Below are 72,089 nucleotides of genomic sequence, written 5' to 3'. Positions count from 1 at the left end.
GTTTGACCCCGTTTGTACGCTAGACTGCTCTGTCTCCCAATGATGTATGCGTCATGGCAAAAGAAAAAACTGGTAGCACTCAGTACATAAGAAGTGTTAATACGTCACCAAACATGTAACATACGAAATATTGCATGGAATGTGAAACAAATCTAATCTGGCCACAACTTAATAGTGACCGTTGTCCTTGGTTTTGTTAAAGGAAGGCAACTCGAGATATGCTGAAAAATTCTTTTTTAAGAAAGTAGAGGCAAATACGTTGGGTCGGAAACATACGTCGAGGAATTTACTACTGGAGACCAAGACTGAGAGATATTATTTTGGCTTTATTTGTGAACTGAGGGTGCCTGCATGAGATCTGTGTGGGTATTTATCAAAGGTAATTATTTTTATTGACGACTCTGGGTCGAAACATCGACAAACATATCCGAATTTATATTTACTTATCTTCCTAGTGTGGCGTAGAACTATTATTAATTTCTTTAGATGCATCTGCAACCGTCATTCAATTATAAATCTACTGTTATTATTGCTTCGATGTACACAGTCATAGAATAATAGGCTCTCTGTCTTTTCTCAGTCTTCTTTATGTCCTTCTGAGGTACTTTTTCTCCCACATATTGGCCTACTCACACTGTTAGCAGTGTAGATCGTTATCAGATAGAGACTATCTTTCTTTCTCAACGTATTACGAGTTTTGCGTTCTTACCCACAAACATACCTATTATGTCTGAAATCTTGATGTCCCAGTTTAGAGTTTAATCCAAAGGCACATACGACTTTGCAGAAGCACTTGTAGAAAAACAGGCATTCTGTATTTTGCAACATATTGCTTCTTAATTATTTGCCGACTTCCCTCACATCGGACACTTCACTGCCTTACCTGATGACAGTAATCACCTCGGCCATTTTCATGAACGCTGTTTGAGCTGTTTTAACTTCTATTAATAGGGTGGTGGCAGTTATCCGCCATTGTGACATCTTTCTACTTCTAAAATTAATGCTCTTTAACACAGCTGCTCCAACACAATTAATAGCTGTCGTATTGCGGAGGACACAAATAAATGACGCGCGAGCCATTAATAAATTCTAGGAAATCCTTTACAAAAGTCCGTATTTAGTCTTTTGCAAAGATATTTTTTGTTATTGTGTATCAAACAGAAGTGACGGTATAAGACAATAAAAAATTTTTTTACTATATACAAGATAAGTGCGGAAATTTCAAGTGCTTCGAAAAGAAAGGAAAGTGTGTCAAGAAAACGGGAAATAAACCAAAAACTAATGGCTGGTGAGTGCAGAATCACAGAGACCACACCAAATCTCAAAAGCTTAACTTGATCAGTGGTTAAGACTGCAGCAGATGGTGATAGCAACAGTGTCAAATCTACTTGTTATCTGGATGCTTAAGGGGCATCTGGCGCATCGCATATTTCACGCTATTCTTGTGTGTCTAGAAAACAAGTGGCATGTGTTGACCACAAACGCCTTTCCCAGATCTGGTTCAAATGGCTCTGAGCACTATGGGACTTAACTTCTGAGGTCATCAGTCCCCTAGAAATCAGAAATACTTAAACCTAATTAACCTAAGGACATCACACACATCCATGCTCGAGGCAGGATTCGAACCTGCGACCATAGCGGTCGCGCTATTCCAGACTGTAGCGCCTAGAACCGCTCGACCACTCCGGCCGGCCCCCAGATCTGTTCATGGCAAGATTACTGACAAACGCTTGGCTATGAGTGCACGAGACTTCAGATCTTATGAAGCTATTGGAGGTGAAGGATTTATTTATCTGGTTCAGAGGTTAGTCGACTCTGCAACGACTTACTGAAAAGTAATCTCACCCCACAACTGTCTCAAGGCACTTCATAGAAAAAGTGAAAAACCGTAGAAAGGAAATTATGTCTGAAGGATTTATTACGTGAACGGAAGTGAATGCTCCGGACGACACAGATATGTAGAGCAAAGAGCGTTCATAACTGACACGAACATTTCCTTATTTTCTTGACTGGGACCTCAGATGAAGCTTCTTGTTTGCGATCAGGTTTCCAGATAACTGTAAGACAGGTGAAAGTATTAGAAACGAATGTTTGAGACGATTTACCTCAAAGGTGTGTCTTTTACGAGTGACCAAGATGCCAGCACTATCGTTGCACTTTGTGGATATTCTAGACTGAATTGTTCCTGTTACGCGCTGAACACGGTGCTGAGATGCGGTTAAGTGTGGTATGTGTCATCCAATTTCCAACAATTTCATTTTATTGTGACCGCAATGGAGGAACTGACATTTGCAAAGCAAAGTAGCCTTGTTCATAGCCTAGAGAGAACAGTGGAACAGTCGATCGATACTCCCTGGAACACACGACTGACCATGCTTTAATCACTCAAAAAGCAGTATTCCGTATTGTGTAAAACGCTCTCTGAAAAATGAGAAGCAGAGAGAACAGAAGGATTGACATAACATTGAAAGACGAATTGGTTTATGTTCTAACATTACGTCTTTTGTTGTCTTTTTATATTATACTGGTATTCAATTGCATGTAAATTATTTGAGGAATTTTAAAGTAGTTATTTTCCTTACATCCCTTCAAGGAGACCTCAAAAGAACTGGAATCGAAAAAATCACCTTGCTACGTAATATGAAGTTCCTGAAACCCTTAAGTAAAGAACCTCAAGATGGAGAAGCCTCTGAAATAAATATTGCGAATCCACCTGAAAAATTATGTAGAGGAAATGGCACGTCGAGCTAACTACTTTCCATGGGCACCATTTCGCCATCTGAAAATGATATCCGTACCTCAGAAGTGTGAAGTTTTAGGAGAGATAATGCATACTATTCAGTAACTATTACATCAATAATCTCGAGTGACCATTCACAAAAGGGTGCTCTCTCGTGGACTGCCGTCTACCAAATAAAACTAAATTCGGCCTCATAAAAGACGGTCAGCTTAGGTTTATTCTCACCTAATTAACAGGATTCGAACCTGTTTGTTAGATTGTCCAGATAGAATCTGAGATCAGATTTGACGAAGTCCTCAAATGACGAAAAATATTTAAAATATTTTTGAGAATGGAACATTGGTCTTCTTTTCTAGAAGCACTTTTACATTGTGATCATTCACCAAACGATGTATTAATAGTCTTTGTTTTATCACCATGAAAAAAAGTACAGACGTTTGCGCTGTCGGAAGATATTGACGAAAATCAGACGCCCGTAGATGAGTTAGATAGGTACCTAAACCAAACCAAAACTATAATTTGATGGAAAATATAGCTTCTAATTGGAATGAAAACAGATAAATTTTTCCGACTCTCCAGAAGATAACGTTACATATTTTGTGTGTAAAGGTATCTAGCTTTGCAAAAGAGAAAAATTTTTGTTCTGCAAGTTTCACTCTAAGTGCACGATGGTACCTTCTGTAGCAGGACAATGTTCATGCTCTTCTCTTTCTGTATAGCAGCTCCAGTGTCAGCGAAAATGAATGAAGGAATATGTTGTAAACGTTTTTCACACCACCTTTTTTATGTTCTCCCTACATCTATTGTCGATTATTGAATCTATTTTTCTTGTATCTTTTATTTATGCAAACTGTTCTCCAATTAATGTCGAGCCGGCCGGTGTGTCCGAGCGGTTCTAGGCGCTTCAGTCTGAAACCGCGCGACCGCTACGGCGCAGGTTCGAATCCTGCCTCGGGCATGGACGTGTGTGGTGTCCTTAGGTTAGTTAGGTTTAAGTAGTTCTACGTTCTAGGGGACTGATGACCTGAGATGTTAAGTCCCATAGTGCTCAAAGCCATTTGAACCAATTAATGTCGATTTATTGGAGCCAAATAAACGAATCTCTTTCTTTGTGAATTATTATTGCATTATAGACATTATTTTGGCGGTTTTATCGCACCCCAGTTCATCATATATTGAAGTTAGTGCACTGAAAATCGATTAACCTGAAAACGCTTCATATAAATAATCCGTTGATGTTAAATAGTACTGTGGATCCGAAGAATGCTTTACTCAATTTTTCATCAGCAGGAAACAAAATGGTTTAATATAACAACAATCCGCTTCTTAGTAAAATTAGATATTCAGTACATACTTTACGCAGTCGCACCAACACTCAGAAGTTTTATTATTATTTTTGTTTATGTGTTAGACTGAACAGAATAAGCAATGCTGCTTTTGAGCAGATTGAGGTACGGCCAGTGTCAGCATATACCATTATACTAGTCAATTAGCTTTCTAATTAGGTTCTGGATGTGTCGAAATCTGAATTACGTGCGTAATGGCCGAGAAAACCATGCGAATACAACCCATCAACCCATCATTTTGCTTAAAATGAAGACATTGAAAGAATAAACAAACGTATCCAACCAGATGTATTAGCAGCTGCATGTGCAAATTTTAGCAGCAAACAGCATATCAAAAGATTGCTTCTAATATATAGTCGAGTATTTGTTTCACACGCATAGTGTACAATAAATTTATTTTAACGAAGAAAACTTTGGCCCCATCAGATTCGTGTTAAAAGCTTTTCACTGTTTATAGGAAATACGACACTGAGAGGTCGGAACAGCACGCGTAGAGCGTTAGAGCTTGGTACACAATGAGGGATGTACACACATCAAAAACAGTTTTACATCACTCCAGTTTCCAGAAATCCTGAAGATATACTTTGACTGTGGATATTTTATCACAGACACAGTCCCTTTGACTGTTCAGAAATGTCACTAAACTCGCCCAAAGATGTAAACAACCATGCGGCTATTAGACGGAGGGAGTCCGACAGCCGATGAGTTCCAGTCATTCCACCAGGAAGAAGGTAAACGGCTCGTGTTGTCTGTAGTTCAGTCACGCTTAGACGGTCACTACCGCGTTTCGATCGCGTCCGCATTGTTACTATGTGCCAGGAAGGGCTCTCAACAAGGGAAGAGTCCAAGTGTCTCGGAGTGAACCAAAGCGATGTTGTTCGGACACGGAGGAGATACAGAGAGACAGGAACTGTCGATGAGGTGCCCCGCTCAGGCTGCCCAAGGGCTACTACTGCTGTGAATGACCGCTACCTAAGGATTATGGCTCGGAGGAACCCTGACAGTAACGCCACCATGTTGAATAATGCTTTTCATGCAACCACAGGATGTAGTGTTACGACTCCAACTGTGCGCAACTGCGAAATCGTCGGAGATGTGTTTGGAAGCGATCCGGTCAGACTGAAAGCCTTAGACACACTGTCCAGTGAGTGCAGCAAGGTGGAGGTTTTCTGCTGTTTTGGGTTGACAGTATGTGGGGCCGACGTACACCGCTGCTGGTCATGAAAGGCGCCGTAACGGCTGTACGATACGTGAATGCCATCCTCCGACCGATAGTGAACCATATTGGCAGCATATTGACGAGGCATTCGTCTTCATGGACGACAATTCGCGCCCCCATCGTGCAAATCTTGTGAATGACTTTCTTTGGGATAACGACGTTGCTCGACTAGAGTGACTACCATCTTTTCCAGACATGGACTCTATCGAAATTGCCTGGGATAGATTGAAAAGAGCTTGTAAAACAATAAACTGGTAGCCAAGATCGCAGGAATTCTTTTTATTCCGTGATTACCGGTTTCGGCGAAACTGAAGACGCCATCATCGGATTTTAGGCCACATACAGGTTACAACTTCAAGGCAAACAATGGTGATATTAATAGTTGACTATAACCCGCAGGCCTTACAAAATTGTCGTAAGTAGCACACAGGCGTCCAAGAGAGATGACATTATAATTGCCTGTATGTGACGCCTATATGCTACTTACGACAGTTTTGTAAGGCCTGCGTGTTATAGGCAACTATTAATATCACCAGTGTTTGCCCTGATGTTGTAACCTGTATGTGTCCTAAGATCCGACGAGAGCGGCTTTAGTTTCGCTTAACCGGTAATCATGGAATGAAAAGAATTCCTGCAATCTTTTCTACCGGTTCATTGTTTTACAAGCATCTAGGTCGCTCCCGCATGAGCACAATGTGCTCCCTACAACATGAAAAGAGCTTGTTTATGGATGACGTGACCCACGAACCGCTCTGAGGTATCTACGCCGTTGAGGAGTGAAAGAATCTGGACCAACAGTGCCTCGATGGACTTGTGAACAGTATGCCACGACGAATACAGGCATGAATAAATGCAAGAGGACGTGCTATTGGGTATTAGAGGTAGCGGTATGTACAACAATATGAACCACCACCTCTGAAGATTTCGCTGTATGGGGGTACAACATGCAATGTGTCGTTTTCATGAGCAATAAAAAGGGCGAAAATGATATTTATGTTGAACTCTATTCCAATTTTCTGTACCGGCACCGGAAACCTCGGTCCGAGGTGATGCAAAACTTTTTTTGATGTGTGTATATTTGATATTCGGTGTAACTCATCCAGTGCGGTGGGCTGCAGAGGGCTGAGTAGCCCAGTGCTGCGGGCCCGCAGTGCGTAAATTGAGGTACTTCGTTGTTTTAAAGTAACGACACAAACAGAATGAAAGCCACGTTTACTCTGCGCTCATACTGGGTGGTTATAATTCAAGTGCAACTAATCATGGAGGTCCCGTGTGGGTTTTAATTATCGAATGGTGGCGAACTTAGGTAGGGAGACTGATGAGCCAAATTAGTATGACCACCTGTTTAACAGCTTCATTATCCGTCTAAGGACCGAAATACGTCCCTTATTCTGCTTATCAGCTATCCAACAGTTTGTTGGTAGATTTTTGCAGGTAAGCTCCATTAGATGTCTAAGGACCGAAATACGTCCCTTATTCTGCTTATCAGCTATCCAACAGTTTGTTGGTAGATTTTTGCAGGTAAGCTCCATTAGATGTCTACGCACAGGTCATGTAATTTGCGTGAATAACGGGCGGTTGATTTTCGTGCGCGGTGATGGCGCCCTATAGCGACCCAGATGGGTTCCTTAGTATTAACATCAGGTGAATTTGGTCGCCGAGACATAAACATTAGTTCAGTCTAGTGCTCTTCAGATCACAGTAGCTCGGTTGTGGCTCCGAGACATGGACAATTATACTGCTGAGTGATGACATCGCCGTCGGGGAATACATCAAGCATGAAGGGATGCAGGTGATATTGCTCCCATTAGCCTGCGTCCCTGGAACGCTGCAAGGTTAGAGCAGCCGCTCACCTCGATGCCGGCGTTTGTGGAGACGACCATCGACCTAATGTAGCAAAAATGTGGTTCACCCCAAGAGCCGACACGTTGCCATTGATGGACGGTCGAATCCCGATGGTCTCGTGCCCACCGAAAGCGTAATTGACGATGCCGTTGAGTCAACGTGTGAACACGCAGGGGTGGTCTGCTGCGGAGCTTCGTGTTAACATTATACGATGAAAGCCGTGATCCGAAATATTTGCGTGTACACTAGCATTCTGCTGTTTCGGCAGAGATGCCACAGATCACCATCTGTTCTTCCTAACAGCAGACAAGCCTTCGAAACCCACTTTCCGTGAAGAATTGTGAACGTCAAATCATTTAGCGTCTAGTATTAATCTCACTGTCCTTCTGCCTCTTCCCGTACATGATCAAGACAGCAGCACGTGAACATACACCTTCGCTGTTTCCGAAATACTCTTTCGCAGGCTCTGCTTCATAATAATCTGCCCTTCCTCAAAGTCGCATATCTCAATGTATTTCGCCATTTGCAGCCCTAACCTTCGCTGTGGTGAATCCCTTGTCCGTGTCTGCACCGCTTATATATTTTGGTTACCGTTTCGCGTGCCCGCAACGACACTAGATCTCATCCAGTGTCGCGATGGGCAGTGATCATAGCTTTTTGGCTACTCAGTGTGTGCTAATGGGTTAAAGTGGAACCAATTTATATTTGAAAAAAGAATTAGTATGAATTCTGGCCACCAGTGGAAAATCTAGCGCTGTACAGCATCTCCTTGAAGTCTCTGGTGCTCGTATTGAACAAATTGTATAAGTTGATGTTAATAACAATATCAACATCATGCGTTTCTAACATTTCTGTTCTTTCCTGCCCATGTCCAGTTCGTAGTCCATTACATATGGATACATTCCTATACGTCTTTCTTGTATTCACAGCGCCAGATTTTCACATGGTGGTGAAGCGTTGAACTAAATTTCGTCCAGCGTATATCGGTCCGCATTATCGCACGAGAATATCTATCACGTTTCGCTGTCATTTCGTAAATACGGCCCACAATGGACCTCTGTGAGTACCTGCACTGCAGCTATGGGGGTGGGGGGAGGGAGATTAGTTTTGACGTCCCCTCGACAACGATATCTTTAGAGATGGAGCACAAGCTCTGATTCAAAGTGTGTTTCCCGTAGAGCATCCGTAAGCTCCTACAATTCAGATGAAATGGCCTTTCTCTGTATCTTGTGGTCAGCTGTGAGCATTCGTGGGACCCATCGTGAGCACCTCTTTCAATATCTGAGAATCTCGACCATTCCAGACGAGCTTACAATGCCGACCGACAAGTGTAGAGCCAATTGTCAAGCTGTGATGTGCCGTTCGGCACGAATAATAGCATCCGCACGATTTGCATGGATGGAGAAGGAAAGCAGAGATCACGACAACCTGAGTCAGAATGGCCAGACGCAGGTTTGAACCTTCGGCCCCCCGAATACGAGAGCTAATCATTGCGCCACCCCAGTCGGTTACTTCAGTTATAACAACGCGATACCTGTACTGTGGTGGTGCAACACTCTTTGGTCTCTTCATTCAACTTGATGAGTCTGTATATGACATCACAAACTTACGCATAAGACCGCAATCGGTTTCGTTTTCAAAAGAGATAAATCGCAATTTCTGAACATTGTTGTTACTCCGAAACTACTAACCAAATTTCCAAGGGTGAAATGACGAATTGTTTGTACCTGTTTCGTAATGGCTGCTGTGTCTAGGATGGAAACGTGGTAGCGGTTGCGTATGCGCACCAGCTCAAAGTCACTCCATCCTGTTTATTACGAACAGTTCCGCGAAGTCAAGCCGACTGCAACTATAGATGCCTGCACCAAAGGAATCCGCTAGACGCATAGTATCGACGGAGCCAACAAGCCTTCACACTGGAGTATCGGAATTTAGAGCAACCGCTTCCCTGCGAACGGAGGATATTATGCACCAATATAATTTATACCATGCTGCTACTGGTGCAGAAGTACGTAGCATCTCGTACCACTGTTAATGCCAAGTTGCGTACCTTCAATGGGGACTTACTATGCTTCAGTCACGCCCATTTTAAATATTTCGGCAGATCTGAAGACTCCCATCAGACATTACTTATCTTCCTTCTGCCACTGAAAGCTCAATGTATGTTGCAAGATCCACGACACTTATATTAATGAGTTCGTTTCTAATTCTCGAACAAGGTGACCCCCTTTCGTCCAGAAAAATGTCTGTAGGTTTATGCCTAAGGAACTCTTACGTCACATATGAGACATAACTAGTAGATTTGCGTTGCCATGCGTATGTGGCAAATTAGCTTGCGGAATGTGGAGTACACGTTACTTGTACAAGCACACCCTGTGAAGCGCACACAATGTGTACTCCAGCCACGTGATCCATATCGGTTCAGAGCGTAACGTGGGATGCATGAGTGAGAGTAGAGCAGTGCAAAGGGGTGATGGACTCACAGTGGAGCAACGGGTGTACATTGTGGAAAGTTACGTGATAAAAAAGTATTGGAATCGGTGTGGGCAGTTGTTTGCTGAGTACTTGAATGGTGTCAAAGTGCCAGCAAAGCGTGCGATGCAATGCTTGGTCCGAAAGTGGCGTCGGACAGGATCTGTTTCGAACAAGTAAAAAAATCTTTGCGAAACGTGCCCGCACGCCAGAAAATGTGGCTGCAGTCCACCAGAAAATGCTTCACCGTCCTATCAAATCAACCCGACACCTGTCGCATGAGACCCTCATATCCCCTCGAACATGCGGACGAATACCCCATGTGGAGTGTCTGTTGTTCATGGATTAAAACCAACGGACGGCCCTCAGCGCCTCCAATTTTGTGAATGGCTATTCACTGAGATAGAAATGAATGGCTTGGACACATCTGAATAAGCCTGGTTTCACCTGAGTGGTTATGTTAAAGGTTCTGGGCAGCGGAGAATCCGCATAACTTCCAAAACGAAACGCCATTGCATGATCAGAAGATTGGAGCTTGGTGTGCAGTGTATGCACGCTGCATTATTGGTATCATCCCCTTTCGTCAGACGCTGGCTTCGATGCTTTACATTGCCAACATTTTCGAATCACTTGTGGCGGCATTTAAGGGGGAGGAAAAGACCTAAAGTTACTTCCAACAGGCTGGAACTACCGTCCATACAGTAGAACCTTGGATAACTAGTATACAAGCTACACGCCTGACAGAGTTGCTAGTAGAAATGAGTCGCGGCCCTAGTGACCATGCAGACCAACAGTGTGCGATTACTTTGTGCGGTGAGGCCTCAAGTCTAAGGTGTATCGCAACAACCCTCAGAGTCTTCAAGAACGGCAGCAGAACATTTTAGATGAGATTGCAGCACTTCCAGCAATCCTACTTCAATACGCCTTCAACAACTTGCTGACCAGGGCCCAAAAGTGCCAAGAGATGAGTAGTGGCCACTTTCAACTTTTGCTATAGTCAAGTTAGCACTGTATTTCTTTTCCTCCGCTGCGTTTCTTTGTACCCTGGAACTCTGTTCTCCGGGCCACTTTTATGTGCCCCATCCAGCTTTCAGACATCAACACCTGACCCGCTGCCTGGGAGAAAATAAGCATTTGAAGATATTAATCAACCAAAAAACATACGGCCTGTAATAGCTACAATTATTAGTCTGCAGTTAGTATGCCCTCTTGTTCTGTACATCGTCCTCTGTCACCAGCAGAAATATTTACACGTATACCCGTACTTACACGAATACTCGTTACACCGTATGCATAAAATACTTCGGAAATTTTAATTTTTTTTTAAAGTTCCCTGCATGATTTCCTATAAGCAACACCTTTCATTATCTTTATTGCTAGTTTCTGAATTTTAATTTTTTCCTCAAAGCAGTATTTCCTCAAATGGAACACACCGCCATAACTGCACATTTATGTAGGAAGTACGTAGAACTCTTACTGTATTACAAAAAATCTTAAGAACAGTTAACACCTAACACTGTTAATCCAAAATTAGTTCAATAGTTCTTTCTTAATTTATGAGTCACCAGTCTTCTGATTGGTTTGATATGGACTGCAACGAATATTCTCCTGTACCACCCTCTTCATTTCAGAGCAGCACTTTGCACACAGCGTCTTTAATGATTTGTTAGATGTATCACAATCTCGGTTTTTAAGCTCTGCTACTATCTGAAGTACCATGTAAGTTAATCCTCGATGCCTTAATACTTGTCCTTTCATCCGAGCCCTTTTTGCCCATGTTTTCCATACGTTCCTCTCACCGTTGGTTCCGTGGAGAACCTCCTCATTTCTTATCTTACCTGTCTACCTAATTTGCAACATTCCTTCTACAGTAGCACATCTCGGACGTTTCGATTGTGTTCTTTCTCGGTTTCCCACACTTCATGATTTACTTCCACAGAACACTGAGCTCGAAACGTACGCTCGTAAGTTTTTTCCTCGTATTAATGTCGATGTTTGATAGTGGTATACTTGTTTTAGTCAGAAATGCCCTCTTCGCCTGTGCTGGTCTCCTTCTTTATTTTTGTTTTCAAGGTGGCAGAACTCCTTCACTGCATCTACGTTGTGGTCACGAATTTTGATGTTAAGTTATGCCCAATCTCATGTCTACCACTCCTGATTACTTTCGTCTTTGTTTGTTTCACTCTCAGTCCATATTCCGTACTCTATTCATTTCATACAGTGTGATGCTCCTTCACATTCATTTTCATCAACAAATCTCATCACTGATATAATCTCACACTGAATTTTAATCTCCGCGCTGAACCTATCCATTAGTTCCGTATCCCTTCTTCGACGCATAAATTCAGCAGGAGTGGTAAATGATTGCTTCCGTGTCATATACACGTTCTAATCGGAGCACTTCGTTCTTGATCTTCGATCCTTAGTTTTCGCTCTTGGTTGTTCCACAAGCTGTATACTAGCCGTCTTTCTCTGTGGCTTACATCTGTTTTTCTGAGAATTTTGAACATCTTGCTCCATCTTACATTATCCAACACTTCTAGGTCGACAGATCCTGTGAAGGTGTCTTGAAATTTGTTAAATCTATCATTACCCAGGCATTTACAATAACGTGTATTACCGAGGGAGGTTGGTGGGGGCGGGTGGGGGAGGGTACTTTATGCCCAGTGCCCGCTCTAAAACAAAACACTGTTGCTGACTTACATTAACAAAAAACTTTTGAAAGAGGTGCTGTTGTGTAAGTACTCCAGTATCTCAAAATACTGAGTGTGACGTTCATTGTGAAAACTTACATCCACTACCAACAAGGAGACTTCGCCTACTCATCATCACCATATGGTTCACGTTTGTGGTATGTGCTGGGTTCGGCCAGAAATGAAAGTGACAGAAGGCCAAGCGTTTGGAAAAAAATAATTTTTGGCACGGGTCGGGTCAGGTATGAGCTATTTGCTTTAGGTAAGTTTCAAAGCAGTGGTTAACGCACAAGGAAAAATGCAAACAGTAAGCCGAGGGTCGTGAGTTCGAGACCCAATGCAGAGACTTGATTCTTCTTATTTTCAATTTTTGCTTTAAATCGAAATAATCCTAAATATATTGTACTTAATCCCGATCCTGAAACTTTCTGTAAAAAGTTTGGAAAAATTTGAGTTCCAAATTAATTTCCAAGTTAGCATTTCCCTTAAATGCACTCCGCTAGTGGAACTCTGTGATTATTTCTCTCTCCAGGAGAGGAATGTAATCAAAAAATTTCAAAGCTGCTCTTATCGAGAGGAAAAACAATAGAATCAAAAGACATTGCACTGTACATCACCAGCTAGTCTCGCTAGTGTTTGGTGAAATAATGGCTCCCGCTCGGTTTGTTGCTAAATTGTTCGACGGCGGAGAACCTTTTATGAAAGTGAACTATTTTATTTTTCTATAGAAATTTTAAAACAACGATGTAATTGCAATAATTTTGCGTTTGTAACGCCTGCAAGATGACGAAGGGCTTTCTGCTTCCCTCGTTTAGACATTTAATATCACCCTTCCTTCCCCCTCGCCCCGGTATGTGTGTGGGAGGCCTTCGTAATTCAAATAGGAGAAAGAGTCTGGGTTTACAAACTATTTGAGGAGAAGCGTCTGAAACTAACAAAATCTGTTTGCTCAAAATGTAAATTGTACGAGGATCGTGCAATAAGTAATGCCCCTCATTTTTTTTAACGCCATTAATATTCATAAACAAACGTCCTTTTGGTGCTTCACATTTGATGATTATTTTGCACGCCGGTGAAGTTTCTAACCGTTCTGGCAGATGGCACAGTCGTAGTACAGCGTCGAAATAGCGTCTACATACGACGCACGTTACAAGCAACGTACTTTTATTGAATTCTTGTGAGTAGAAAGAGAAACCGTGGTCAACATTCATAAACGTTTGTGTGCAGTGTATGGCAGTGCTGCAGTTGATAAAGTACAGTTAGGCGATGGGTAAAGAAAGTTACAACCTCAGAGAATGCAGAAACATAGTTCCATGATCAGCCACGCTCGGGACGGCCTGTCGCAGTTTAATGAAATTAAAAATAAATAAATAAATAAATGTGTAATGAAATGATTTTGTTTTCAAATGTTACCCTTTTTAAATTGTTTTTTTGGTATCAGTTATTTGCTCTTTCTTTCAGTCAGTACGAAATTTGTTGTAGAACCCCATATTTACGTGTGGTAATAAAAATTCATTTAGACAGAATTAAGTACATTTAAAATTATGTGAACTTAGTCAACCCTCTCATGCTGATAAATTCATATTAGCTGATTAAGAATATTTAGTTGAGAATTATGTCTTTTACATAATTCGGCCTTGGCACACATTTTCTAAATGCATTGGTTTTTTTTTTAAATATTTACTGAATTCCTTTCCGGCGTTAGCTATGGAACACAAGACTGTCTCTACTAGCAGAAAATGATTAAATATTGCCAATCCGACGTTTAGTTATCATTGATAAAACACACTTCACTATACATTTAAGTTATTTGAAAGAACCAACAAATTGTTAAATTTCAACGTTAACTATCCGCCTATGAATGCACAAATGTGAAACTAGTAATAAATTCCGTCAGTCTCTGGATCGCTGTAAAAGAAAAGCATTTTCTTAATTCACTGATAATATTTATCTGCTCCCGATTTACGGGTTTGGTTAATTTTTCTTAGCGGAACAATTTTTTAAATGTGCCGCCGCTGCAAATCGTTCGGTCGCGGCACAGCCCAGCAACACCGCTAAAAATGCTGAAAATTGTTTAAAGAAATATTATAGATGACATGGGCAAGCTAATTTACATTAGTAATACACACTTTTGATAAATTATATTGTATTTAGACCACAACAATACTTCAACTTACTTTAGTTTGTAATTTCTCTTCTAATGGCGGCTAACTTTAGATACAGACAGATGAAGTCTACCCATTCATAAAATGCTACGTCGCAGGTTCCTCTCTCTCTCAGGTCTCGAGGAAGAAGACAAAGAATGCACACTATGTATTCCTATTTATACGATTATCAACCATTATTGTCTCTTTGCAATCTGCGGCTGTATTTTACATTTTTCTTATCGCAGATACTGACACATTTCGTAATTACATTATGAGTATAGAAATATTACAATCATAAATACATCGAGAACATTACTACAGAAAATATTACAATAATAACGAATGTCCTTTACACAAAATTAAATAATATTTTTGTTAAATAATTACACTATATACAAATTGCTTCATAGCGGCGTATATAGTACAATTAAATTTTAGTTTATTAATAGTGTGTGTGCGGCCAGGGAACGTTACAACAGCCACTGCTCCATCCATGCTGAATCGTGCGGATGCTATAATTCGTGCCGACCGGCACATCACAACTTGACAATTGGCTCTACACTTGTCGGTCGGCATTCTAAGCGCGTCTGGAATGATCGAGATTCTCGGATATTGAAAGAGGTGCTCACAATGGGTTCCACGAATGCTCACAACTGACCACAAGATTCAGAGAAAGGCCATTTCATCTGAATTGTAGGAGCTTATGGATGCTCTACGCGAAACACACTTTGAATATGGCGGGAGTTTCAGTCACGCAGTGAAAACATGGCTGCGCCTACAGGGCATGAGTCCTTACCAGCAGGCGATAGATGCTCTTCAACAACTTTGGCGTGCGGCCATAGAACGTGATGCAGACTACTCAGAAAAATGAACATAGACAAGACATGTTGACATGTATTGTCACCATATTATGACTCTTAACAATAAATATGTTGTGAGAGTAAAAATATGGGGCATTACTTATTGAACGACCCTCGTATTTGGCTTCGTGTTGGAATGCGACGCCCGTAGTGGACGTAGCAGTTTAACATACACATTTAAACTCTCAGCAACAAGCGCAGTGGCAGTATGCAAATTTGCGAAGGCAAGCTGCCGGGACGAGATCCATTTGCGGCGTCCACTGCTAACCTCGTAATGACGAGAGCGGGGCTCCGTAGCGTTTAGCCACGGTTGCTGACATCCGCCCCGGTCGCCAGCGCAGCCTCCAGCTCCTCCAGGGCAGTGGCGCCTCCTCCGGCGGTCTCTGGTGTCCAAATTGGCGGTGCAGGCGCGCCCTACCTGGCAGCCGCCACCCGCAGCAGAACTGCACAAAACCTGGTGCTAGCTGCACGGCGCTGTGCGAGGGGGTGAGGGAGAGGGCAGCCTGATTGTAACGAGCGGCCGCTGCATATTCATGAGGAGCACCGCCGCCGACAAACCCAGCCGCCTCGTTCTCCTAGCGCCATAATTAATTAATTTATGCAGGACAGCAGCGGTGCAGTAGCCCTAGGCCGGCCGCGGCGAGGGGGTGCGTGCTTCAGCCGCCGCTGCCGCCACACATTCTCCGGCATAACTGCCCTGTAAATACGCCTGCTAGGAGCAGACACCCGGACCGATTCCGGGTATCAAACCCACGACTGGAACTCGTCCGTACGAAAGGAACCGATTCACCCAAACGTCGATAGTAGCCCTTAACTGCCTGACACAACTATAATAGACAGAAGATAACATACAGTAGAATGGGAAACATAATTTATAATCTGTTAAGTTTCCAGATGCGTGATACTATGAAAGGTACAGAAGAATAATACACAGAAAAATGGAAAAGAAAATTAAGTTATGTTAGCTTGCACTCATAGTGTCACTACACTGGTATACATATCAGAGAGACATTTTGACGATTTGCTTGATAATGGAAGAAAGGCTTAACGCAATACCAGTTGAGTGGAGGGGGAAGGTTCAAAATGGTTCAAATGGCTCTGAGCACTATGGGACTCAACTGCTGAGGTCATTAGTCCCCTAGAACTTAGAACTAGTTAAACCTAAATAACCTAAGGACATCACAAACATCCATCCCCGAGGCAGGATTCGAACCTGCGACCGTAGCGGTCTTGCGGTTCCAGACTGCAGCGCCTTTAACCGTATGGCCACTTCGGCCGGCGAGGGGGAAGGAAGGGAGACTATTTCCACAATTTGAAAATATTGTAATGGAGCCAAGTACTCCGTATTTTAAAATTTTGAGAAAAACTGCTATTGTTTCTAACGAAGTCTTCTACCAGATTCTATTAATATTTTAAATTTTTCGGTCGACGTAACGTACAAGGTGACCTCGCCTGCTCGTCATCACCAGTTTCGTCGAAGCGAGACTTCCCCATAAATGTTGGAGACAGAAGTAGGAGCATCAGATGCCCAAGCGTTTGGAAAAGAAATATCATTGTTGGCACGTGACGAGAAAGGCATGATCCGTTTACTCTAACTTGTCCTCCAGGCAGCGGATGGCGCAACAGAAGGAATACAGAGCCATAATCCAAGGCTATTGTTTTCTAATCACTACGCCGACAGTTGTTTTCTTTTTATTTTCATATTTACTTCACTTGCACTGCAAATAAATATGTTTCGTTTATTGAGATTTTCATAAGAGATTTGGAAAGGAAAAGCGATGAAAAAACTTGGAATTGCAGATAAATTCCCTTGGAGGGGTTGTAAGGCGTGGATAACAATTTCGTATATAACACTGGATACTTTCATTATTTTACGGATGATGATTTACACGTAATGGGGTGATATTAAATGTCTAAACGGGGGAAGCAGTAACAGTATCTAATCATAAATATTCAAACACCCCTGTTTCACGTGAAAATGACCACTAAATGTCACGGGAGACGGATCCTCCAGAATAAAAGGATGCCGGTAGCATTGCGTTGTCAGTAGAGAAGCTGCAGAATCGGTTGGTTTGGAGAGCTCAGTGACTTCGAAAGTGGACTAGTTATTCTGTATCACCAGCGGAACAAACTTACCAAGAATACTGCCACCCTTCTAGAGCTGTTCAGTGCGACCGCCGAGGTATTCAGCGTCCTGGCTCATTTTAGAAGGTACTAATGTGGATGAAATCGCTAAAACTGTCGCACACGGTTAGGATGAAATCCACAAAATAACACTCACGTAGTCACTTCCACATCAATCTCATTCATTCACACAGTTACTCTATCTCACAGAAGTAGGAGCATCAGATGCCCAAGCGTTTGGAAAAGAAATATCATTGTTGGCACGTGACGAGAAAGGCATGATCCGTTTACTCTAACTTGTCCTCCAGGCAGCGGATGGCGCAACAGAAGGAATACAGAGCCATAATCCAAGGCTATTGTTTTCTAGTCACTACGCCGACAGTTGTTTTCTTTTTATTTTCATATTTACTTCACTTGCACTGCAAATAAATATGTTTCGTTTATTGAGATTTTCATGAGAGATTTGGAAAGGAAAAGCGATGAAAAAACTGGGTGGAAAAGGAGAAGTACGAATATATTTCTACATTCTCATCTCCAAAACAAGACAAAATCTTTGTGCGTTAGTAAATAGATCACATAATTTTATCGAATGCTTCAGTTGTGCTAAAGGTTCTGCCGAGAATTACAAAATTGATGGAGATGTAATTAGGAGACCAGATGGTTCTGTATTAATAGTTCGTGGGACGATTCCCAAATTGACACCAGATGTTGAATTTGCTATGTTCCTGTGTGGCAGTGCACATTTCTGCTGGAAGGAAACCTTTAGACGAAAGAACAAAAAGAAAGGTAGAGAGTAACTGAATTTCAGGGTAACGTGCGGACTGACGTTCGATGAACTCAGGAACAGAATACAGAAATTAAGTTTTTTTCATGAAAGACTACTACAGATTCAATTTTCCCTTCCAGATTTAGTTTCATAGACATTCCATTTGTTTAGTGTCCCGTGCGACGTTTCAGAGATTTCATTGTTTCAGATAACTATAACGTGACATTCAACCACTACAACTAGTTATTTCTAGTTCTCACCAGGCCTTCTACGTTACAGAATTTGCTGTGTCATACGAAGGGAAAAGAAAGAGTATAAAGCTCCATTCCTAAAGAGATCATTACAGGCGAAGTACAAACGTGAACTCGGGAAACATTTGGATTCAAGGCAGCCTTGTTTCTTCAAAGGAACCACCTCAACGTGCACACCAAGCAATGTAGGAAAATAAAGGAAAATGTGGATGGCCGGATGGGGTACTTTCAGTGAGGTGTCTGAATGTCTGTGGAGGAATGACGGCTTATTCTTCCACAACAGAGGACATTAAAGAAGGCGGTCATGTTGGACGCCGGGGTCAGTAGCGAAGTCGACGTCCTAACTCAACCCATAGGTATTCGTTTGTGTTCAGGTTCCGACTCTGCGTAGACCACTTCAATTCAGAAATGTTGTTGTCCACAAACTACTGCCTCACAGATGTTGTTCTGTAACAGATTGCATTGTTATGTTGATGCAGTCGTCGCCTCCTAACTGTTCTTCTGGTGTACACAATGTTGGAAAGTCTATTCATATCCTTATTCATTCAGTGTTTCATTAAGTGTGATAAGGAAAAAAAAACATCCTTATTCATTCAGTGTTTCATTAAGTGTGATAAGGGAAAAAACAACCTAAGCAGGAAACACACCCATCACGTAATAACACTTCGTCTGCGTTTCACTGTTCACACTACAAACGACAAAAAGAAAATTTCTCCTGGTTTTCGCCAAACGCAAACCATTCCGTCGGTTTGCAACAAGGTATACTGTAATTCATCACTCCTGTACTGTTGTTTCCAGTCGTGTCGCTTTGCACTGAATACAGAAATGTAGGCTACTCGTTTATGAATAGCCGTTCGAAAATAGCACCCCATTCTTTTTAACTTCACATGAACAACAATTGCGCTAGCTGTACTGCTGGTAGAAATTTGGAAGTAACATGTGATTCCTTCCGCTGATCTCATGCGCCGTTTTATAACCACCTTCCATCGTGCTCTATGGTCCCTGCCCGTTAGTAATCCAACGTGTGGTGCTTGTGGCGTAAGAGATCACTATGCAGCACATTTTAGTGGACTGTGTTTTATTTTCAGGCCAGAGGGTAGCAGTAGATGTGCCGACAGACCTGAGGTCTATTTTAAATTACTTTGCAATGGATGTAGTCAGAGTTGCAAAGTTTTGTGAACTGTCGAAAAGATTTTAGGGAGACGGTCAATATTGCGAGGGTGACTGACTAGCCCTTTTTTGTGAGTGGTCAGTTGGTCACTTTTGCCTGTTCTGTTATTTCTGCTCCTATATCGTTTTACTTGTGGTTTGGTCGCTGGTAAATCACTTTTAACATTTTCTCCGTTGTCTACAGGTACGAGTGTTTGTGTCAACGCGTATCAGTCTCTTCATTTTAAGTCACGGCGTTGCATAGATAAGTTCAACTTAAAATTTCGGACGCATCATTATAGATTTGCCTTGAAGTGAATGTTCTGTAGATGACGATTATGCGTGTAATCACATCGCATCCAGTGTCAGCTACTAGCAATGTTTTAGTTTCTGATTTTCTTATTCTGCTAATTACAATATAAAATTGAAATACATCGAGTAACTAATTTCTTTTGTATATTAAAATTCTATAAATTCAAGTTATTACTAAAATCTTTGTATCTGGTCATCATTGTATGTATGGTACACACTCGTATTTGAGTCAGTTTGTATCGAATGTTTCTGGGTGAGATGTACCACAGCTGTATTATAGTAGGCAGTGCGTTAAGTTTTGACGGAACAAGCAGAATGGCAGGATGTGCTGCTGTGCGGTCATACAATTTTTTATATTACTTGACCAAAGAATAATGAACAAAAGGATTAGTTTAATTGTATGTGGAAATAACTTAGAGAACTCAAGAGTACCATATATTTTATGCAAAAGCCAAAAATACCCATTCACGCAATGGATCAACAACAATCAAGAGCATTTATTCAAAAAGGTAAATTAAATTTATGTTTCATTTTTTCTCTTGAATAATTTTAAATATGTTGCACCAAATTAATTTTGGAATAAATTACAGCTAAAGTCAAAAACTGTGCAAGCTCAGTAATCAAGAATGATGAGAGCAGGTGTGTCACACGGATAAGCCCCATTTCAGAAACCTAAAACAAGTAACAGATTGAATATCCTTTTCAACAACGATAAGAACGTGACCGTGATGCTTAGTTCTGAATGAAAATTGCTTTTTCAGCTAGAAAATAATGGATTTTATGTACCTAATATACCTGTCAGTTTTTAAACAGTGTCATAGTGAACTCAAACATAGTTCTAGAACGAGACTGTTTAGCGTCTACTGTAGGCCTACCATCAGGGCAGCGACAAGATGGAACCCTAAGAATGTTGCCATTAGCAGCAGCATTTTGATGTAAGGTGTGGGCATCACCTGTAGCGGATTGTAACAGGTGTTATCTGCTGACCAATTCTAGTTGTAGGTTGTCGTGTTTGGGAACCTGTCGTATGGGTTCTCCATTACCACGGCGAGCATGGAGTCACGAAAGCTTACTCAACAGAACCAACTTAATGCCGCCTATTCCGTATTTTGACAGTAGAGAGCCCGGTGCTGGTCGTGGCTAGTGACTTCCCCAGCGACGGAAAACTGGGTCTGTGGAAATGTGTAGGTACCCTGAGTTCAGCTTTGGACCTTCCGTGAATCCTGCCAGCTGATGGCATCTGCATCAGCGTCTTTGCCAAGTTGTTGACACTGCTCGATGAGGCTGGAGTAGCTTATCTGTAAATTCTACCGATGACTGGCCTGAAGACGTCAACTGAATGCACGACACTGAAGGAATGCTGCTACTGGCTCAGCTGAGAACACTTATACTCCCTCCAGCTGGGCATGTCACGTGGTAGGCTTGTGTAATACTCGGCTGTGGATATGCCACGTCCAACCGCACCATGAGACAACACTGTGGCCCACTGACTGCAGAACCCCGCAATCCGGGTACCGCAACACCGCTGTTACGGCACCCAGCTGCAGAGATACGTCGGTGGCTGAGCAGCGTATGCCTTGTTGGCAAGATCTGCCCTGAAGCACAGCCAGATGTTCAGCGTATACGAGATGTGGTAAAAATGCAACGGGAATTTTTGTTTTTCTTAAAGTACCTTTATTTATTCATCAATGTCAACTTTGTCCCCTTCAAAATAATCAATCTAAGATGTAATACCTTTGTCCAAGCGCTTTTTCCAATTTTGGAAGAATTTCTGGTACTCATTTACCTTTACTGTGTTCATCTCCTTTAACGATTCTGTTTCTAACTCATCAAGATTGGCAAAGCGATGTCCTTTCATGCTTCTTTTGCTCCTCAAGAGTAGAAAGAAGTCGCAGCGAGGCATGCCCGGTGAATATGTTGGGTGAGACAATATAATGTTTCGCTTTTTGTCACAAAAACGCGGACAGGGATTTATGTGTGAATGAGAGCATTATCTGATGCAATTTCCGCGAGGGGTTTTGCCACAATTCTGGATCAAAATGGTTCAAATGGCTCTGAGCACTATGGGACTTAACTTCTGAGGTCATCAGTCCCCTAGAACTTAGAACTACTTACACCTAGCTAACCTAAGGACATTACACACATCCATGCCCGAGGCAGGATTCGAACCTGCGACCGTAGAGGTCGCGCGGTTCCAGACTGTAGCGCCTAGAACCGTACGGCCACCCCGGCCGGCCAATTCTGGTCGTTTTCTTCGGATTGCTTCAGACAAACGGCATATTTCCCGGTAGTATTCCTTACTGACCGTACGACCATAAGGCGGGGAACTCATGATGAGCTATCCCATTATAATCGAAAGAAACAGGGAGAAGGAACTTCAAATCTGATCGAACTTGTCGAAATGTTTTCGTTCTTTGCTCTGCAGGCCTTCGTTTCGATGTCATACTGGTCTACCCATTTTTGACACCTGTTATGAGCTTCTTTAGAATCTCTGGATCATTGTCGACTTCATTCAACAATTCCTGAGCGATGTCTGCGCGACGTCGTTTTTAGTCTAAATTCAACAATTTCGTAACAAACTTTACTACTACACATTACATGCCCAAAACAACGGAAAAATTGCTTTGCATGAACCAAAAGAAATGCTGACGTCATTAGCAATCTCTCTTACGGTAATATTGCGATTTTCCACAACCATTTCGTTTGCTTCTTCGACATTATCGTCAGTAATTGATGTGCTACAGCGTCCCGGGTGGTCGTCGTCTTCAGTGACTTGTCGACTCTCTTTATAACGTGTATACCAGTCGTAAACTCTTGTATTACGCATAGTAGAACCACCAAAAGCCACAGTCAACATTTCGAATACGGTACTGCACCTTACTACATTTTTCAAGCAAAACGTAATACAAATTATTTGATATATCACTTTTGTAAGTAAAAATTCACCGAGCCCTCAGGAACCTTTCTACTGTCAACAATAAACTAAATATTCAAAGCAGCTGAAAATACAAATATACATCAGGAACATGTGTACCAAATAAAAACATTGCTTCGAAAATCGGTTGTACAAAGCACGCGAAATTAAATTAATATGTTACGTTTTGATCACATGTCGAGCTGCTTACCACACGCCAGTTCACTGCTTGATAACATCAGACATACCATCAGAAAGCAGCTCCATATTTTTGTGGCACAAATGCGAGGACCACGTAAACTTGCGTCTTTTCACGGCATGCCATAGTGGACTGTAAAACCTCCATTGGGCTCTAGGGGCACGCAAAAAAAGCAACAGGCGATCGAGTAAATGTAAAAACTATTATTCGTGGTAAATATGGAAGTATATTAGGTATTTACTAGTAGGCCGATAGAAGTTTTATTGCGGAACTATCAACAAATTACAATAGTTCCAATCTCCGGTTTTGAATTACGGGCCGCGCGGGATTAGCCGAGTGGTCTAGGGCGCTGCAGTCGTGGACGGTGCGGCTGGTTTCGACAGAGGTTCGAGTCCTCCCTCGGGCGTGGGTGTGTGTGTTTATCCTTAGAATAATTTAGGTTAAGAAGTGTGTTAGCTTAGAGGCTGATGACCTTAGCAGTTAAGTCTCAAAAGATTTCACACACTTTTGAACATTTTTTTTAATTATGGTTATGGAAGATTTTCCTTGGTTCTAAGGCTGAAAGCATCCAAGAATTAAAATAGACCGAGTTCTAAACTAACCTCTGCAGTCAACTGTATCAGGAATGAAAGGTACTGTTGATGGTGAGGACAACACAACATCCAGGCTCCGAGCGGAGAAAATCTGCCACCCAACCTGGAGTGGAACCCGGGCAGGCTCCTTGGCTGTCACACGCGCTTACCTTTATTTTTATATGTGATGTTGTAACATGAAACATAGAAAAGTACTTTCGATAGAGACATTTTTTTATATTACTTAGTATTACAATTGGTTGATTCCAACGAAGATTTTACCTATTTAGCTAACTACATTTTAAACTCCTAAATTTATAGATGAAATATCGTCAAGTGTTTGAACCATATTCAGTTTTTAAAGGATGACATATAAGGCGCAACTGCGTCTTCGCGCTACGACAGCACCGTTAGTACCAGAAGTTGGCCCTCGTACCTTCTCTACGAATACTATCTATATCTGTGAAACAAATACTTTTTTCTTTTGTATCATTTTAAATGTCTTTTGCATGCCGTAACTGAATGTGTTAAATCATTAGAAGTGTTTCCTCTTTATTAACAAGGTGTCATCATTTAGAAGTGCCGGCCGGAGAGGCCGTGCGGTTCGAGGCGCTACAGTCTGGAACCGCGTGACCGCTACGGTCGCAGGTTCGCATCCTGCCTCGGGCATGGATGTGTGTGATGTCCTTAGGTTAGTTAGGTCTAAGTAGTTCTAAGTTCTAGGGGACTGATGACCACAGCAATTATGTCCCATAGTGCTCAGAGCCATTTGAACAATTTAGAAGTAAACACAGTAACGAATAATGAATGAAGTTGTGTTTAATTTTAAAGTGACGATAACTAATTGAATCGATGGAGTGAACCACAGTGTATGGAACACGGAAATTTTAATTTGAACAGCTTAATAATACGCAAAAGAATAATACGCAATACAGCCGTCAATAAATGAGACATTTTACCTAGCACCTACTGCTGATGTCTTGTTAATAAAAGCGAAATGAACACCTCCACAGAAGACATAACAGGGGAAAAAATGCAGAGAAAAACTCAGAAAACAGAAATTTCAGCAAACCCCAAAGAGAAGGAAATAGGGAAGAAGTGGAGAGAGGAGAGGCAGAAGAAACACAGTGAATATATGAGAGAGTGTTGGAATGAGTAACGAAAGACACAGAAAAAATTCCATTAAAATTTACTGTGTTTTACAGCCATCCTTAAGGAGAAATTAACGATAATAATACAATACTAATAATGATAGCGGATTGCTGCTGTTATTTAAATTCATTCAATCGTCGAAACCAACAGGGGTTTTGCTTGATTACATAGCTGCTTGAGGAAATGGCCACTACAAGAAACTTATAATAATATTTTCAACTGCAGTATTACGTAATATAAGGAGAAGCTGCACGGAGGGGTACTCTAACATTACTTGACAAGGAGAGGACAGAAAATCGATTTTAATCTAGAAGTAGTTACTGACTCATTCGCTGAAATGGTCTGTGGAAACATCAGACAAGCACCTTAATCACCACGACCGGATCCTGATTCTACAGCTGCTCCTCGCCAATACGATGAAAATTCTTAGGTGAGAAATCGACATGAAAACCTGCGATGCTCTCCGCTCTTCAAGGCTAGTCACACCGATAAAAATTTAATTTCAACTTTGTCAACGCCGCCAGAGATGTCTCAAGAACTCGAGTCAAACGTGGAACATTTTGAGTAACCTGAGAATGTCGTTCATAAGATGCTTCCATCTACAAAATTGCAGCAGCTTTCATTCGCCCCACTACTGGCGCTAAGTTTCTGACGAAGCCAACAAAGGGTGGAAGAAGAGGCAGTGAGAGAGATGGGGAGGAGGGGAAAGGGTTGGTGGGAGTGGTTGCGGGAGTAGCGGGAGGGGGAGGGGTGGTGGTAGGCTGGCGGCGACGCCAGATCCGCCTCGTCGGATGCGCGTCACGTCCCGAAGATTACGTATTAATTGCCGAGCTGCGGATGCTACTCGGCCCAAAGTGGATTTCTCCTCATCTTCAGTTACCTACCGAACACGAGGCTGATGATATTCAGAGTGGCGGGTCTTCCAACAAATATTCCCCCCGCCTTCTCCTCCGATTCCACTCAGCGCAACTAACAACCGTTATCTTGAAGCAAGAGATACTTATTTCGCACGTCATGGTCTCTTATGACTTTTAGACCCATTTTAGCAATGTATAAATGGAAACTGCGAAGTTAAATATACAGCATGAAAGAGGCGCTCATTGATATAATATGCATCGTACACCACATTACGCAGGAAATACCTGACACTTGCCGGCATGTATGATTGTGTGGTTCTAGTAGCGTCCTTCATAATTTTTCAGTTTATCATTACAGTGAGTTATCAAAAGCCGTGAGATACCTCCTAATATGGTATCGCACGTCCTTTTGCCCGGTGTAGTGCAGCAACTTGACATGACATGGCTTCAACAAGTCGCTGGAAGTCCCTTACAGAAATATTGAGCCATGCTGCCTCTTTAACCGTCCAGAACCGCGAAAGTGTTACCAGTCAGAACTTTGTACAAGAACTGACCTCTCGATTGTGTTCCATGTATCGGGCGATTTGGGTGGTCAAATAATTTGCTCGATTTCTCCACAATGTTCTTCGAACTAATCGCGAACAATTATTGTGGCTCAGTGACATGACTCGTTGTCGTCCATAAAAATTCTATCGTAGTTTGGGAACATGAATTCCTTGAATGTCTACAAATGGTCTCTAAGTAATGTTCTGTTACAATGTAAGTAATGTTCTGTTACAATAACTTCCATAAATATAGAAGCTATGTCAGTATAGTAGGAAGCATTACTATCCAATATGTGTAAGACAGGGAATTGTGATTTCCTGCTCATCCAGGAAACCCATAGAGGTCCGAATGATAGAATGCCGAAGATTAGTGGAATGACCTTAATCACTGAGTGACCTAGCGCAGAGTATGGCAGTGTAATATTGGCTAAACCAGGCCTGACTATCTTGTCCGCAAATTTAACTTTATATAACGACACAGAAATACTGACTGTAGCAACAGTCAACAATACAGTAACATCCGTGTACAAACCTCAGCCGGCCGGTGTAGCCGAGCGGTTCTAGGCGCTTCAGTCTGGAACCGCGCGACCGCTACGGTCGCAGGTTCGAATCCTAGCTAGGGCATGGAGGTGTGTGATGTCCTTAGGTTAGTTAGGTTTAAGTAGTTCTAAGTTCTAGGGTACTGATGACCTCAGATGTTAAGTCCCATAGTGCTCAGAGCCATTTGAACCATTTTTGAACAAACCTCAAAATAATGTATTTAATCTTGTACAGGGCTGCACGTTCAGAGACCGTGAATAGTTACAATTGAAAGAAAATCAGCCCTCGGGCACAGAATTATGACTAAAAATGTATGATAGAGAATAAGTACGGAAAGACTGGCAGTACTTATATGTCATTTATGAAAATAATAAATTGCCAAAAGAGCATTAGCCACAAAGATATTTAAGGTAAAGAAAACAGTGACGGCGAGCCACTAAGGGCTGCTCGTTACTTGCGTGATGCAGGTTCCGAAACGGACTCAGTAACGAGCAGCCCTTAGTGGCTCGCCATCACAGTTTTCTTTATCTTAAATATCTTTGTGGCTAATGCTCTTTTGGCAATTTATTATTTCATAAATGACATATAAGTACTGCCAGTCTTTCCGTGCTTATTCTCTATCATACATTTTTAGTCATAATTCTGTGACCATGTTATAAAATGTAGACCATTCTTTGTTTTATATTCTGAGGAAGACACTCCTATCAGTGTCGAAACCAGGTTAATTTATTAAAAATAGTGACCGAGGACTAATTTTATTTCAATTGATAATGTATTTAGTTTCAAAGAACAGATAATTTCTGTTCACAACCATTGAAGTTAGTCATGGGAAATTTTAATTGCCACAGCATATAATGGGATTACAGAGAAACAAACCAAAATGGAGAAGACCTTGAAAACTGGGTAGAACGCTTAGGCCTGAAACTAATACATGATCCAAAGCTACCATACTCCTTCAGGAGTGGAGGGTGGGGCCGTGGATATAACCCAGGTAATATCTGTCCAAGTGAAAATATTGCCCACCAAGTGAAGTGAAGAAAGAAATGGGAGATCCAATTCGAAGAACACAACATCGAGTAATTACTTGTCCTATAGAAGTAGTCATCAAACCCAACTATACCACCTACAATACAAGGTTTAACTTTAAACGAGCACAATGGAATAAGCTTTCTGGGGAACTTGATTCCAAAATCCTTGAACGAGATCCTTCTTCAGAGAAATATGATAGCTTTATAGAGCTGGTCAAAGCTGTCTGAAGTAGGATATAGAACAACTTATATACCGGGACTAGACAACGATACAAAAACACTTATCAATAAATATGAACACTTCTTTGAAGATAACCCATTTTCTGATGAAACAATACAGGCTAGTGACCTGATACTAGCTATATCAGCTACAAGGAAAGAAAAATGGTGCGATCTTATGATGCAGCTTGATATGAAACAAAATAGTAAAAAGGCATGGCAGTTGCTGAAGAACCTTGGAAACGAGTCAACAGCTAACCCCTCGGCCTTTCCTGATATAATACCTAACCAGATAGCGCAGCAGTTACTGTTGAATGGCAAAGTTAATAAAAAATCTGTAACTCCAAAGATCCAGAGAACTACTGAGGAGGCCGGCCGCGGTGGACGTGCGGTTCTAGGCGCTGCAGTCCGGAACCGCGGGACTGCTACGGTCGCAGGTTCGAATCCTGCCTCGGGCGTGGATGTGTGCGATGTCCTTAGGTTAGTTAGGTTTAAGTAGTTCTAAGTTGTAGGGGACTGATGACCTAAGATGTTAAGTCCCATAGTGCTCAGAGCCATTTGAACTACTGAGGACAATAAGTATATTGGCACACCTTTCTCACTGGAAGAATTAGAAAACGCAATATGCTGAACGAAGAACAATAAAGGCGCTGAATTAGATGACTTCAGGACGGAACAAATAAAAATACTTGGAGCAGCAACCAATTAGTGGATCCTAGATATGATGAACACTTGTGTCTCGAGATTGCAAAAACCAAAGAACTGGAGGAAAACCAAAGTTGTGGCCCTATTGAAACCTGGGAAACAGCCAACAGATGCAAAAAAATCCCGACCGATATCACTCCTACGCCATCTATACAAAGTCTTAGAGAGAATGATCCTCAGTCGAATCTCGGAGCAAGTTGACCAAACACTGGTCAGAGAACAAACGGGTTTCCGCCCCCAGATCTCATGTTCTGGCCTGATCTTGAACCTGACACAATATATAGAAGATGGATATGAACGTGAGTAGATCACCGGCGTCGCTTTTGTTGATCTTACTGCCGCATGTGACACCATCAGTCACAGGAAACTATTAACAGATGTATGCGACCACGAAAGACTTACACCTAACACAGTATATGAGATATCTGTTACAAAACAGACATTTCTTTGTCACTCTACCAAAGAAAAGGAGCTGATGAAGGACACAGAGAAATAGTATACTCCAAAGAAGTATGTTAGCACCACTATTGTATAATATTTACACTAATGACCTGTCAATTAACCCTGTAGTAAGAGTGTTCATTTATGCAGATGACACAGTACTTGCTGTGCAAGGTAGAACTTTTGAGGAGGTGGAAGGAAAACTCACAATAGGTCTTAAGCTACTACCTGACTATTATGATAGCAACTACCTGAAGACAAATCCTTCAAAAACTGGAGTGATCAAAAGCTAACCCATTGCGACACCCCTGAATACCTCGGAGTAAAGTTGCACCGTTCCCTCACCTTCAAAGACCACCGCACAGATACAAACATGAAATTCTGTGCTAGGAGTAACATTATTAGGAAACTGACCAGCAACAACTGGGGAGCACATCCACATGTCCTCCGCACATCTGCCCTTTCTTTGTGCTTCTCCGCTGCTGAATATGCTGTACCTGTATGGCAGAATTCCAGCCATGCCAGAAAGGTAAATATTGCACTAAATGAAACAGGACGAATTGTAACCGGCTGCTTGCGCGGAACCCCTATTAACAAAATCTACTACCTCATGAGCATAGCACCGACAGACAACCGAAGGAGAACGGCAGCTGAAACAGAAAAAAAGAAACTGAAGACGGATCAAAGACACTCCCTGTTTAGAAGAGAACGTCAACCACCAAGACTCAAATCGTGAAAAAGTTTCCTCCAGACAACGCAACCAGTTCAGACGATATCTGCAAAGCGTAGAATACAACTCTGACATAGCTCATCTTCAGAGAAATAATGGGACAACCCCAAAGAAGAACTTGATGCAGGTCATCACGGTGTAAGATGAACATGAAGAAATGGTGATACATCTCATGGAACGAACTGTGTGAGTGCGGTGAACCTCAAGTTCCACCAGCACCTACCCAACTGCAGGAAACTATGAGAACCTGTTTCCAGGGACGATCTGGTTGTCGCCAATGATGAGGTACTCCGTGTAGTGGAATCCTGGGCAGCACGTGGGCAATAAATATGCTCATTGTATATATATATATATATATATATATATATATATATATATATATATATATATATATATATATATATATATATACGAGGGTTACTCCGAAGCAAATGCACACTATTTTTTTTTTTAATCCATCTTTTATTCTACATGTTTGAAAGTTTTACAGTGTGTAGACACATTCTTTAGGAACAATAGTTTCCTTTCTCCACATAATTTCCATCCCTCTCAACTGCCTTACGCCATATTGGAACCAGAGCCTGTATACCCGCACGGTAAAATTCTGGACCAACCTGTTGGAGCCACTGTATGGAAGCGTGGACAAGGGAGTCATCATCTTCAAACCTTGTTCCAGATCAAGACTGTAAGGCGGGTGTTTCAGTGATGTCCGTCCGATTTTGTGATCGCTTCCATGGTCTTCTGACTGACATGTGGCCGTCAACAGCGAAACATCCTGCTTTTGCCGATGTGGTCGAACACGACTCAGTCGAGCTTGAAGTTTCTTCAGTGTCGTCACATGTGCATCAGAGTTTATGGTGGTTCCACTTGGCATGATGTCCACAATCAATAGTCCTTCGGAATGGAAAAACATCGCAGCCATAACTTTTTCAGCAGAAGGTGTGGTTATCATTTTTTTCCCTTGGGTGAATTTACATGATGCCACCCCATTGATTGCCTCTTCGTCTCTGGTGAAAAATGATGGAGCCATGTTTCATCACCTGTCACAAGAAATTCATCTCCACCATTCTCGTACTGTTCCAAAAGTTCGCTGCATATCGTTTTTCTGGGTTCTTTGTGAGCCACTGTCAACATCCTGGGAACCCAACTGGCACAAACCTTTTTTAACGCCAACGCTTTCAGTATTCTGCAGACACTTCCTTCCACTATCCCATCGTAGCGTGAAAATTCGTTCACTGTGATGCGTCTGTCAACAGCCACCAATTCGTTAACTCTCTGCACATTGTCTGGAGTGTGTGCAGTACGAGGCCTGCCGCTTCGAGGACAATCCTCAATATTGCCGTGTCCGTCTTCATCACGTAACCTGCTTGCCCGCCGACTAACTGTACTGCGATCGACAGCAGCATCTCGAAACACCATTTTCGACGTCTTGTGAATGTTTTCCACTGTCTCGTTTTCACAGCACAGGGATTCTATGACAGCACGTTGCTTCTCACGAACGTCAAATGTAGCAGCCATCTTGAATACATGTTGTGACGGCGCCACTCACAGGAACAGGTTGAACTAAGTTTGAAAACAAGTGGGAAGAATGCATCTACACACTGCAAAACTTTCACACATGCAGAATGAAAACTGTATTTTTACAAAAATAGTGTGCATTTCTTTTGGAGTAACCCTCGTATGTATGATGTATTATGTATAATATTTTCTGTTTTGGACACGTACAAATAAATGTAGTAAATAAATAAAACTCTGTAAGTAGGCGAACATAACCATTTCCAGTCAATGATTTGTTCGGTAGGACCAGATGACCAAGACTATTCCATGTAAACACGGCCCACACCATCAGCTTGCACTTTGCCTTGTTAGAAACATTGGTCCATGGCTTCGTGGAATCTAAGCCACTCTCTAACCCTACCATCAGCTCTTACCAACTGAAATTGGAACTCATCCGACAAGGCCACTGTTTTCCCGTAGTCTAGAATCCAACCGACATGGTCACGAGCCCTGGACAGGAGCTTGAGGCGAAGTCTTGCTGTTATCACGGACACTCGCGTCGCCAAATTTCACCGCAATATCCTGAAGTATACATTCGTGGGTGCGTGCACACTAATTTATGAAGTTATTCCACGCAGTATTGCTTGTCTGCTAGAGCTGACAATTTTACACAACGCCTTTGATTTTTATCGTTAAACGAAGGCCGTCGTCCACTGCGTTGCCTGTGGCGAGAGATAATGCTTGAAATTTATTGTTCTCGACACGCTCTTTATACTGTGGACATCAGAATATTCAGATCCCTCACGAGTTCCGAAATGGGATCTCCCATGCGTTCATCTCCAGCTACCATTCTGTATTCAAAGTGTATTCACGTCATGCGACCATAATGACGTCGGACAGCTTTTCAAACGGATCAACTGAGTTTAAATGACAGCTCTGCCAATGCACTGCCCTTTTATACCTTTTGCATGCGATACTACTGTGTATTTGCACATCACTATCCCATGATTTTATCACCTCAGACTATTTGCAAAATGCACTCCAGGAGCTGACTGCTGCGTGGAGCTGACAGTAGGTGGACAACAAATGATACCATGTGGATGCTCAGTGCTCTACAGAATACGGTATAAATAGCAAGCAAACTCAAACTTCAAAATTATCTAGATTAATTTCAGTATTACAATGGCACTTCGAGACTTATTATTCCGGATGAACAAGTTATCACATCGCAAATAAATCACAGAATTCGCTCTGTTTGACATATTTTATTTCAACGGAAATATAGTGTTGATTTTACAGTCATCGTCACATGAAAAAGAGGAAAATAAAATGAAGATACTTTAGCATTTCAACAAGAAACTTTTATATTCGAACGGATGAAAATATGTGACCTTATTGTTTTAACCCATAGTTCATCGGTCGTTACAGTGAGAAACGACCTTTCTTGAAGGTACGTAACTAGGCGGTATTGCTGTAGCAAAATCGTGCCTTGTATTAGAAGCTAATGATCTGTAGCAAGCCCCACCAACTCTTCGTGTTGAATAGCGTACATTTCTCGACTTACCTGGCTTTCAGATTATCAGTCTAACTCTTACTTCTAGTGTGCTCAAATGGTTCAAAGGGCTCTGAGCACTATGGGACTCAACCGCTGAGGTCATAAGTCCCCTAGAACTTAGAACTACTTAAACGTAACGCAACCGAAGGACAACACACACATCCATGCCCGAGACAGGATTCGAACCTGCGACCGTAGTGGTCGCGCTCTAGTGTGCTCAGCTCCTGCTAGTAGTTTCTTGTTTGTGATTATGCAAGGCTGGAACCTAAGATTTTGGTTTGTGCTTTTGTGCGGCGAAGATCATTACTGCGAGAAAACTTTCGTACTGAGCAAGATACTCATTTGTGGTTCGAGTATGAAACCACTGACAAGCAAGGAATGAGTCACCTACTCTTCTCAGCAATGGAATCACGGAAACTGAAGTGCTGCAGATCTGTCTGTGACATGTTGTATCAGTTACTGTATGAATGTCAAGTGTTCAAATGTGTGTGAAATCTTATGGGACTTAACTGCTAAGGTCATCAGTCCCTAAGCTTACACACTACTTAACCTAAATTATCCTAAGGACAAACACACACACCCATGCCCGAGGGAGGATTCGAACCTCCGCCGGGACCCCCCGCACAGTCCATGACTGCAGCGCCCTAGACCGCTCGGCTAATCCCGCGCGGCTACTGTATGAATGACCAAGTGATCGATGAGATCTGGCAGTGACACTTAAAGTGGAAAGGTGACGTCGTATAAGGTGCCATTTTTTGATAAAGCTGTGACAGTATAATGTTCTGTGAAATTAATGCAAGGCATGTTGGGACATTAATGTGTTCGCCAACAACAAAAGCGCTCCTGATTAACTGTTTCAAACCATCTTCCTCCAGATCAGTGGATGAACTAAGCAGCACATTTGCTGTCAAATGGAACATCAAGGAGCTGTGAATTGGGCAGCACAATTGTAGAACGCCATCTTATCGAATGCATGAGCAGTGGGAACTGCTCTGCAAAGTACCAAAAAAAGAGAAAAACTCCTAGCTTACCAGTGTTTAACCTCATATCGTAAAACAGTGTAAATTTTTTTTCCAGAAGTACTTGTAAACCAACGTTCTGGGAACGATACGTGGGCCGCGTAGTCTTTAACTGAACTCATTAATGCATACACAGACGGAAAAGAAAATCAATACGCCAAAAAGGACTTGAGCGCATGCACGAAACTCGTTAGGCATGTTTCTACATCCGAAAGAACATGTCTATTCATATTACACTCCAGTCGCATAGAGCCACTATGAGAATGCAAATCGGGTTTGCTTTAAATACATACTGGAATAATCGTAAGCGTTCGTTACCTTTGAGATTGGACGAGGCAAGCTGATATTAGTCAAGAAACCCTTTATGACAAAAAAAAGGCCATTAACAACAACTCGCTTAGATTGACCGACTTCGTGTAATAGGGCTGCGACAAATTTGATGTTCGCCCCTGTATTACTACAGAGATATGTCGCAGGATTGTAATCACTGCAAGTTTGTGCAGGGAGTGGTGGTCAAGGGAATGGGAATATACGGTCGCAACAAGACAGGACTCCGGACAGCCACTCGGCCGTACCGACAAGGGGGACCATCGTGTTCGGCGTATGGCTGTGGCGCGCACTGCATCTGCAGCAGCAAATTGCCAGGCAGATGGCAACACGGTGACAACGAACTGTTACAGATCGGTTACTTCTAGGATAGCTCCGATCCAGACGTCCTGAAGTGTGTGTTCTACCGGTCGCTACCACCGCCATTTGCTACATCGGTGGTGTCAAGCGAGAGCTCATTCACGTCAGGGTGTTGGTTTCTGATGAAAGCTGTTTCTCCCTCAGTGCCAATAATTGCCATGTGTTGGTTGAGAGGAGGCCAGTTGAGGGCCTGATAACCAAACTGTCTGGATGCTAGACACTTAGGAACTACACGTGGAGTTAAAGTCTGGGGTGCGATTTCGTATGACTGTAGGAGCACTCTCGTGGTTAACCCATGGAGCCTAACTCCAAATTTGTACGTCAATCTCGTGATTTATGAACAGCATTCCAGGCGTGTTCTCCAACTGGATAACACTTGCCCACATACTGCTTTTGTAATCCAACATACTACACTACTGTCCATTAAAAGTGCTACACCAAGAAGAAATGCAGATGATAACCAGTATTCATTGGACAAATATATTGTACTAGAACTGACACGTGATTACATTTTCACGTAATTTGCGTGCATAGATACTGAGAAATCAGTACCCAGAACAACCACCTCTGGCCATAATAACGGCCTTGATACGCCTGGCCATTGAGTCAAACAGAGATTGGATGGCTTGTACAGGTACAGTTGCCCATGCACTTTCAACGCAATACCACGGTTCATCAAGAGTAGTGACTGGCGTATTGTGACGAGCCAGTTGCTCGGCCACCATTGACCAGACGTTTCCGATTGGCGAGAGATCTGGAGAATGTGCTGGCCAGAGCAACAGTCGAACATTTTCTGTATCCAGAAAGGCCCTTACAGGACCTGCAACATACGGTCGTGCATTATCCTGCTGAAATATAGGGTTTCGCAGGGATCGAATGAAGAGAAGAGCCACAGGTCGTAACAAAATCTGAAATGTAACGTCCACGTTACAAAGTGCCGTCAATGCGAACTAGAGGTGACCGAGACGTGTAACCAATGGCACCTCATAGCATCACGCCGGGTGATACGCCTGTATGGCGATGACGAGTACACGCTTCCAACGAGCATTCACCGCGATGTCGCCAAACACGGATGCGACCATCGTGATACTGTAAACAGAACATGGAATTATCCGAAAAACTGACGTTTTGCCATTCGTGCACCCAGGTTCGTCTTTGAGTACACCATCGCAGACGCTCCTCTATGTGATGCAGCGTCAAGGGTAACCGCAAGCCATGGTCTCCGAGCTGATAGTCCATGCTGCTGCAAACGTCGTCGAACTGTTCGTGCAGATGGTTGTTGTCTTGCAAACGTCCTCATCTGTTGACTCAGGGATCGAGACGTGGCTGCACGATCCGTTATAGCCATGTGGATAAGATGCTTGTCGTCTCGAATGCTAGTGATACGAGGCCGTTGAGATCCAGCACGGCGTTCCGTATTGTCCTCCTGAACCCACCGATTCAATATTCTGCTAACAGTCATTCGATCTCGACCAACGCGAGCAGCAATGTCGCGATACGATAAACCGCAATCACGATAGGCTACAAACCGACCTTTATCAAAGTCGGAAACGTGATGGTACGCATTTCTCCTCCTTACAATGCTGTTTGTGTATGAGAAATCGGTTGGAAACTTTCCTCATGTCAGCACGTTGTAATTGTCGCCACTTTCGGCATCCATGTGTGAATGCTATGGAAGGCTAATTATTTGCAAATCACAGCATCGTTTTCTTGTCGGTTAAATTTCGCGTCTGTAGCACGTCATCTTCGTGGTGTAGCAATTTTAATGGCTAGTAGTCTATGCAGACGGCAGAAAGCAAGGGGAAACTACAGCCGTAATTTTTCCCGAGAGCAAGCAGCTTTACTGTATGGTTAAATAATGATGGCGTCGTCTTGGGTAAAATATTCCGGAGGTAAAATTGTCCCCCATTCGGATCTCCGGGCGGGGACTACTCAAGATTACGTCATTATAAGGAGAAAGAAAACTGGCGTGCTACGGATCGGACAGTGGAATGTCAGATCCCTTAATCGGGCAGGTAGGTTAGGAAATTTAAAAAGGGAAATGGGTAGGTTAAAGTTAGATATAGTGGGAATTAGTGAAGTTTGGTCTCAGGTGGAACAAGACTTTTGGTCAGGTTATAGTTACAAAATCAAATAGGTGTAATGCAGGAGTAGGACTAATAATGAATAAAAAAATAGGAGTGTGGGTAAGCTACTACAAATAGCATAGTGAACGCATTATTGTGGCCAATATAGACACGAAGCCCATGACTACTACGGTAGTCCAAGTTTATATGGCAACTGGCTCTGCAGATGATGAAGAAATTTATGAAATTTATGATGAGATAAAAGAAATTATTCAGGTAGTGAAGGGAGACGAAAATTTAATAGTCATGGGTGACTGGAATTCGAGAGTAGAAAAAGGGAGAGAAGGAAACATAGTGGATGAATATGGATTGGGGGAGAGAAAAGAAAGAGGAAACCGTCTGGTAGAATTTTGCATAGAGCATAACTTAATCATAGCTAACACTTGGTTCAAGAATCATAAAAGAAGGTTGTATAGATGGAAGAATCCTGGAGATACTAGAAGGTATCAGATAGATTATATAATGGTAAGACACAAATTTAGGAACCAAGTTTTAAATTGTAAGACATTTCCAGGGGCAGATGTGGACTCTGACCACAATCTATTGGTTATGAACTGTAGATTAAAACTGAAGAAACTGCAAAAAGGGGGGAATTTAAGGAGATGGGATCTGGATAAACTGAAAGAACCAGAGGTTGTACAGAGTTTCAGGGGGCGTATAAGGAAACAATTGACAGGAATGGGGGAAAGAAATACAGTAGAAGAAGTATGGGTAGCTCTGAGGGATGAAGTAGTGAAGGCAGCAGAAGATTAAGAAGGTAAAAAGACGAGGGCTAATAGAAATCCTTGTGTAACAGAAGAAATATTGAATTTAATTGATGAAAGGAGAAAATGTAAAAACCGAGTAAATGAAGCAGGCAAAAAGGAATACAAACGTCTCAAAAATGAGATCAACAGGAAGTGCAAAATGGCTAAGCAGGGATGGCTAGAGGACAAATGTAAGGATGTAGAGGCTTATCTCACTAGGGGTAAGATAGATACTACCTACAGGAAAATTAAAGAAACCTTTGGAGAAAAGAGAACCACTTGTATGAATATCAAGAGCTCAGATGGATACCCAGTTCTAAGCAAAGAAGGGAAAGCAGAAAGGAGAAAGGAGTATACAGAGGGTCTATACATGGGCGATGTACTTGAGGACAATATTATGGAAATGGAAGAGGATGTAGATGAAGATGAAACGGGAGATACGATACTGCGTGAAGAGTTTGACAGAACACTGAAAGACCTGAGTCGAAACAAGGCTCCTGGAGTAGACAACATTCCATTAGAACTACTGACGGCCTTGGGAGAGCCAGTCCTGACAAAACTGTACCATCTGGTGAGCAAGATGTATGAGACACTCGAAATACCCTGAGACTTCAAGAAGAATATAATAATTCCAATCCCAAAGAAATCAGGTGTTGACAGATGTGAAAATTACCGATCTATCAGTTTAATAAGTCACAGCTGCAAAGTAATAACGCGAATTCTTCACAGACGAATGGCAAAACTGGTAGAAGCCGACCTCGGGGAAGATCAGTTTGGATTCCGCAGAAATGTTGGGACACGTGAGGCAATACTGACCCTACGACTTATCTTAGAAGATAGATTAAGGATAGGAAAACCTACGTTTCTAGCATTTGTAGACTTAGAGAAACCTTTCGACAGTGTTGACTGGAATACTCTCTTTCAAATTCTAAAGATGGCAGGGGTAAACTACAGGGAGCGAAAGGCTATTTACAAATTTTACAGAAACCAGATGGCAGTTATAAGAGTCGAGGGGCATGAAAGGGAAGCAGCGGTTGGGAAGGGAGTGAGACAGGGTTGTAGCCTCTCCCCGATGTTATTCAATTGTATATTGAGCTAGCAGTAAAGGAAACAAAAGAAAAGTTCGGAGTTGGTATTAAAATCCATGGAGAAAAAATAAAAACGTTGAGGTTCGCCGATGACATTGTAATTCTGTCAGAGACAGCAAAGGACTTGTAAGAGCAGTTGAACGTAATGGACCGTGTCTCGAAAGGAGGGTATAAGATGAACATCAACAAAAGCAAAACGAGGATAATGGAATGTAGTCGAGTTAAGTCAGGTGATGCTGAGGGAATTAGATTAGGAAATGAGACACTTAAAGTGGTAAAGGAGTTTTGCTATTTGGGGAGAAAAATAACTGATGATGGTCGAAGTAGAGAGGATATAAAATGTTGACTGGCAATGGCAAGGAAAGCGTGTCTGAAGAAGAGAAATTTGTTAACATCGAGTATAGATTTAAGTGTTAGGAAGTCGTTTCTGAAAGTATTTGTATGGAGTGTAGCCATGTATGGAAGTGAAACATGGACGATAAATAGTTTGAACAAGAAGAGAATAGAAGCTTTTGAAAAGTGGTGCTACAGAAGAATGCTGAAGATTAGATGGGTAGATCACATAACTAATGAGGAGGTTTTGAACAGAATTGGGGAGAAGAAGAGTTTGTGGCACAACTTGACTAGAAGAAGGAACCGGTTGGTAGGACACGTTCTGAGTCATGAAGGGATCACAAATTTAGCAATGGAGGGCAGCGTGGAGGGTAAAAATCGTAGAGGGAGACCAAGAGATGAATACACTAAGCAGATTCAGAAAGATGTAGGTTACAGTAAGTACTGGGAGATGAAGAAGCTTGCACAGTGCAGAGTAGCATGGAGAGCTACTTCAAACCAGTCTCAGGACTGAAGACAACAATAACAACAGTCTATACAGAATGTCGACATTTTGCATTGGCTTTCTTTATTATTAGATCTGTCTTCCATCGAGCACATATGGGAAGTCACCGGACTACAGTTCCAGCATGATCCAGAAACGGCATTAAATGTCCCTGTATTTAACTCCCAAGTGCAACAGGCGTAGAATTCCATTCCACAAACTAGCATCCAGCACCTGTACAACATAATGCATTTACGTTTGCATGCTTGCATCCAACCATCTGGGGGTTACACCAGTTATTAGTGTACGTATATTTCACATTTACAATGACTCATCTAGCCTGTGATTTTGCAATGGTACTCATTTAAATATGTTACCTAGACAAACGTATTCCTCTACATTAATCATTTATTGGTGCGAGTTTTTCGGTCATTGTATATATTACTTAAATAATAAATGTTATTTAAACAGGATGCGTTCTGTACCATGACTTGGACCCCGTTATTCAGGTTACTGAACAGGAACCAGGGTTTACTGCAACATTCTCGGTGACCACTCTTGCCGTTTCCTCTATGTCTGTATCAGGTGTATGCATTGAACACCAGAGATTACGCAAATAACAACAGTCGTGTCCATAGGATGTCTATCGCGCTTTGACTAGCCTTCCCAATCAAATAAAGAGCACCGCACTCATGTCAGATGTTAGTGGCAAGGATATTTGTCTACCCATACTTCCATTTCGTAACTGTGAATTTCAGTTGCATAGAGACTTAGCATTTCAGTACATTTGAAGTCAAGATTGTAAATTTCGTTCAACAATTACCATATCTGCAAAAAGTGTATAGAGTATAACAAGTCACATGTAATAGATATTTGTAGAAGTGTCCGATGAAGTGCGTTTCCTGCTCCGACAGGACTTTGCTCCTCTAATTTCGCATTATTTCATCAAACTGTCTAATAGTGTCCACTTTCTCTAACAACATACAGAGTTAGTGGAGGATATTCTTTAAACCAAAAAACTAAATAGAAGGACAATAACAAAATTCCAAAGATTTTCTTGATAGTCAATAGAACAAAGGAAAGTAAGGAGTCTCTTAAGAAGAAACAGAGGGACCGTAAAGAATATGGTGATAAAGTACAGTACTACCTCTAATGTCATTCTAATTGTAGAGACCATCGTACTCGACAGTCCAGACATTGTCTGAGAATAGAAGTTAAAGACACTCTTCGATCACTACAAGGTCCATTTTTGACGAGTCTTTGATTTCAGTGTTTTAGCTTCATATGGCACTAATCACTCGATTTGCCACTTTCCCCGTTACTACACTCATTAATCAGAAAAATATTTCTCTAATTAACATAAATAAATACTTTGGAAGCATAATATGCTATTTATCTTATAAGGCTGTTCTCTGTATTTCTTCTTCCTTATGCAGATATAGGATTTTTGCTTCATACTTCATCTTCTGCCCACATGTACTTACATTATCTTTTCCTTCCTTTTTAATTGCTAATTGACACTTATATTCCCTAAACCTGTGTTTCCACACGTTCGCATTGGTTTGCTTGAAATGCAAGACGTTCACTTTACTATTGCTCCTCATCTCTTGTCAAAGATACACCACGTGTTAATCGCTTAAGATACACTGAATAGCCAAAGAAACTGGTGCATCTGCCTAAAATCGTGTGGGGCCCCCGCGAGCACGCAGAAGTGCCGCAGTATGACGTTGCATGGACTCGACTAATGTCAGAAGCAGTGTTGGAGGAAACTGACTCCGTGAATTCCGCAGGGCTGTTCATAAATCCGTAAGAGTGCGAAGGGGTGAGAAAGTCTTCTGCACAGTACTTTGCAAGGCATCCCAGCCATGCTTGATAAAATTCACGTCTGGAGAGTCTCGTGGCTAGCGGAAGTGTTTAACCTCAGAAGAGTGTTCCTGCAGCCACTCTGTAGCAATTCTGGACGTGTGAGGTGTCGCGTTGTCCTGATGGAATTGCCCAAGTCTGTCGAAATGCACAATGGATGTAATGGATGCAGGTGCTCAGACAGGATGCTTACGTACGTATCACCTGCCCGAGTATATCTAGACGTATCAGGGTTTCCATATCACTCCAACTACACACGCCCCTCACCATTACAGAGCCGCCACCAGCTTCAACAGTCCTCTGCTAACAAGCAGGGTCCATGGATTCATGAGGTTGTCTCCATACCCGTACACGTCCAGCCGTTCGATACAATTTGAAATGAGACTTGTCCTACCAGGTAACATGTTTCCAGTCATCAACAATCCAACCTCAGTGCTGACGGGTCCAGGAGAGGCGTAAAGCTTTGTGTTGTGCAGTCATCAAGGGTACACGAGTGGGATTTCGGCTCCGAAAGCCCATATCGATGATGTTTCGTTGAGTGGTTCTCACAGTGACACCTGTTGATGGTCCAACACTGAAATCTACAGCAATCTGCGGAAGAGTTGCACTTCTGTCACGTTGAACCATCCTCTTCAGTCGTCGTTGGTCCCGTTTTTGCTGGATCTTTTTCCGGTCGCGGCGATGTCGTGGTGTTTTACCGAATTCTTGATATTCACGGTTCAGTCGTGAAATGGTCGTACGGGAAAATCCCCACTTCATCGCTACCTCAGAGATGCTATGTAACATCGCTCTTGCGCCGACTGTAACACAATGTTCAAACTCACTCAAATCTTGATAAGCTGCCATTGTAGCAGCAGTAACCGATCTAACAACTGCGCCAGACACTTGTTGTCTTATATAGGTGTTTCCAACCGCAGGGTCGTCTCCTGTCTGTTTACCTATCTCTGTATTTGAATACTCATCCCTATATCAATTTCTGTGGCGTTTCAGTGTATTATGTTGGCTTATATCTTTATTTCTCCAGTTTAATTATCCATATAGTTTGCTGTGATACTTGGCTTCTAATAATATCTCAGTTTATAGTACAAGTACTGTTTGCGGTTAGCCTGTATTGCCAATGACTTTCATTTCAGTATATGCTGTTTCATATAATGAGGGAGCTCTAGATGAAACTTGTACCTGAGTATCACGTGACGGAAACAGGAAACTTTAGTCACATTTCAGAGTGGAGTACTGCTGTTACAGAGACAGACATATGACAATTTTCGTCTGTTGAGAATACAGAGGAAATGATTTTGTTGTGGTAATTTATACAACAGAAAAACCACTCAAACTTAATGAAATGCAGTGCTATGTTTGCAATATCACCTAACACTCTGTGGCCCGACAGAAATCAAGCTCAGCAGCTTATACGTTTGTGATTGTCTGTCTGGGAGTAAAAACAAAGATGAGCTCATACACGCTGTATTCTGTAGAGGACGCCTCTGAAGATACGCTACGCGTGCTATACATCGGGAAAATAAAATCTCTGCGAAACGCAGCAAGCAGTGTGAAAAAAGAAGAAATTCCACGATTTACAAGCTCACTAATCAAATAACCCGTGTAGAGTACGTATGAAGCAATGTGAAAAAAGAAGATATTCCACAGTTTACCAACTCGCTGACGAAATAACTCGTGTAGGGTACGTATGAGTTACGTAGTTTCTGTCACGTGACGCTCACAGCACGCTTTTAATTTCTACTCTGGTATAATTTTAAGACCTTGGAAAACCTCATTGGTTACATAATTAGAAGATTACATTTGAATCAGATATCAAATGAATACTGATATGCCGCAAAGAGAATGAGGGAGAAGGAGAAAATGGGAGGATGGTGAGAAATGGAACGTTGTGATGAGGGTTGGAAGGAAAGGTATATATAGGGATTTATATCATCATTGGCGCGTGGGAGATGGATGAAATCCAGGCGAGAGATGGTGGATAAGGCTTGTAGGTGAGTGAAAAGTGGAATATGGATGTAGCTGGGAGCTGGATTGGTTATTAGCGGGTAGAAAATTGGGTTCTGGGACTCAGTTTTACGGTTAATATAATCGATCAGAAGAGGCTCTAGGAAGAGAAGAAGTCGTGGGAAGTGTCTGTGTTAGTACAGGATGCGAGTTGTGGAAGGTAGGCTGATGCGGAAGGCGAGGTGGAGTGCTTGTCTTTCCGGGATTTCAAGGGACTTACAGAATTTAGGCACCTATTGGAGGCTGTGCCTAGCATTATGCAGCCAACAGGAAAAAATGGAAATGAGCGTTTGGTGTCATTGGCCGGGAGGCCCCTTGCGGGACAGGTCCGCCCGCCTTGGTGTAGGTCCTATTACTTTCGACGCCACATTGAGCGACCTGCGCGCCGGATAGGGATGAAATTATGATGAAGACAGCACAACACCCAGTCCCCGAGCCCAGAAAATCCCGGGCCCGGAGGACGGCAATGCGTCACGCTGACCACAGAGCTATCGGGGCGGACACCCAACAGAAGGAAGTACGTTTGTGACCATACGCTGTGCGGACTGTGTTTGTCCTTCGATAGCAACACCGCTGGTTTCCTGGCGCGTGCGCTGCCCCGGGGCATAGTTGGTGCCCCTGCTTAGAGCCGGTAACATACTGTTTGAATAAAGCACTGTGCCGTGACATGCAATACCCGTATTGTACTGCCGGACCACGGTATTATTCCACTTGGACTCCCGTGGCCATTGTCGGACAAACTTGGTGACGTCATAGTAAACAAGTGCAGTGGTGGTGACAAAGGAAAGTGCATCGCATTGTGTATATTATCAGGCGGTCCAGCGTGTCTTGGTGAAGTATCGAAATAAAAACTCATGATAATCCAACCGAAGCGCTTCTCTTACGGGTGCACTAATGTTGTGTTCGACTGATAAAAACAACACTCTCCGGAAGAGACAAGTGCGGGCAACGTATAGGCAACCCTGCAGAACGGAGGCGGCGGGCTGACAGCTGACGCACGCGGCCTACGGTTGATGTGCAACATCTACAAGTGTAGTTGTAATCACAAACGATGGCGTTCGAGTTTAGGCTCGTTCTGCACATGTACTGAGAGTTCTGCTTTCAATATCGTACCCAATACGAGCATTAAATGTGACAATAGCGTGTTATTTAGTCAAATTTTTATTCCATTTGTTACGAGTTGTCATGGCTGAAGAAGGTGGTAAGCGACAGATTTTACGCAAGCTACTGACATAAATTGCAGAATATGCACACAAATCAAGAGCAAAGCACGTGTACGCGCGTACTGTAACTGTCGCTAAGAACCAGAGCAATGCAATCCTCATCCATGCTTCGAGTGAGCGAACTGCCATCGGTCGTGGATCGGATTACAGTATTATTTGCTACGGATAAAACCAGCTCCTTCTAATAGGGGTAGATTTGTGAGACGATACCCGCATACATGTACTATCATACTCAAAAGTATCCGAACGAGCTGAACTACGTTTCCCTGTGATTTACATGCAAAGCACATAACACAGCTGTCTTCCAGGTCCTCTAATTTTCTTCTTTTTAGTATGGTCGTTTGGCTATACAAAATGGCTTCCACAAGAGATAACTACAGAACACTGCTTCTTACAGTAATTAGTGCAGATTTAAATCAAAACCACGATGTTCCACTAACAAGACACATGTCGTTAGACATAAGAAGGTTCTTAACGCTTGTATACTCAGTTTTATTACAGTAAATGACAGCTGAAGATCACTACCACACTCATTAGAATGTCTGTTAACTAACTCCATCGCGTAAATCAATTCAGCAATCATGGGAAAAAATTAAATATTTTTATGAGCAAGAAATTTTGATAGAATATTTGGACTCCTCAAGTTCTCTGACAATTCGAAGTATTTTTGCCCATTAAAAGGTTTTCCAGCACCTGTAAAACGTCCTTTTTGATACCAGTGGTTTGTCATAAACCGGATGTTGAGGAAACCAGCTAAAATCAATGTCATTAACAACGGCAAGCGCTCAAGAGAAAAATCGTATCACCAGTAATTCTCTGTATTAATGATTGAGCAATTACATGTCCACACTTCCTGAACATCAAACAACATGACGATTCTTATTGTTCATCATCTATATTGATACCAAACACCTATTGCCACTGTAACTAAGCAAAGCTTTTGTGCCTGCTCGAGACTCGATCACAGCTACCTTCGTCAGTCCTGAATAGCCATAATGAGTGTGAACCATCAAAGTTTTCACCAGTATCAGTTATCAAATGTGAAATTAAAAATTTTTGAGCACTGCCTGGAATCCTGTCAAGGCCCTTAGTTCGCTGTTAACTAATCACGGAATATGTTTAACATAATTACAAATAACAAAGTTTGCAAGTATCTAAAATGAAGTGCCATAATGTAAAGGTTTGTTACGGGGACTAGAAGGCAGCACGCAATCATATTGTTAACTACATAAAATCAGATATTAGTTATCGAATTTTTTCATCAGCAGCAAGGTATTTGAGTTTGAAATGTGGGTAAAGTTTTTTTGAATGACTGGAAATCGAACCCGGCACCTACCGCCGTCATTCTCTATCCACGAATTGTTTCCTCACCAGAAGTGAGATGTATGTGATCAACTAGAAATAGCGGCACATATCGTTAGTGATGACAACACATGAAGAGACATTAAAATTAGAAAATTATTTATCACTAGTAGTTCGGTGTACATATGCCAGGACTTCAAAAGAAATCATGAATATTTTTGTGCTGGGTGGGAATCCGAACCCACATATTTACCTTCCGTGGAGACCTATAAGAGTCTGTAATATTGTGGGTAAACAAAAAAAATGGTTGGCTCTGAGCACTATGGGACTTAACTTCTAAGGTCATCAGTCCCCTAGAACTTAGAACTACTTAAACCTAACTAACCTAAGGACATCACACACATCCATGCCCGAGGCAGGATTCGAACCTGCGACCGTAGCGGTCGCACGGTTCCAGACTGTAGCGCCTAGAACCCCTCGCCCACCCCGGCCGGCTGTGGGTAAACAACAAAATGATCGAATTATACTGTTCTGCATGGGCAAGACAGCACGAAAGAAGAGATCCCAGTCCAAAACCAAATTTTCAACGTCTCAGGTTCAAACAAAATAAGAAACCTGTGATCTAAAGTGGCCATCGGCTCATTAAATAAAATAAAGTTTATAGCGTAAGGCCCAACATAAACATAAACATAAACCGACTCTGCCTCCGTTGGTAGCGAAAGGATATGATGTCTATGTTTTTGCACTATGGTGCAACCTGGTGTTCTTTACTTGGTATTATCGCCATTGGCTTCCTCATTCTTCTGCTGCTTCATGCTTGCTTGAAAGAAGCATTTCATGCTTCTTGGTCACTTTTAGAAGCAGTTGCCCAAAATATTTTGTTCACAGCAAATGACTGCGGCATTCTGTGGAAAGTGGACTTTAATGATTACCTATTTAGCTCATTGCATGTCTAGGGAATACTTCTCAGGTTAATATCGGACATCTCCAGTTATTTGTAAATTACGTTAAAACTCAATTAACTGATAACGACGTTACTTCCCAACAGAAATTTCACTGCACTACTTCTTTTACTTGCACGTAGCAGGCTTGTAAAACACTAAAACTGGCAGTAAAAACAATTTTCAAAGCCGTAGGACGTTAATGTCATCTGTTAAATGTCGAGATCGTTCTCTCTGGATGACTTGGCCCATGACACTTATTTCAAATAGTTGTTGTAGTGGTATTCAGTCCTGAGACTGGCTTGATGCTGCTCTCCATGCTACTCTATCCTGTGGAAGCTTCTCCATCTCCTAGTACTTACTGCAACCTACATCCTTCTGAATCTGCTTAGTGTATTCATATCTTGGTCTCCCTCTACGATTTTTACCCTCCACGCTGCCCTCCAATGCTAAATTTGTGATCCTTTGATGCCTCAGAACATGTCCTACCAACCGATCCCTTCTTCTAGTCAAGCTGTGCCACAAATTCCTCTTCTCCACAATTCTACTCAATACCTCCTCATTAGTTATGTGATCTACCCATCTAATCTTCAGCATTCTTCTCTAGCACCACAGTTCTAAAGCTTCTATTCTTTCTTGTCCAAACTAGTTATCGTCCATGTTCCACTTCCTTACAAATCCTTTCAGAAACGACTTCCTAACACTTAAATCTATACTCGATGTTAACAAATTTCTCTTCTTCAGACACGCTTTCCTTGCCATTGCCAGTCTACATTTTATATCCTCTCTACTTCGACCATCATCAGTTATTTTGCTCCCCAAATAGCAAAACTCCTTTACTACTTCAAGTGTCTCATTTCCTAATCTAATTCCCTCAGCATCATCCGACTTAATTCGACTACAGACACTGTCCATTTCGTTCAACTGCTCTTCAAAGTCCATTGCTGTCTCTGACAGAATTACAATGTCATCGGCGAACCTCAAAGTTTTTATTTCTTCTCCATGAATTTTAATACGAAGATCAACTCTTTTCCGGTTCAATAAACTCATTTTACGTTATTCAAGTTGACATTTTCGAGGAATTCAACCTTGCATAACTCACATCCGTCTCAGAGGCCTTACACTTAGTCGCGAAACAGAAATTCTAGCAGTTTCAATAAACTGATGTAGCGAAGATTGTTTACCAAAGCTTTTCCTCACCCGAAAATATGCAAGTGATTGGTTGGGCTCTAAGACTATACTCCAACAGTAATTTCGTGTGCAAGCAAACCACACTGACTCTGCATCATTTCAGACCCCAGGTACTGCAACGTCATACTGACACCAACAATGTGCTGCTACTGCCAACTTCATTATTCGTTTCACTTGATTTTGGGACCACTGAAATGAAAGTGACCTTCCAATATGAGGGGGTTCATTTCGTTCGTCCATTCCTTTTGGGAAATTAGTCTTCTGGTCAGCGAGCTATTCCTTTTCTGCTATTCACAATAAAGTGCCTGGCAGAGGGTTCAATGAACCACCTTCGAGCTGTCTCTCTACCCTACCGTTCCACTCTCGAACGGGACGCGGGAGAAACGAGCACTTAAATTTTTCTGTACGAGTCCTGATTTCTCTTATTTTATCGTGATGATAATTTCTCCCTATGTAGGTGGGTGCCAACACAATGTTTTCGAAATTGAAGGAGAGAACTGGTGATTGAAATTTCATGAGAAGATCCCGTCGCAACGTAAAACGCCTTTGTTTTAATGATTGCCACTCCAAATCACGTATCATGTCTGTGACACTATCTCCCCTATTTCGCGACAGTACAAAACGACCTGCCCGTCTTTGTACTTTTTCGACGTCATCCGTCAGTCTCACCTGACGCGGATCCAACACCGCACAGCAATACTCCAGAATAGGGCGGACAAGCGTGGTGTAAGCAGTCTCTATAGTAGACCTGTTGCACCTTCTAACTGTTCTGCCAATGAATCGCAGCCTTTGGTTTGCTCTACCCACAATATTATCTACGTGATCGTTCCAATTTAGATTATTTGTAATTATAATCCCTAAGTATTTAGTTGAATTTACAGCCTTCAGATTTGTGTGACTTATCACGTAATCGAAATTTAGCTGATCTTTTTTTTTAGTAATCATGAATAACTTCACACTTTTCCTTATTCAGGGTTAATTGCCACTTATCGCACCATACAGACATCTTATCTTAACCATTTTGCAAGTCGTTTTGGTCATCTGATGATTCTACAAGACGGTAAATGACAGCATCATCTGCAAACAATCTAAGACGGCTACTCAGATTGTCTCCTATGTCGTTAATATAGATCAGGAACAATAGAGGGCCTATAACACTTCCTTGGGGAATGCCGAATATTACCTCTGTTTTACTCGATGACTTTCCGTCTATTACTACGAACTATCACCATCCTGGCAGGAAATCACGAATCCAGTCGCACAACTGAGGCGATACTCCGTAGGCACGCAGTTTGGTTAGACGTCGCTTGTGAGGAACGGTGTCGAAAGCCTTCTGGAAATCTAAAAGTATGGAATCAATTTGACATCCCATGTCGATAGTTCATGAGTATAAAGAGGTAGTTTTGTTCCACAATAACGATATTTTCTGAATCCGTTCTGACTATGTGTCAATAAATAGTTTTTTTTCCGAAGTACTTCACAATGTTCGAGTACAGTATATGTTCCAAAACCCTACAGCAAATCGACGTTAGTGATATAGGCCTGCAATTCAGTGGATTACACCTACTTCCCTTTTTGGATATTGGTGTGACCTGAGCAATTTTCCGGCCTTTAGGTACGGATCTTTCTGTGAGCGAGTGGTTGTATATAACTGCTAATTATGGAACTATTTTATCAGCATACTTTGAGAGGAACCTGACTGGTATACCATCTGGACCGGAGGCCTTACCTTTATTAACTGATTTAAGCTACTTCCTTACTCCGAGGATATCTACTTCAATGTTTCTAATCTTGGCAGTTGTTCCTGACTGGAATTCAGGAATATTTACTTCGTCTTCTTTGATGAGGGAGTTTCGGAAAATCGTGTTTAATAACTCTGCTTTAGTGGCACTGTCATCAGTGACTTCACCTTTGTTATCGCGCAGTGAAGGTATTGATTGCGTCTTGCCACTAGTGTGCTTTATGTATGACCAGAATCTCTTTGGGTTTTCTGCCAGATTTCGAGACAGAAGTTCCTTGTGGAAATTATTAAAAGCATCTCGCACTGAAGTACGCGCCATATTTCGAACTTCTGCAAAACTTTGTCAATCTTGGTGATTTTGCATTCTTTTGAATTTGGCATGCTTTTCTCGTTGCTTCTGCAACAACGATCTGACTTGTTTTGCGTACCATCACTTATTAATTTATGTGGTATATACCTCTCAATTGCTGTCGATACTACCCCTCTGAAAACTTTCCTCAACTTTTCTACACTTACATGATCAGATCGGAAGGTGTGAAGACTGTCTCTTAAAAAGGCGTTAAGTGCATTTTTATCAGCTTTTTTTATATATACTTTGCATTTCTTTTTGATGGTTGTAGGTGTTACGGTATTCAGCCTAGCAGCAACTGCCTTGTGGTCGCTGATCCCTGTATTTGTCACAACAGTCTCTATTTGTCCTGGATTATTTGTTGCTAAAAGGTCAAGTATGCTTTCGCAACCATTTACGCTTCGAGTGAGCTCATGAACTAATTGTTCAAAATAATTTTCTGAGAAAGCATTCAGTGCAATCTCGGATGACGTTTTATGCCTGCCGCTGGCTTTAAACGTATAATTTTTCCAGCATATCGAGGGTAGATTGAAGTCACCACCGACTATAATTGTATGAGCTGGGTACTTATTTGAAATGAGACTCAAGTTTTCTTTGAACTGTTCAGCAACTATGTCTTCTGAGCCGGCGGTCGGTAAAATGATCCAATTAATAGTTCAGTCCGATTGTCAGGTATAACCTCTACAAATACTATTTCACATGAACTATCTACTTTAATTTCGCTACAAGGCAAACTACCTCTGGCAGAAATAAATACTGCATCACCAACTGTATTTAATGTATCCTTTCTGAACACTGTTAGATCGTTTGAAAAAATTTCGGCTGAACTTGTTTCTGGCTTTAGCCAGCTCTCTGTACCTATAACTACTTGAACTTCAGTGCTTTCTATTAGGGCTTGGAGCTCTGATTCCTTCCCAACACAGCTACGACAATCTACAACTACAATACTAGTCGTTTCTACAACTACCTAAGTGTGTTCTACCTGCCCACTTTTAGACTGACGTCCCTTCCGTGGTTCCCTGAGACCCTCTAACCTAAAAAACAGCGCAATCCCTTCCATACAGCCCCCGCTACCCGTGTAGCCACCTCCTGTGTGTAGTGGACTCCTGACCCTATTAAGCGGAACCCGGAAACCCACCACCCGATGGCGCAAGTCAAGGAATCTGCAGCCTACACGGTCACAGAACCGCCTGAGCCTCTGATTTAGACCCTCCACTCTGCTTTGCAGTATAGGACCACAATCGGTTCTATCGACGACGCTGCAGATGGTGAACTCCGCCTTAATCTCGGAAGCAAGACTGGCAGTCTTTGCCATTTCCGCTAGCCGCCCGAAACCAGACAGAATCAGCTCCGATCCAAAGCGACACACGTCATTGGTACCGACATGAGCCACCACCTGCAGTTGGCTGCACCCTGTACTCTTCATGGCATCCGGAAGCACCCTTTCCACATCCGGAATGACTCCCTCCGGAATTCACGGAGTGCACACTGGCTTCCTTCCCCTCCTTGGCAGCCACGTTCCTAAGGGGTCCCATTTCGCGCCTAACGTTGTAGCTTCCAACTACCAGCAAATCCACCTTCTGTGAATGTCCAGACCTTGCGGACCGAGAAGCTTCCTCTGGAACAGGGTGGACGACTGCATCCGACTCCGAGACATCGTCAGCCACAGATAACGCCGGAAACCTGTTCGTCAAACGAAACGGAGAAGCCCTACGATCGGCCAGTCGGAAAGTTTTTTGCTGCCTGCCAGACTTTGGAATGATCTCCCACTCGACCACGGGTGAGGGGTGAACCTCTGTGCAGGCAGTACCCGGGGTGGCCACATCAGTGGACCGATTGGAGGACACGTGGGATGTGCCCGACGTCCCTCGCATCCCCGCGTTCGATCCTCCACAGTGACTCCCCTTGGCAGCAGCCTCAAGCTGTGTGACGGAAGCCCAAGCAGCCTAGAGCTCTGAGCGAAGGGTCGCCAACTCAGCTCGCATCTGTACACAACAATCACAGTTCCTATCCATTACTGCAGTCGCTCCCGCTGGCCGCGGTGGTCTCGCGGTTCTAGGCGCGCAGTCCGGAACCGCGCGATTACTACGGTCGCGGGTTCGAATCCTGCCTCGGGCATGGATGTGTGTGATGTCCTTAGGTTAGTTAGGTTTAAGTAGTTCTAAGTTCTAGGGGACTGATGACCACAGCTGTTAAGTCCCATAGTGCTCAGAGCCATTTGAACCATTTGAATTTGCAGTCGCTCCTGTATGAAGCTCGTAAAAATATGTAACAAGCGAACGGCGCACTCGCCTTATTAGTAGCAGGAACTAGCGGTGCGCTCTCGCTGACGGCCTAACCGACACAAAGCAGTAAACAAGATAAATGTAAAAGTGTAAAACACTAAAATGTGTGGCTGCTGAAACCCACGTTAACCTGGTAAAGTAAAATGAATCTCGTAAATGAAGCCTGTATAATTGTGCAAAAGGCAACAAAGGTGAAGATGGATAAAATTCTGCTTACAAAAATAGATCAATGTCTATGTGAAAGAAGGACTAGGTAAATATATATATATATATATATATATATATATATATATATATATTCTCTGCCAATTATGATAAAAATGTCCAACTGTCGGGACGTTGGTAGCCCAAGTTAAAATGCAGGGATCTTCACACCTAGTAGGAAATCTAGATTAAGGATAAAGCAGTAAATTAGACGGATGGAAATGTATAGAACAATGATATAGTTTCATTTTCTGTTTCCCAGTCCTTGGTTCATCTAGATAATGATCTGTTTTGTAAGCAGTAACAAAGGCGTAACGTCGTCGTGACAACTTGAGGCACTCTGTGACCGCCAAGACTGGAACTGAGGTAGGCAGCGGACAAGGAAACCTGCCGCATATGCGTAAGAACGTATGACCCAAGGGGCTACATAGGAATTCAATCATAAACGATGCAGAGAAGTTTGGGTTATATCTTTACAAGTAATTTTACAAGTAGAGGCAGAAGAGATTTGAGATGCATTTTTGTTTTTAATATCCATAAAAGGGGTATCAACTATGTCTAGTGGAATACGACTTCAGAGTAAAAGGAATATATAAGATATCGTTAATAAACTTCTTTACGAATAGAAAACACATAACTGGTAATGTACGAACCGATTTCATAATAATTAACAGCTCTAGAGATTAAGTACGTAAATGACAGAGTAGAGAATTGTGAATCGTGTAAAATGGTTTAAAATAGAGAATAAAGTATACATACTAGGGAATTCTATTTTAGCATTCGAAATTTGCTAAAATGTTGCGATGGGGCAACTCTAGTTGTTTATTGAGGGTATGCATTGGGAGACGTTTTGCTCCTTAATATCTCGATATTCTTCGAGAATGTTGAGATTTTATGCCTTTTTTTCCCTATGAACGGTATTTAATTTTTTTGCAAATTTGTAATGCGATATTCCTCTTCACGTAGATGGTTACTTAAGGCTGCCTCTAAGTCGATCTTAAATAAGCAGCATTTTATTTAGACTTGGCCTTCGTTGCTTATCGTATAATCACACAGGCTCTGCTTCGTGTGATTTACTTCACCTTCCAAGCTTAAGGTAGGTTTCGTACTTTTACGCCCATGTAATTTATCGATTTGTCCTTGTTCTAGATTTCCTCGCGTTTTCTACATTCTGTCGTATTTTAACTTGGACTACTGACCTCTCGACGGTTGAATAATTTCATCTCAACGGACGGAGAATGTTGCGTTGTTTACTGGTTATCACTTGAAATCAGTCATGAGTAAATGTGAGTAGATAATTTTCCTATAAAGTTTCGTGTATAGTTTAACTACATTCTCACAGGGACAGGATCATTATACGTTTTCTTCTTGTTTATATAAAGGTTTGTCCTTCATGACGCGGCTCCAAAGCCATGAAACTAGTTGCATTATAAAAAAATACCATACAGCAAAAAAAATGGTTCAAATGGCTCTGAGCACTATGGGACTCAACTGCTGAGGTCATTAGTCCCCTAGAACTTAGAACTAATTAAACCTAACTAACCTAAGGACATCACACACATCCATGCCCGAGGCAGGATTCGAACCTGCGACCGTAGCGGTCTCGCGGTTCCAGACTGCAGCGCCAGAACCGCGCGGCCACTTCGGCCGGCTACCATACAGCAGAAGCTGTCTTCCTCATCATGATACAAACCTACAGCTATGTATGTCCACGACACAAAATTAATGTTGGTACGTGTCGTAATATGACCGTGCCCTTTGTAAGATGCCTTTTATAAGATACAGAGATTGGACAAAAATATTGGAACGCCGCGAGAAGTGCATATTTGAACATATGAGTAAAAGCAGATGCTAGCAAAGCCTGCAGGTTGAACTGTTATATTTGACCACGTACAGCTGTCGTGCAATGTCCTCAATACTTTACAACTGCCAGTCGTGATCAGAACAGGTATGTGTGCAGTTGTGAGCAGATTACGCCCGAGTTAAGTGAATTCGAACGTGGGCAAATGGCTGGTGCTCGAATGGTGGGTGTTTCCGCAGCCACGGAAGCCGAAGTGTTTGGTGATCAAGGAGATTTAAAGCGCATAGAGGGAAAGTGAAATAAACATCATCCACTAAGCCACCAAGTGGAAAAAGTTGTATGTTGACTGATCATGACAGACAGACTGAAGACGACAGTGACCAAAAGAAAGCGGGAGACTGCTCCATAAGCCACTGCAAAACAAGATGTCGCACTCGCAAATAATGTCAGCACAAAAACAAAACAAAAAAAACAAAAAAAATACGAAGGGAGCTCAATGAGAAGTGACCTTCAGTGAAAGCGGAAACTCCAGAACCACTCATCAGTGGAACAAATGCCCGTAACGAGAAAACGTGCTGCCGCAGCCATAAAACCTGGACTAAGGCGTATTGGAAGAAAGTCATTTGGTCAGATGAGTATTGTTTCGCACTGAAACTTCCTCCAACTTCTGCCGAGTTTACGGCCCAAGAGTGAAATATGGTTGAAGACTGATAATGACTGGGGCAGCTATCTGTATATCGTGGTATTACACGGGCCCCATAGTTACCTGCATGGTCGCATTATTACCACGTGAACATTTTGACTGGGCAGGTCCATTCCACGATACAATGTTTGCTCCCCAGTGGTGGTATTGTGCATCAAAAAGAGACAGCGCCTCTGTTCATACAACTTGGTTCGTCCAGCACTGATTTTGTGAGCACGAGGATCAATTGTCTTGTTTCCGCTGGCCTCCACAGTCACTATTTCTCAATGTTGTTGAAAGTTTGTGGTCTACTTTTTAGTGAATTGTGTATGATCGCTGTCCACCGACATCATCGTTAGCTAAAAGTGTCACTGTTCTACAGGAACATTGGTATTAAAAGCCATTAAAAACCATAGAGGACCTGTATTTGTCCATTTCGGGACGACTGGAAGCTGTTTAGAATGTCAAAGGTTTCCCTACGTAATAGGCATCATAATGTGTTGCTATGTTTCTGGTGTTTCCATATTTTTATAAGTCAAGTATAATCTATGGACAACTGTTGTTCATTCTTGATATTTTACCCGAGACATTCGTGCAGAACACATAAACGCGAATTTAGATCCTCATTTCGTTCCTTTGCGCATCTGCGCTGTTAGTTATAGTTTAACGTTCGTGATTGCTTTGCCTACTTGAATTACTGCAGCTCTAATTGAGTATTGCTAAATGTGAACACGTACATGCAGTTTCGTAAGCATACTTAAGGTAAATACACTACTACCCATTAAAATTGCTACACCAAGAAGAAATGCAGATGATCAACGGGTATTCATTGGACAAATATATTGTACTAGAACTGACATGTGATTACATTTTCACGCAATTTGGATGCATAGATCCTGAGAAATCAGTACGCAGAACAACCACCTCTGGCCGTAATAACGTAATTTATACGCCTGGGCATTGAGTTAAACAGAGCTTGGATGGCGTGTACAGGTACAGCTGCCCATGCAGCTTCAAAACGCTACCACAGTTCATCAAGAGTAGTGACTGGCGTATTGTGACGATCCAGTTGCTCAGCCACCATTGACCAGACGTTTTCAGTTGGTGAGAGATCTGGAGAATGTGCTGGCAAGGGCAGCAGTCGAACATTTTCTGTATCCACAAAGGCCCGTACAGCACCTGCAACATGCGGTCGTGCATTATCCTGCTGAAATATAGGGTTTCACAGGGATGGAACGAAGGGTAGAGTCACGGGTGGTAACACATCTAAAATGCAACGTTCACTGTTCAAAGTGCCGTCAATGCGAACAAGAGGTGACAGAGACGTGTAACCAATGGCACCTCATACCATCACGCCGTGTGATACGCCAGTACGGCGATGACGAATACACTCTTCCAATGTGCGTTCACCGCGATGTCGTCAAACACGGATGCGACCATCATGATACTGTAAACAGAACCTGGATTCATCCGAAACAATGACGTTTTGTCATTCGTGCACCCAGGTTCGTCGTTGAGTACACCATCGCAGGCGCTCCTGTCTGTGATGCAGGGTCAGCTATGGTCTCCGAGCTGATAGTCCATGCTGCTACAAACGTCGTCGAACTGTTCGTGCAGATGGTTGTTGTCTTGCAAACGTCCCCATCTGTTGACTCAGGGATCGAGACGTGGCTGCACGATCCGTTACAGCCATGCGGATAAGATGCCTGTCACCGACTGCTAGTGATACGAGGCCGTTGGAATCCAGCACGGGGTTCCGTATTACCCTCCGGAAGCCACCGATTCCATATTCTGCTAACAGTCATTGTATCTCGACCATCGAGAGCAGTAATGTCGCGATACGATAAACCGCAATCGCGATAGGCTGCAATCCGACCTTTATCAAAGTCGGAAACGTGATTTTACTCATTTACTCATCCTTACACGAGGCATCACAACAACGTTTCACCAGGCAAAACCAGTCAGCTGCTGTTTATGTATGAGAAATCGGTTGGAAACTTTCCTCGTGACAGCAAGTTGTAGGTGTCGCCACCGGCGCCAACCTTGTGTGAATGCTCTGAAAAACTAATCATTTATATATCACAGCATCTTCTTCCTGTAGAAATTTTAATGGCCAATAGTGTACAAAACTTTATTTCAAAAATGTTTCCTTGAAACATTTTTCCAGCATTTATTGGCCAATCCTACACATGAAAATAATTATTAACGGTTATTTATAAAAAGTGCTTATTAAGAGTAAAAAAATATGTACCCTAAGAAAAGAAGATGATATGTTCGTAAATCCTCAATGATTGTCGGCAGGATCCTGGAATAACATTTCCTGTTACTCTCTATTATTTGGTTTTACTAACAAACATTGTCGCTTCTTTGATGTTACTCCACTTCTTTTAGTGTGCAGTATTCTGTGAGGTTGAAACTTTTATGCTCTTCATTTGTCAGAAGGAAATTGTATTTGTCAAAACCTTTAACAACATGATTTTTTCAATAACATATGCTGATCTAGACTTACCTTTGATACTCTTCTTCTAAATAGTAAATGTAGCTGTGTCGGTTGTTTTCGATATGAGTGATACCAATTAATCTTAGCTCCATTAATTAATTGTAAATGAGATTGAATATAAAGAATGGTTATTAATAACATTCTGAAAGGTTTTCTGATGAAAGAATCATACATGCTCGCTGTTACGTATTGAAAATACGCCTTGTTAGGAAAAAGACAACTGCTGAAATTATGTGAAAATTTGTAAATGAAAACTGTTTCTAATTTTCTCTCGAAAGGTTTGTTCAGGGCCTATGATGGTTTCTTACCCTTACAACGGCTCTACTCCGTCTGCATACTGAGATGATATGAAATGCCGAAATGCATTTACATGAAACAAAACACTGCGCGGCAAACTGCCTTATGTTACTTGATTTTAAGCTTTCGAAAATTTAACTTTTGTTATCTGTTTTTAAAATGCAGCTCATTGGGCACGCAGTAGTGAAAGCGTGACTGCGTAAATTTAACACATTTGCTGTTCATTTAACAGTGAGGATTATCTTCAGTGAATTATATGTGGATGAATAAAAGGGTATTTTGAAATGATATTAAAGTCGTTTCAGCAACACGGAAGTGACTCATACTAACATGTTCTATAACGTGTCTTCAGAATTCCCATTCACAATAAAAGTTACTTTTACACATAATAATTAAAATACGCCAAGCTTACTTTTTGTTGCTCTAATGAAATACTTTTAACCAACAGTGGAGGGAGGATACTAATTAGAACACTGACCACATGACTGATAATTCACTCTGGATACCAACACGTAGATACTGTTAATCCTAATGAAATTTTTGCACTACAATAATTATGCGGCTAGCGCTTGCACCAAATAACATTTAATGCAAATTCCTTTTCCCAGATGAGCAATCTCTCTACAAAATCAGTTTAAAAACAACCTTTTTCCGTAATATTCAAGTACACATCAGGGAACATCTCAAATAAAAATCATCATCTGCGCGGTACATCTTCCATCCAAACTTTAACGAACTCAACAATCCCTCCCTCTCTCTCTCTCTCTTTCTCTCTCTCTCTCTCTCCCTCTCTCCCTTCTCTCTCTCTCTCTCTCTCCCTTCTCTCTCTCTCTCTCTCTCTCTCTCTCTCTCGGCGGCAACTGAATCAATCGCTTGCATGCGCTCTGACCAGTAATACAACCTCTGGTTCCCAACTAATAAATGTCATTCATGTTTTCAGGCATACAAACATACCAAACAAACTGCTATTTCCGATGATATATACTTCTTTCAACATCGGTGATGTTCGTCATAAGCTACGGTATTTCTAATTTGTACAAGGAATCATAAAGACTATAGAAATTTAATATAAACTGACGAAGACTAAATCGCACAGAACAAGTTGTGCAACATAAACGAAAGTTGATAGGCATGTTTCTACAGCTGATAGATGATGTCTATTAAAATATCGCGCCAGTCGCATAAGAGTGGCACTAGAAGCGCCGCTATGAGGATGCAAACCAGAATTGCTTTAAGTGCACGCTCTAATGGTTGTCAGCGTTAGTAGCGTTTCAGCTTAGACACAGTGTGTTGATTTTGGTCAAAAATGCATTTAAGGAGACACAGATACCGTAATCAACAGCTCATTGAGTTTGAACCGGGTTGTGTAATAGGGCTACGAGAAGATGGATGTTCCTTCTCCGATACTGCAGAGAGACTTTGCAGAAATGTAGCCACCGTACATAACTGCTGGCAGCGGTGGTCACGAGAATGTACTGTCGCAAGAACACCGGGTCAGAACGAGCACGTGTCACCACCGAGAATGAGGACCATTGCTTTCGGCATATGGCTCTGGCGCATCGTAATGCATCTGCAGCAGCAATTTGAGTAGCAGTTTTCACCACAGTTGACACGACGCATTGTTTCAAATCGGCTACTTCAAGGACAGCTCACAGACAGACGCCCTGCAGCATGCATTCCACTGACGCCTGATCGCCGCCATTTGCGACTGCAGTGTAGACAAGCGAGAGCTCTTTGGAGGGCAGGTTGGAGGGTAGGTGTTTTCTGATGACAGTTGGATCTGCCTCGGACCACTGACGGCCTTGTGTTGGTTAGAAGTGGGCCAGTTGAAGGAATGCAACCAACCTGTCTGCGTGCTACATACTCCTGGAGTTATGGTCTGGCCTGTGATTTCGTATGACAGCATGAACACTCGTGGTTATTCCACGCACCCTGACTGCTACTTTTTACGTCAGTCTGGTGATTCGACTTGTGGTGCTATCATTCATGAACAGCATTCCAAGGGATGCTTTCCAACTGGATAACGCTCTCCCACATACTGCTGTTGTAACCCAACATGCAATACGGAGTGCTGACATGTTTCCTTGGCCTGCTCGATCACCAGATTAGTCACCAATCGAGCACATACGTTACATCACATGAGGCACCCGTTGGGTCATCCACAACCAACATTAACCGTTCCTGTATTGACAAACCAAGTGCGACAGACATTTAAGTCCATCCCACAAACTGACATCCGGCACCTGCACAACACAATGTATGCGCGTTCGCATGCTTGCATTCAACGATCTGGCGGTTACACAGGTTATTAATGAACCAGCATTCCACACTAGCAGTGCCTTAGCTCGCGCTTACATTAACCTCTGATCTTGCAATGTCAATCACAAAATCTGTTCCACAAATTTCATAACTGTACATTAATCATTTCCGTCAGTGCTCATACACACGGGTCACGGTGCCGAATAAATTGTGGAAAAAGCAGTCTTTTCTGAAATTACAAAAATCACACTGTGAAAGTAACTTACTTCCAAATGTAAAAGAGCTTTCTAAGTTACAACGCGTTCCCGTCACCAGGAAAAAATATTCTACTTAAAACTGTTGCAGTTGCCAATTCTGACAACACTGTAATTAATAGATTATCCATTATATTACTACTATACTACATTCCAATAATTAGTAAATGAAATCAAATGAAATTATAATCAGAAACCAGTTATAACTTAAATATGTTCTGAAGTATAAACTACTGCATACTAACGCAAATTTCGACTTTAAACACGGATAAAAACGATACGACATTAAAGAAACTCAGATCACTTACAAATATCGCATGTTTCTTTGTAGAAGATCTTCTTCTATTTCAGCTTATAAGATGGTTTAACCGTTCACATGTTATATTACTAGTTTTAAAAATGCAGACTGTAGTGGAGAGTTTTGAACCTTGAGAATAGTGTACCTAGGAACACAATTTTTCCTGGTCTCTGTTTCAGCCTACTGACCGATTTTAGAATCACGTGAAGGACTGTGCACTGGAGGCCGCAATAAGCAGTTTCCAGCGTTGTATTTTGTGCGGGATTTCTAAACATTTTTAATTACGCACAGTTAATTGCTCTATCGTGTATTAAAGCTATTGTGATTAGATTAGTAGCAGTTTTCGTTACATAGACCTAAAAATGAGATCATTCTCGTGGGTGTGGAACAAGTCAGCAAATATAACATAAAAAACATAAAACATTTGAACATAATACTTATTACCCCGATCATTCGTCAGGAGATTGTCAAAATTGGTGAATACATTACAGTATACTGGGACTGCTAATACTTACATATTTAATGCACTGTCAGAACGAAAAATTGCTATGCACTGTTAATAAATTTATCATACACAAAATATCTAATCTTGACTATTGTCACCAAGTGCTGTCAAAACTGAAATCTAACAGACATTTTTACTTAAGCTTGTCTAACAGTCCCTGTTAAGATATTAATCTATAGGGTAAAGGGAGTTTCCTATCAAAAAGTATTTCAAACTCTGTTCAAACTGTGCTTTATGTGCAACCAAGTTTTTAATGGTTGCTGGCAGTTTATTGAAAATATGTGTTTCTGAATTTAGAAAATACTGTTAGTTTTTAAACTATAGAATTTTATAATGAGCAAAATTCTGTATGCCAGGTGTTTCAAAGTCTTTGCGAAAAATTTGTAGGATTGATGATCTCATCAATTGGAACAACTTTTGTCAGAGACAGACTGTTCCCTGATGCTTCCCACATATGCTAGGCATCGTTATAGAGTGGTGATGCCCCTGAGACGTAGGCACTGTGCGGCATTTGTATACAATGTGTGTTGCCTATCATGCAGCCTACCATCCTGCGTCAAAAAATATGTACATTTGTGATCCACTGACGGTTTCAGGAAGTTGTGTCTTCTCATCGAATACATATCTAGTATGTACTGATTGTTAACAATAGAAGAACTTGCGCTGTGTTGCGTGTACAACTGATGAAGATATTGATGCCCTTCCGCTTTTGATTGAATTCTGTTATTGTTTCTGTATACAAAGTATACCTCTCTTCCTGTTTCATAGACCACCCTTCTCTTCGAGAACTGTAATTTGAATGGAATATCTTCAGAAGTATATCGTGTTTGCACAATGTCGTTTCTGATAAAAGCAAAATGAGTAAAGCAGTTTGTTGTTTCCATTTATTCTGTATTATCAGTTTCAGTGTATCTTAGTATAACAGAAACAATGAATTTCATTGCGTCTGTGCGCCTATAAAATTTAAATTGCATTGCCTAGTCCATTGTTCTACCAGAACGCCAGTAGTGAATCACTGTCAATTCCTTTAAATAAGTCAGTACTGGTTGTCCACTAAAAATAATGAGACTAAGGTGAAAAACTTTTAACTACCAATAAAATATGCACGTTATTTTAAAGGCATTTCTCATTTAGTATACAACAAGTTACACTTATGGTCCAAAACATTATGACCATTTGTTTATTAGCGTGTTGGTCCACCTTTGAAACGCAATGTAACAACGATACTGCGTGGCATGTATCGACAAATCCTTTGGAGGTGCATGAAATGGATCAAGAAATCCTCTGGAGGTATATAGCTCCAGATATTTACGCGCAGGTCATGTAGTTGCCATAAATCACGGTCTGCTTGTCTATGAGCGAGGAATTGGTATAGGCTTGAGTACCACTGGGTTCAGATCGGACGAATTTCGTGACCCAGATATCAGCATGGGTTCATTCTTGTTCTCCTCAGACCATTGCAGTACGATTCTGGCCTTGTGACACTGAAATTTGTCTTGCTGGGAGATGACATCGACATCGAGGAAGACATCAAGCATGGAAGAATGCAACTGGTGTACAATGATGTCCACATAGCTCAGAACTGTCAGCGTGCTTTCGATTACAACCACTGGTTCCATGGAAACCCAAGTGGATGGGTCCATAGCTGCGTCTGTGGTGCGGTGCGTGTCTAGACCAGACGTACACATGGATCATAGTATATCCTGGCACTATCAGGAATAACAAGAAACGTGGTTCGTCCGACCAGGAGACACATTTCCATTGATTCACGGTCCAGTCTCAATGATCAATGTGTACACTGGAATTGCAAGTGCCGAAGTAGTCGACTGCAAAGTCCCGTGTTGAACAATGTCCACTGAACACAGTACTCCGAAATACTTAGCCATGCACTAGCACAGCTCACTATTATCACAGCTGCTTTACAGGTTCAAGAAGCCTTCAACCTCCACGTCACGTGACAAGGTGTGGGCGTCCAAAATTTGGTAGCCAATGTATAGATTCTGTGGAATCAGTAGCCTGTCGATACTGCACGGGGGTGAGAGGTTGGCACTAGATGTTATGCTATCCCTTTGACAGGGCCAGCGATTACGGCCGGCGCCGCCCAACCATGGGCCGCGCTAGTGCCACGCCGCCTGAGCGGAACAAACATTGGTAGCAGTTACTTCTGTAAAATATCTGGGAGTATGGCTACGGAACGATTTGAAGTGGAATGATCATATAAAATTAATTGTTGGTAAGGCGTGTGCGAGATTGAGATTCATTGGGAGAATCCTTAGAAAATGTAGTCCATCAACAAAGGAGGTGGCTTACAAAACACTCGTTCGACCTATACTTGAGTATTGCTCATCGGTGTGGGATCCGTACCAGGTCGGGTTGACAGAGGAGATAGAGAAGATACAAAGAAGAGCGGCGCGTTTCGTCACAGGGTTATTTGGTAAGCGTGATAGCGTTACGGAGATGTTCAACAAACTCAAGTGGCAGACTCTGCAAGAGAGGCGCTCTGCATCGCGGTGTAGCTTGCTGTCCAGGTTTCGAGAGGGTGCGTTTCTGGATGAGGTATCGAATATATTGCTTCCCCCTACTTATACCTCCCGAGGAGATCACGAATGTAAAATTAGAGAGATTCGAGCGCGCATGGAGGCTTTCCGGCAGTCGTTCTTCCCGCCAACCATACGGGACTTGAACGGGAGAGGGAGGTAACGACAGTGGCACGTAAAGTGCTCTCCGCCACACACCGTTGGGTGGCTTGCGGAGTATAAATGTAGATGTATACGTAGATGTAGATGCAGATCAGGCGTTTAAGAGGTCGCAAAGCCGCAGCGCTGCCCATTTGAGTAACCCCAGTCTAGCAGCCGTCGAGTATCATCGTAGTTGCAGTGATAACCTTCCCTGAGAGTGTAGTGCAACACAACTGGTCTCAAAGCTAGACTTTGGTTTAATTCTATGGACTGCAAGCCAGACGTGAACTGTGAAATTATAAGGTGTTTAACGTGTACTGGCAGTGCTCAAGGACTTGTATGAGGATTTCAATGAGGATTCATTGTACAGTACAGTGTTTCCCACAGTGATTGTGTTGTCTCATTCTTTTGAATTTTGTCTCAGAAACCCACGAACTGTCCCCACGGGACACATTATAATTTTGGCGAGGAGACTTTACTTGGTCACTTCAGTTTAACCGTTCTCCAATCATTTTCCTCGGTAGCTCACGACAGTGACTCGCGAAGAACTAACCAGCTTGCCAAGACAATCTCGTGCAGACGCCAGGCCACAACAAACTTTCATTTCTCATAGTGTTTTATGTCAGTGAATTTCCTCATCGCCACATGAATAACCCCCCTGTCGTCTCTGCTCCGCTTGTATTAATTTCAGCTTCACGTGTCAGCAACGCCATCAGGCGATATTTAAATTCGAGACTTTCAATGGTCGTAGTGTTTTGGCTGATAAGTCCTGACCCGTTGACCGCTACGCTTCATTAGATAAAGTTGAACACAAACGAAGCGGTATCGACAGTATTTTTTCCCGTTTGCAGTATTTCATGGAATAAGAAAGGGAGGGAGGAGGTACGGGATTGGGTAATTTAGGTGAGGGGACCAAACAGCGAGGTCATCGGTCCCATCGGATTAGGGAAAGAAGTCGACCGTGTCCTTTCAAAGGAACCATCCCGGCATTTCCCTAAAGCGATTTAGGGAAATCACGGGAAACCTATATCTGGATGGCAGGACGCGTGTTTGAACCTTCCTCCTCCCAAATGCGAGTCCAGTGTGCTAACCAAGGCGCCACCTCGCTCCGTTGGGGTATGGGGCATACATTAAGTATGCTCTTCTACACAGAGTAGAATGGCTAGCGGAGTATAGACTTCTCTAGATGTGGAAGCAGAAGTTCTGGTCCATCGAATTAGAAGTGTAATACGTGACAAATACTTCCCACAGACGATGACCAGTTTTCCGATACATCTTTTTATGACTTGTATACAAATCACAATTCTTTCTGAGTGCCATTCTGTTTACGTACTGAATCTCATTTCATTACTGTTAACTTTAACGTCCCTTATGTTATAAACGTCCGAGCAGAAAGAGGGCTGCATTCTACTTTTTGTCAGGCTGTAATATTTACTCAAATCTCTTTTTACGAAGCGAACACGGCAAGTGCCATAACCCGATTTCCCACAGACTACGCTCAGTGGAATACGAGTCAAGATACGCCAACACGTACAGTCGTGCTCAAAAGTATCCGAACGACCTGAATTGCATTTCGCCTAATTCGAATGCAACCCACATAGCGCAGCTGTCTAGCAGGTCCTCTAATCGCCCCTCGGTACAGTCGTTTGACTATTGAAAATGGTTCCAACAAGTCACTACTAGAAAACACTGATCTGTATCGCAATTACTCAAGATGTAAAGTAATATCAAGGTACTACAAATATCAGGGAACGTCTTATCACAGATAAGACGATTCTTAAGGCTTGTAAGCTCACATTTATTACAATAAATGACATACATGAAATGTTACCACTCTCATTATTACGTCAGATAGATAATTCACGTTGTAAGTTCGTCGTATTCATGATATCCCCTTCAAAATAACTTACCGTACTTATTATTTAACACAAAATGACATTAAAATTATTCAAGAGCACCAAGTTGACGATATGTATGAACTTCAAATGACACGACGAACCGTCTCGTTCTGCATATGGATTCAAACCCTGGTCATGCAGACTAAGCAAAGACTTCGTGACTGACGGAAACTAACAGTCATTCCTGACTAGGCATACAGAGAGTGATACACCTCGATTTTAGACAGTATCCGTTAGCAAATATGAACTTTAAATTACATACCGTAAACATTTTTAACTGGCGCGAATTCCTATCCAGCATCTATTGTCCTTGTTAACGAACTACGAGAGATGTTAAATATTGCTTCTTCACATGTAACTTACTTGAAATGCCGTGAGGTAAAGTTTTAACTGAAATGACGAGACGAAACATTAATTTTTTCTTTCCCAGGACTCCAACCTGGCACCCATCGCTGTTATATTCTAGAGAAAACGAACGTTAGAAATGGGTTTGTTACACCAGCAGCGACATGTGAACATGTTTGAACTGGAAATAATATGACGAAGAGTTCAGTGCTGACTGGGAATCAAACCCCACACATATCGTTGTTGACTACACACAAAGAAACGTCAGCTACCGAATTTTTCTCCACCAGCAGCTCGGAGTAACATCCTTGAATTTACAATGATTTCGCAAACAGTTCTGTGTCTCACTGCGACTCAAAAACGTCAGATATCATTAGTGTTGACAACGAATGAAAATACATTAAAAATCAAAATTATTATCCACCAGCAGATAGGTGTTCTCATGACAGAGCTTGATAATACATAATGAAAGCTTTAGTGCCGGGCAAGGATTCGAACCCTTTCACGCGCAATATGTGGAGATGTTGAGGGATCCGCAGTCGAGCTTTATTGTCACGAAGGGATCAAATTCCGCGTTAAGGGCGTTCTGAGTTGCATTCCCAGTTCAGAACCAATTTTATCGACATACAGAAGCTCAAATAAAAGATGGAATAAGTGTCCTGTGACCCTACATAGCGTTTGTTTCGTCACTATAAATAAATAACTAGTATAATAAATGTTACTTTTGATAGAGTTTCTTCGTGTCGCGACTCCTGACTTTATTGTGGTTCAACCTAATGTCTACTTGGTAGAGAAGGAATATCATGTTTAACATGAACGTCAGAACACAATGCCATTATACCTTCTTTATTTGGCGTAGCAACGTTCACAGATATCTCAAATAGGAAAAGCTCTTTATCCAGGTACGAAGGCTGTAAAACAAACTTCCCATAGTTTGTGTCAGGTCGATCTTTTCGTCTTACAGCACTGCATAAGTACTTTGTCTAAGACGTATCACAAATAGTGTTCCTGTAGCTGTGGGAATCATTGCTTGAAAACGAGTTTAACACCAATGGGTACAGTACTGCTAAATATTCAGAATGATTATCAACCTAAGTCTGAGTTCATCCATAAACTGATGTTTATTTGTAATACTGTAGCTAGACTGTGTATCCTTGTCTTCCTTGAGTGGGCATTGGAAGACATTTACACACACGTATACAATACTAGGAATAAGTCGAACGCTGTAGCTAACGTTGCTCTCAACAGTTATTTTTAGTCGATGGGAGGATACAAAGAAACAATCAGATTCATGGGTGTGGAAAGAAACTTAAGTGCTGATGCGAGCACTGTGCAGATCTGCGCTTTTTCATCTTCAGTTCTATACAAATAATGTAGACAAATCAGCGTATGCATTGCTTTCATAGTGTTTCCCTCTTCTTTAGTCTTCTAATGATGAAGTGGATCCACACCCATGAGTCTGATTGTTTCTTTGTATCCTTCCATCTACTACCTTTGTGTGTTACTGCTTGGTGTTCAAAAAGCAATAAATTGTGCCTACTCCCACGAGGTATTAGGACGAGGTCGCAAGAAGGCTAACGAACATAATCAAAATACACTGAGACACCAGTTCGTCCGTCGTCATGGTGTTAAGTCGGTAGAAATCGGTGGGTATTATTGCCTGCACCACTGGCACCCCATTGCCATCTTCTCTTTCGTTTGTGTGTTGCGCATGGTGCAAGAAGTATTTGTGTTTTGCTTGCTTCTGTGATGGCTTTCAGCCCACTGAATGAGAGCCAGCTCGCGAATAGACTGTCAATAATTGGAATTACGCAATAATACACTTAAAAAGGGTATTTTTGCATTATCTATCCCGATGAAAACAACTGTAAATAGATTATATGCCTACTTGCTTATTACTCGGGCTTCTCGATGCTTTCCTCAGAAAATAAAAAGAAAAATAAAGAGAGGGAGAGAGACAGAGAGAGAAAACAGAAATGTACTTCAAATATCAGCTCGGTGACGCCATGTTCGTCTCGTGATGTAAACCAAGGATAGTTGATAGGTAGTATCTCGTTGTACTAGCGATATGTATGGCTAAGAGGTCTTTCTTTTCTCTCTGCAAACAACCAGAACAGAATTCAGTAACAAAGAGGTAAGAAGACCAATGCAGTGCGACAACTAAACACTCAGTCTTTCTTGGTTATTTTGTTAATCCTTAACAATTGTCTGTAATGCAGTAAACGTCTTTGATTACTGATTTTTTATTACTACCATTGTCATTGTTATTCGTCACCTCACAACAGATTTCCTATCACACACTGCTGCCGATGCACGTTACGAATGGATCAGGATGAATGGAATGTGGGATGCTTCGTCACGGAGAATATACACATGTCTTTCGGCGTCTTATGTTCAGGGTAATATGAAAATCTCAGTAAAAGAAGACGACAAAGGGATGCCGGTGATACAGGCAATAATATCCAACTATTTCTGTCGACTTAACAGACAAATTGGCGTCTCGGTGTATTTTGATTATAATTCGTTAGCCTTCTTGCGACCTCGTTCTAATACCTCGTGGGAGCAGGCATAATATTTTGCTTTTTGAACACCGAGCAATAACACACAAAGATAGTAGATGGAAGGATACAAAGAAACAATCAGACTCATGGGTGTGGATCCACTTCATCATTATAAGACTAAACAAGAGGGAAACATTACGAAAGCAATGAATACGCTGATTAGTATACATTATTTGTATCGATCGGATGATGAAAAAGCGCAGATCTGCACTTTACTTTCTGTCTTAATGGGCATGATTTTTAGATTCTTCTCTTCTGAATTTTCAAATGAATTGAATATTACATGGCACAGAATAATTAGTTAACTGTGCTTCTTACAACTTCCATTCGCACCAACATTTTTCTACATTCTCGTTCAATTCATGAAATTCTACCTGTATGATCACAAGACTGCACATAGATGCAATCGATTTCGAGGTGCATGGTGTTTGTTATCTTACTTTTTGTGACAGGTGGGCAAAGTTTATTTCCAAAAACATTTTATTGTACTGAAATAATCTATTGTCACAAAGTAACAAGGTAAGTGTTTTATTTGTATATATCTTGTGGGAAACTGTAATCTTTATGGAAGATTATACACCTGAATGTTTGACACAACTGGTAGGAGAAAACGCTGCATATTAGCCAAACCACATGCATCCTCTCCGTATCCTGCTATGACATGAGCATGGGATTCTCATCACATACCGCTACAGAGCTGTTCCTAGCACAGCTGAGAATTGGCAACACCGTGACAAACATTTGGCAACACTGTCACAGTGCAATCACTTCCACGTATGGTACTGAAATGACTCGCTAAATTCGCTTGATGTTCCCTTTTCATTTGAATGACTCGTGCTATATAATCCTCATGTAAACTAAGACACTGAGACTGAAAATTCTATTTTTTGACTAAAGAAATGCTGTTCTTCACATAAGTAACAACTTTTATTATTTTTCACGATGTGTTATGAGCGACCAATATCATGATGAGAGTGGAGTGCTGGCAGCAGTGTGTCCGTAACCCCGTGGTACAGCCCGCGTGTCGTGTCGCAACGGCTCAATGAATCGTCAGTTCTAACCAAGGTAGGGGCCAGCTTGTGCGAACTTTTTTTGTGATTCATTTTATGGAGCTACGAATTTCCAGAAAAAATCCTGTAACGAAATCGGAAGAAAGACCCTTAACACTTCCTCTTGGTAGCTCGACCCAGTAAGTTGAGTTAATGGTCATACATCTCGGCTTTGTGACTACCAAGCTGCTTCACAGTACAAGCGTCTCTGAAGAAACTCTAATCGACCGTCAACGATACGAATTTCAATATTGTTCTTCACATAAGACTCACATTCCAGGGTGATAAATATGAAGGGAATGAACCTCTCGATTACTGTAGGGCCTCTATGCTAAATTTCCACAATAGCAGTTATGAACTCTCTGCAGACATTTACTAACAGCGGCTCTAGCGACTTACTTTTTCTCTGGGTAGCTTCAAATATGGGCAATTTTGTCGCCTTAATTCCAATTGAACATTTTAAATATCACTTCTGAACAGCGTTCACTTCTCCATTATTTAATGTATAGACCTCAAAACAAGCAATATGCCTGAGTAGCTATGTAGCAGGTTCTGAAAGGTATTGACACTATATTTTGCACCCATTTACCATAGGAAATGAAAGAAAGGAACCAAACACATTACACTGCATTTACTCTCTGTGCCTTGACAAACACATAATTCCATGAATAAAATAAATTATTTGAATAATCTCCTGGGAAAGGAAAAAGAACTGCCCATGACACTTTAATTATAGCGCACTGGATCACAATGAAATTAAATCTGTGCCACATTGATGTATTGCATACTAGTGTAATAAAATACTCACCAAATGAAAACGGTTTTCTGCCTCCGTTGCAATGGAGTGTGAAACACAAATCGTAAACAGATTTTATGGGTCACCACTCAACAACAATAAAGCATTTTACTTCGTCGGGAGTAAGGAGTGGAGCAGACGTTGCCGGCAGATGGCAGCACAGTGCCTCAGCCCCGTCGGTAAGCAGCAAACGGGTCACAGAGAACTCAGACGCATGCGGTGCTCAGAGGCGGATGGTCGGCCAAGAAATCTCTCGCTAAAATGTTGTTGACCCAAACTGTTATTACCAATGTGATAGAAAGCGAAATATTTTGTAGATTCGCTTGAAACACACTCATAGCTTCAGCACCGAGAGGAAAGGGGTGATATAAATTAAGTCGACGTGTGCTCTGGCTTGCCAGATGTTGTATTAGCTAGTCTTGCGTTTTACCTCGAGACTACAGTCGCAGTGGAAAGTGATGCACTCAGACTGCACTCAAGACTTCCTCCAGGAAGTGACGCAGTCTACAATGTAGCAAGAACGAGCATATTGTCGGACGTAGAATTCTGATTGCAGCACGATTGTATTGTCCACCTTACAGATATTTTTTGTTTGTTTCAGACTGTATTTACAACACATACTGCACGTTAAACACCCAGAAAAATTAAGAAAACAAAATTATTTTATGAGAGCAACGTTAGCTACAGCCTTCGAAGTATTCATAGTACTGTATACATGTGTGTAAATGCCTTCCAATGGCCACTCAAGGAAGACAAGGATACACAGTCTAGATACGGTATTATAAATAAACCTCAATTTGTGGATGAACTCAGACTTAGGTTGATAATCATTTTGAATATTTAACAGTACTGTACCCTTTGGTGTTAAACTCGTTTTCAAGCAATGATTCCCACAGCTACAGGAACACTATTTGTCATACGTCTTAGACAAAGTACTTATGCAGTGCTATAAGACGAAAAGATCGAACTGGCACAAACTGCGGGAAGTATTACAACCTTCGTACCTGGGTAAAGAGCTTTTCCTATTTGAGATATCTGTGAACGTTGCTGCATAAGACGATTTAAGAAGAAACTAAATTCCTTCAGCTACGACAATGTTTACAGAAATCGTCTTAACGGCACTAAATCATGGTATGTGAATCGTTTACTGGCTGTGCTCTGCCCCATTTCGCTGGTTGGAAGGAAAATAGCTTACTGACAAATTTCACATAAGGAAAAAGGGGGACGAAATGTCTCCCACTGGAAGGTTATGTTGTTTTATTTAAATGATTACAAAATCAGCTAAAGCGAACAGTGAGGCTGTCAGTATAAGAACATTAATGTTGGCAGTATGATGTTGCACTGCCCTGGGCCTATAATGATAAAGGGCCCGTTTAGGTCAGGCATATTGTATACAGAAGTGGAAGAGAGAGTACCATTAAATTCCACAATCCGCATGCATTGCATACACACAGAAATTACTGTTACAGTGTACTATCGGAGCCCAATGAGTGAATTGCATATTTTCTGGTGAAAGAGAGCACTGGCAAACAGTCTTCGCTACATTAGGTTACTTAAGCTGGTGTCACTCTGAGCTAGAATTTATGGTCAGCGACTAAGTATAAGGTCAATGAGTCGGATGCGGGTTTTGCAACTGTGAAATACTTTCCTACATTATAGAAGTGAATATTGAATTTGAACTAATATTGCGAAAATTTTGAAC

Source organism: Schistocerca americana, chromosome 4 (assembly GCF_021461395.2).
Source record: "Schistocerca americana isolate TAMUIC-IGC-003095 chromosome 4, iqSchAmer2.1, whole genome shotgun sequence".
NCBI lineage: Eukaryota > Metazoa > Arthropoda > Insecta > Orthoptera > Acrididae > Schistocerca > Schistocerca americana.
This window is presented reverse-complemented; position numbering follows the sequence as displayed.